The sequence below is a fragment of the Oreochromis niloticus genome, linkage group LG7, assembly GCF_001858045.2.
Source record: "Oreochromis niloticus isolate F11D_XX linkage group LG7, O_niloticus_UMD_NMBU, whole genome shotgun sequence".
In the NCBI taxonomy this organism is placed as follows: domain Eukaryota; kingdom Metazoa; phylum Chordata; class Actinopteri; order Cichliformes; family Cichlidae; genus Oreochromis; species Oreochromis niloticus.
This window is the reverse complement of record NC_031972.2, coordinates 14,409,347-14,480,402: the sequence shown is the minus strand read 5'-3', so window position 1 is coordinate 14,480,402 and position 71,056 is coordinate 14,409,347. Positions and strand designations below refer to the sequence as shown.

Here is a 71,056-nt window from a genome sequence, read left to right as displayed (position 1 = left end):
CTCTCATCCTCTCTGACACAAGATGGCCAAGAGCTGCAGCATCTTCAAACAGGATAGTCTCGCTGAATGCAGCGCGCGGGCACCAGCGCCAATGACAGCTGCTCCTGCGCGCGCACAGGCGAGAAGAAAAAAAAACGCCTGGTGGGGGGTGTCACTGCGGGGTTGTCCAAAAAAGCCTTCACCGATATCTCTGCTCGCTCACTCTCTTCGCTGTGTCATTGCACTGCTGAAAAGCCCGTTTAGAAATGCTATATGAACGCAGGGGGGTGGTGTGAAAAGGGTCGCCACCCTTGGCAGATGTTGCATTGAATAGTCCCAGAGGGTTTCGGAGTAACTTCTGGCCAACAAACCCTACTTTCTCTCTCGTCTTTTGTCATGGTTCCCCCCACCCCTTGTCTGATGAGCCATGGCGATCACGCATGACGCCGACAACGCCTTTAATGTAACATGTACCTCACAAGATCCACAATGTTTCATATTTATAGGTTATTTATAGGTTTGTATCTACTTAAAACTTTGCGTACCGACACGTGGCCGTTGTTTGCGTCATCTAGCGCAATTATACATAAAACTACTTAGGGTAGCTAAACTAGTTTAGTTCTCAAATAAAAAGCATCTTATGGTTGCTCCTTCTTGTTCAAATGATATTTTTATTTTCCCTATATTATACGCTAATTAAGTATAAATATAACTATATGTTACAAATAGGGAATTATGTTCATATTCAACATATCATCCAGGCGTAAACATTGATCTAATCAGACACCTGTAATGGCCATCACATTTATTGTGATGATTTATATCGATCGTTTTTATTAGAAAACTTTTCAGTCCTATTCACTCACTATGCTTTCCTCCGTTACTATAGCAACACCGCCATCTGTTGGCAGAAAACAGAGACACACCAGTCCAGCCACCGTGCGTATAAACACAGATAAAAGAAAACAGAAAAGCACTACAAAAAGAGAACAGGGTTTGTGATGCCTGGATTAAAATACTCATAAGGATCAAATGATTTTGAAATAGTTTTTGGGGACTTTGGATGAAACAAGCCGTGCCTGATTTTTTACCTTTGCGCTTGTTAAATTGGAAATGTTACCTCATGTCAAGCTCCATATTTATATTCTTGGACTATATCACTGTACATCAACATATAATAAACGTTCTCCAGAGCACAACACAAAATAATTTCAATCAAAACATTTTATTATTTTAGATCAGGGGTCACCAACATAGTGCCCACGGCTACAAGGACCAAGAGTCACCAGCGGCCTGTTCTAAAAATAGCTCACCATAGCGCCACTTAGCAGTGAGCTGCATCTAATATTTTTGTTGCTATTCTTTTTTTTAAAATCACACTTGCATTGGTGTAAATTTGAAAATGATTTTTTTTTTTTAAACAACAACAACAACAAGTGTTTCATTTTAGATCAGGGCTTCACGGCAACGGTTGCCGTAGAGACCAGCTAGCTGTCAGTAAAGAGAACGAGATGATGAAAACATCGTGCAATCCAAAGGCGAAGACACCTCGCTGCTGGAGGACACTGAGTCGACACTTGACCTTGCATTTTTAACGGACATTACTGGAAAACTGGACCATTTGAACTGTGAGCTGCAAGGCAAAGGTAAGATTGTTGCTGACATGATACAAGTCCAGATGAACATTTTCTCTGTGCATTTATAGAGAAAAAAGGTACTGCACTTTGAACAGCACGCAATGCCAGGGTCCCCACTAACATACAAAGAAAGCAATATCAGATGTTCTCAGTGGCAACATGGCAGTGTCATGTTAAAGCTGGCTTTAATTATTGAAAAACAGATGTGTTCGTTAAATTTACTATATGATTTTTTTTTTTTTTTTTTTTAAATGCTGCAGATTTGGTGACAAGTTCAGTAAAATCAGAAACTTGATTTTTCTTTGTTACATAATTGATAATCTGTGCAAACATGGTGCAACGTAGTGCAGGATTTGGTAAAAAATTGTTAGTGGCAAGTGACAATGTTGTAAATGTGATCATTTGAAAATGTAAGTACTTGCAGAGAATTATAGAACTATAAAGTGTTGCATGTTTTTATTTATCTGTTTCCTACCTTGTTAAAACATATGGTGAGAAATCATTAACATAATCAGTGTCTTTACATAGATCATATCATTAATTATTAATGATAACATAGAGTTAAATATAATTGAGCAAATTTGTTATTTCAGAAGTGTGTATCAAACTAATAACCCTTCAAATTAATCAGTACCCAAGAAGTAGCTCTCAGTTTCAAAAGGGTTGGTGACCCCTATTTTGGATCATCCAAATTAAAATAATTGGGAATTAATTTTTGTGACATTGATAGTAGTGTCTTACAATTTGACATACATTATTATGAGGTCAGACTCAATCAGTGCTTCTGGCACCAGTCTGACTGTACTGTAAACTAATGAAAAATGTCTAAACTAATAAACTCCATCTGTAGTTCTGTTTGAACATTTTGTACAGACTCCTGACATTGTTTCAATGGTTCTAAAGTTTAGATGGACACTGTTACAACTGCCCCCTAAATAAGTAAGGCTTATATATAAAAAAAAACCCAGCACGCCCCTGCGGGCGGTTTATCCTTCAAGCTCGGGTCCTCTACCAGAGGCCTGGGAGCTTGAGGGTCCTGCGCAGTATCTTAGCTGTTCCCAGGACTGCGCTCTTCTGGACAGAGATCTCCGATGTTGTTCCCGGGATCTGCTGGAGCCACTCGCCTAGCTTGGGAGTCACCGCACCTAGTGCTCCGATTACCACGGGGACCACCGTTACCTTCACCCTCCACATCCTCTCGAGCTCTTCTCTGAGCCCTTGGTATTTCTCCAGCTTCTCGTGTTCCTTCTTCCTGATATTGCTGTCATTCGGAACCGCTACATCGATCACTACAGCCGTCTTCTTCTGTTTGTCTACCACCACTATGTCCGGTTGGTTAGCCATCACCATTTTGTCCGTCTGCATCTGGAAGTCCCACAGGACTTCCAGATATATATATATATATATATATATATATATATATATATATATATATATATATATAAAATCTCTGCTTTTCATCAGTCTTAATAATGCATATTATGCATGTGTTTCTCTTGTATTAAACATCTGCTGAAATTCTGGCCGGTTACATAAGGGAAACAACTCTGTGTTACTTGTCTATTCCTTTCTTTATTGAGTGAAACAAACCACGAGATCATGACAGATACTGGTAATAATGTAAAACATAAATGTGCTGCCCCATTACACATGCAGTGATCACCCGTTTGTTGCTTTTATTCTAAAGATGAATTATTCTTGAATGAAGACATTGATTTGAGACAAGAAAAAATATGGTTGATTGTGTTTATTGTTAGTTAAGAAAAGTTAAGTGAGGGTGAAAAAAGAAAAGAAAAAGGATGAAGAAGGCAGGGGAGAAAGAAAAAATGGAGAGTGATGGAGAGTTGGTAGGAGAGAAAGGGAGAAGAGATGAAAATAAAGGGATAGAAAGGAGGAAAGAGACAGAGGAGAGAAAACCCCAACAATCCCCTCTGAGCAAGCACTAGGCGACTGTGGTTAGGAAAAACTCCCTATAAGGAAGAAACCTATTGCAGAACCAGGCTCAGTGAGGATCATCTGCCTTGACTAGTTGGGGGGTAAGGGGGAAAAAAGAAAGAAAAAGGATGAAGAGGAGAGGGGAGAAAGAAAAAATGGGGAGTGATGGAGAGTTGGTAGGGGAGAAAGGGAGAAGAGATGAAAATAAAGGGATAGAAAGGAGGAAAGAGACAGAGGAGAGAAAACCCCAACAATCCCGTCTGAGCAAGCACTAGGCGACTGTGGTTAGGAAAAACTCCCTTTTAAAAGGAAGAAACCTATTGCAGAACCAGGCTCAGTGAGGGTCATCTGCCTTGACTAGTTGGGGGGTAAGGGGGAAAAAAGAAAAGAAAAAGGATGAAGAGGAGAGGGGAGAAAGAAAAAACGGGGAGTGATGGAGAGTTGGTAGGGGAGAAAGGGAGAGAAGGGAGGTAGAAGGGTGAGGAGATAGAAAAGAGGTGGATGAAGAGGAGGCTATCTCCATTTCATTGTCTTTGCACGTGAAGTTGTTATTAAGTTCTGTTTTTCCTGAGCATTTCATTTTTTTTGCATTTTAAGTTGTTATTAAGTCTCTCGAGCTCTGCGTTTTTCCTGAGCATTTCCTTGTTTCTGCATTTTAAGTTCTTATTAACTTTCTCGAGCTCTGTGTTTTTCCTCAGCATTTCATTGTTTTGGTATTTTAAGTTCTTAAGAAGTTTCTCGAGCTCCGTGTTCTTTCTCAGCATTTCCTTGTTTCTGCATTTTAAGTTGTAATTAAGTTTCTCGAGCTCTGTGTTTTTCCTGGGCGTTTCATTGGTTTTGTATTTTAGGTTCTGATTAAGTTTCTTGAGCTCAGTGTTTTCCCTAAGCATTTTGTTGTTTTTGCACTTTAAATTCTTATTAATTTCCTTGAGTTCTGTGTTTTCCTTGAGCATATCATAGTTTTTGCACTTTAGGTTCTTATTCGTTTCCTCGAGTTCTATGTTTTCCTTGAGCATTTTAGTGTTTTTGTATTTTAAGTTGTTATTAAGTTCCTTGAGCACTGTGTTCTTTCTCAGGATTTCATCGTTTTTGTATTTTAAGTTCTTATTAATTTCCTCAAGCTCTGTGTTTTCCCTGAGCATTTTCTTGTTTTTGTACTTTAAGTTCTTATTAAGTTCCTCGAGTTCTGTGTTTTCCCTGAGCATTTTCTTGTTTTTGTACTTTAAGTTCTTATTAAGTTCCTCGAGTTCTGTGTTTTCCCTGAGCATTTTCTTGCTTTTGTATTTTACGTTGTTATTAAGTTCCTCGAGTTCTGTGTTCTTTTTTAGGATTTCACTGTATTTGTATTTTAAGTTGTTATTATGTTCCTTGAGCACTGTGTTCTTTCTCAGGATTTCATCGTTTTTGTATTTTAATCTGTTATTAAGTTCCTCAAGCTCTGTGTTCTTTCTTAGCATTTCAATCAAAGTAGACTGCATGCCTGAGCATTGTTTTTTCAGTTTTTCCCTTTCTCCTTCTAGTTCCATGATTTTCTCCTTCATTTCATTAGAACATCCGTGTAGTTGTAGATTTTTCCTTTCTAAGTCTTGGAGAATAAGTTGTGTCTTTTTGTGCATTTTTTCCTGTTGCTGTTTCTCCTGAAGAAACTCTTTGTTTTTCTCCAGGGCTTCATCAAGTTTTACTTGAAGCTGCAGATTCTTGTTCTCAGTGTCTTGGAGATTCTCATAGAGCTCCTGATTAATAGCTTCTGTTTGTTGAAGCTGGTGGGACATTTTTCTTAACTGGTCGCAGTTCTGCTTGTTTGTTGTCATCAGGCTTACAATATGCTGCGGATCTTCAATAAAGATTATTTCCCAGCCCTTATTTTCAATATCTACGTTGGGCTGGTTTTGTGTCTTTTTATTTTCTTCGTCTTGTTGGTTCATGAGACTTTCATCGTGAACCATTTCTGCATTTCTGTGCAGTGCTTCGTTAAGCTTTACTTGCAAGACTTTATTTTGTTTCTTCATGTTCTGAAGTTTACATTCCATTTTTTTCTCCTTTCTTTCCTTTTGTTTTTTCTCTTGAAGCAACTCTTTGTTTTTTTCCTGGGCTTCATCAAGTTGTACTCCCATCTCCTGGTTCTTTCTCTTAGTGTCTTGGAGATTCTCATAGAGCTCCTCATTAATATCTTCTGATTCTTCAAGCTGGTGGGACATTTTTCTTAATTCAGCACAGTTGTGCTTGTTTCTTGTCGCCAGGTTAAGAATCTTCTCCTTTGCTTGCTTAAACATTATTTCCCAGCCCTTATTTATATTATCCACATTGGGCTGCCTTCGCTTTTCATTTTCTTCTTCTCGTTGGTTCTTGACAAATTCATTATGCCTTTCTTCCAACTGTTTATTTAGGGCCTCCATGTGTCTGCACTTCCTTACAAGCTGAATTTTCTCTGCTTTGATTTGTTTAATCATGTTGTCTAGAGTTTGGTTTTCCTGCCTACTTTCAGCTAATGCCTTTTTGATAGATAAAACATCATCTGGGGCATTTTTCTGGGCACCCTCGAGCAGAGGGCCAACGTAAGTTTCTTGGTTTTTGCTGTGTTTTCTCTGAGACATGTTGTAATCTTAACAAAATGTTTCTCAGGCGTATGTTTGAATGCTACTATCACGACTGCTGCGAATAACCTGACTAAAGTTTGTAGTTCTCACCCTTATTTATGCCTTTCGGATCAAAGGCATATATGTGCCTTTGATCTGAATGGATCAGATGCCTTTGATCTTAGATTACGTCAGAGATTCCCAAACTGTGGGGCCCGCCCCCTAGGGGGGCGCAGAGCCATTGCAGGGGGCGGGGGCGCGGTATGAAAAGAAAAAAGAAAAAAAGAGCGCTTGGACACTGTGGACAGGTTTTTGCAACACGTTCTCACTCCCAACTCGTCAAATGTGTGACGCATGGTCAGGCTCCCTCTGCTTCACTTATCGACGCGCAGGGTACCCCCCTCGCGTCGAGAATTGACGTGCAGGGTCCTCCTATTCAATACTATAGCGCTCCCTAAACGTTGTTTATTGACGACAAGAGATTGCCGCGGAAGAGCCTGTTGTCCGTATATTTATATATTTCCGAAATCACATTGTAGTGACATGTACTGAACACAATATATTATATAATGTAAACAACTACCTGAGAAACATCAGATACAGCAGATAAATTAATTATAGGCCATTACTTTTGTATCGTTTATTGCATTTATGGAGGGAGAGGTGTATGCTGGGTAATGGCACAGCTAGCGACCGGGTGACCCGCTTCGGATGTTCAGTCCATCAGGCGTTATTAGCATAAATCAGTCCCATAGATATGGGCCATCTCCACCTGCTAGATTGTTCAGAAGGTTGTTATCATCCATCCAGATGGAGGATCACTAACTGGAGCGTGGGAAGACTCCAGAATCCACTCTGGCTGGAATCCGGTGGATACAGCAGTGTTACAGGTAAGGCCATTTAAACGGACGGCATTTATAAAATGACTATTAAAAGTCAGCGAGTGTCAATAATGTTAATGTGGTTATGTTAGTAATACAGTGAGTGCTAATATAACAGCTTTAAGATGCATTTGTAGATATTATTACGTGTTTTACCGTCTTTATGGTGCTAGCTTAAAGTTACGGTGTAAACGTTAGCTTATATTGTAGTAAAGCTGTTACTGTTTAAACGATGTTGGGACAGAAATATTAGCTTCTGTCATGACTGATGAAGTTACTAGTTAATAAAGTTTCCAGTAAAGTGATTAATCGCAGCCACAGATTGACAGTAAATATCTCGATTAGCTTCAATGCATCTGTTATAAATATGTGCAAGTTTCAGTGCTTCGTTTAAACTGTATGATACTTATACTGACCCAGGGTCAGTGTAAAATACAATCCTAGCTGTGTGAACAAAGCCTGGCTCCTTTAATCCTGCATGACAAACCTCAGGATGCAGGTTATTATTACTCTTTCCTGCTGGCACACCTGTCACACCTGAGAGTCAGCTAGAAACTTACAGTGACGTGGACATCATGCAAAGACTGCCAGACTCTGTAATACTGTAAATGATCAGTGACTCAGGTTAACACTAAACTTTAAACAGTCCCTCTGTGTCTCTGTGTGCTGAACATTTAGGATTAAGTCAGGCTGCATCAGCTGAATGTGTTATATGTAATTATCAGTATTTTTTAATTCAGGTGTGGGGAAAGATTACAGTGAAGAGATGTACCAGATTAATCCCTGGCCAAAGGTATCGTACTTAAATCAGACTACTGATCCAGCCACATCAGCCTTTTGTGAGGTCTGTTTAAAGTAGACTTAAAATGAACTGCAGGTTCCTGAGAGGTGGACTGTGAGCACAGAAACACATGTTCATACATACAGCTGCAGCAAGCTTACATTAATTTTAAATCGATTTGTTACTCTGATGTCTGTCTCTCTGTTAGTCCTCTGACAGACTGGTACCTGTCCAGGTGTGCTCTACCTATGACTACTGGGACAGGCTCTAATAGAAAGTTTCTATTATTGTCATTTAAGGTATTTAAGTGCTTATGCATATGCTTAGTTGTGACACTGTTATACTGTTCAGTGAAAGTTTCTAAAACTAGATGAACTTACTTCAGCATCAGCAGTTTGAGAAAACAACTCCCTTTACAGGTGCTGATAAGGCCAAGGGCACAAAACAGCTTAACCATTGATCTGTTAGGTTTCATAGCGAGACATGTGAAGTGTGGTATGATCAGTTTGTAACTTCCTCCCTCTTTCTTGGAATGCAAAGAGGAGTGTGAGCACCACTTCTGTGGCAGAGCTGACATGACTGTGAACTTAGATGTTTGATGTGTGTTGGCTCTCCTGCACGCAGTAATAAATAGCTTGATCACAGCAGATTTTATTTACAAAATTCCACAACACCCCCCCACCCTCCAACTGTGAACCTGAATTGAATATTCAGAAGAAAATGAATGGATAGACTGACATTTGTTTAAATACTTCTAGAAATCTGAGCTGTTGGTGTGGTAATAATATTAGAGCTAGCAATCTTTCCTACTGAATCTCTACTATGAGTCATGTTACCTGAGATTAATTCTATGTTTACCTGACAGCCTGGAGAAATGTGCTGTGTGAAGGATGTAAATGAAATCAGATCTTAACTGCTTACATTTAAGGAGCCTGGTCATATTTAATTGTAATATGAACCAATGATTTTCTGATTGCTGATTCCAAGAGAGTCTTTGTGGAAATCCTGTTTGGCTTTTTGTCATTTTAATTCTCTTTTCCGTTTGCCAGAACAGTTCTCCACAGTCACTGTCCACATGGGTCAGTGGGACCAAGAAGCACTCTGCTAATGTGTGGACTCTGACCAGCAACATCCAGCAAGACCCAGGCAGCGTTTTCTATCTCCCAGCTGGAGTTTTTTGTTTGTGACGGGAGAGTCAGATTTTTGTTGAGGCTGGAGGAACAGCCTCACACTTGCAGAGGTAAGTCAATTTGTAGAGATCCCTCCCACCCTGGCTTTTATGTGGCAGATTTCATATCTGAAACAGTAATATTTCAGTGACTGCTGCTTATATCACAGGTTAATACATGCTACTGATCCCTGATGGGAGAATCTTCACCTCTGCCAACAAAGAAGCCTGGTGGATATTTGTTTACAGACTGATGATGGGACATCATGCTGTGCATCTTCAATGTTTGTCTCTTGCTTATTATTGATACACAGTAATGTGAAGTATGCTTATATCTAGTATAACTGGACCAACCTGGTGCTCTTCATTTATGGAGGCTGTTGAGTCTGAAAGTTGGATGTTGTGTATCTCGTGTTCTCTGGGCTTTGTTGTCCTCAGTCTTTTTGCAGGATCAGAAAACAAAACCAGGAGGCGCGTAAATGTTTCTTCTCCAATTGGATGATGATAAGACTGTGACACGGGATGCCACCTTTAGTCTTGTGATGAAGCAAAGCTCAGGAAGAAGTGTGATTAAATGGTACCCACATGTGTGCTGCTGAGAAGGATGTACAGGGGCACCTGCAGCCAAATCCAAGCCGCCTCAGGTTAGTTGTAGTTGCAGAATGCTTTAGGACTGAGACAGCTGAGGCATCAAATGTTTGATTAAACGGATGAAAAAGAGAAGTTTCTTCCCTGTAATTATCATTTTTTAAAATCTGTAGCAACTTCAGGTCTGTCAGCGTGCTGAGGTCAGAGAAACAAGAAAAGCAGCTTGACACTTTAGAGTGTTGTTTACAGTTTTCTGTCATCATGATCTCCCCTGAAGTTTATCAAGCATTAAGTCCACAATACTGTAATGATGATTCTGACTTTGGTCATGGTTGCATAATATTTTAATAATATACAATTATTTTTTGTAATTCATATTTTTTATGTTAATCAAAAATTTACTTTGTGAAATTTGTATTTGAGAATGAAGAATGTGACAATATATTTTGGTTCAATATTTAATTCATTCAGATGCAATTGTTAAATGAAAGAAAAAGAAAAATATATTCTAATTTAGCAAACTAATTTATCAAATATATATATATTACTTTTAATACATTAATTTCACACCTGTATTGACAATACTATATTGTATTCATACAGAATCAGTATGGTATCATTGTCTGTCTGTTCACTGATTGCTGAAACTAAGAGCTACTTTGATCTATTTAGATCTAATGTATCCAAAGTTGAGCTCTAATGTTTCTTCACCCTTGTGTGTGTGATATCTGATTTCCTACATGCTGGCAGAGCAGAGCGGCCGTTTGTGCTCACAGATGGTGACGTTGTGGAGACGGTGGTGTTTCCTCAGAAGAACTAGCAGAGTCACAAAGGGCACGAGTCCTTCTCACCACCTTGACTTGCTGACTGATGCTCGTCTGCACTGCACAGAGGAAATCAACTAACAGAGGTTTGTCCAGTGCAGTGTTATGAAATGTATATTTGTTTTATGCTTACAGATATGTTTTTCTTGACAGAGGGGCTCTGCAGAGGTTAGACAAAGCAGAGAAAATATGTGCTTTACATTTTACTGTGATTTACTGGGATATTTGTTGCCTGATGTTTAGCAGGAATGGAGAAATGGAATCAAAGGGAGATGTTTTTGATGTTTTTGTAATGATGTAAGTAAACCTTCAATATTATTTATTTGCTTGGTTATATTAGGAGTGTTTCTGAGTGAGGGAGAGAGGAGTCATCATCCAGGTAAAGTGACGTGGATCAGTGGATACACTTGTCTCCCCTTTAAAGAAGATACTCTTAGAGAGAGACGATCCGAGTCATCCTTAAATGTTAGTGCTTTCAAATACACAAACATTTTTAAAGGACAAAAATGAACATCCAACTTTGACTGTAACACAAAATAAATCTTTGCATGTGTGTTTTCAAACTCTCAGATGGGAAGGATATCAATCTTGGACTGTCTAACCTGCAGGAGCAGCACTGAATAACCACCACACATGAGCATGTTCCTGCAACTTTGCAGCTTTGCTTTTGGTAAGTAGAGCTATCTAACTACAGTAACTCTAAACACATGCCATCCATTTCTAACGGCCTGGTTACTTCCTGTTAGAGATGGCACGATACCACTTTTTTATGTCCGATACCGATATCATAAATTTGGATATCTGCCGATACCGATATGAATCCGATATAGTGTGTTTTTTAATCAATAAAATTTTTTAATATCTTGCTGCATTTTGTATAAGTTCATACTCAAGTTTAAATAAACAACAACACTAAAGCTATTCTGTTATGCCTGCATGTAAAAAATACACTGCACCCAAAATATTTCATAGTTCAGCAAAACTGATCAATCTAATAAACTTGAACCTACTCCATCCTCCCTATTCTGGTATTTTAAAGACTACTTAGCAGAAATATTAAGCAACCTAACTAATAGGGTTGCAAACTCCCAGCAAAAAAAAAATGGGGAACCACCCCCCACCCTCCACCTCATGATGCTTAATCGATGTAATCAACTTCAATTTGATGCAGGGTGAAAAAAAATGCACAGAAACAAATTATTTTTCAAGAATAATTAAATAGATTCAACATCTTTCTTCAACAGAATTGCAGACTGCACAGATGGTATCTTCCCAAAGGAAAAAGTACTATAGCTTACTAGGGTATATTAGACTTAACAGTTACTATATACAGTAATGGACTTCTATACATTTTACATCAGATTAAAACTTTGGGTGTAAGATTCAGATAATTATTTATTAAAAGCGAGACATTTTAAATGAGAATAAGAAAGAAAAGTATGTCTTTGTGCCCCCTTTTCCCTGTTCATGCCCTATCGGCCCCCCTGGCTAAACTTTGCTAGATCCGCCCCTGCACAGTTACCAGCCGTCAGCTACGTAGAAAAGGATCCTGGTCTAGAAAGTAATATTAAATAAATTCTAACAACAGCTTATCAAGGTGAAAGGTGCTGCTGTTGTTCCGCCGCTGGTTTCCTCTTTCTGGTGCAAAGTGGACCAAAAACAAAGAAGAGAGACGGTCTCGCCACAGTAAAGCCGATCAGCTGATCATTGATCAGTTTCACGATTGAAGTAGCCGCAGGAAGGTGAGGGAGAGAGAGGCAGTCGCTCCATATATCGGTTGTTAAGCTTAACGTGGGAATGCTTTACAAACATTCAGAGATGAACTTACACACTTGCTTTACTTCTCTCTGGGATAACTTCCTCGGAGATGAAATGCTGGATTGCTAGCGAGGCTACAAATACACACAGCCGCTCTATCACATGACGCACACTGCTCCGACATGCTACGGTTATGAGGCGAGTTACGCCGTGTGGCAAGTTTTGTGAGGTGTTGTTTTTATATTTACTGGATCGGATTACATTTTTTTATTTCTCGCCAATATCCGATCCAGTAATTTAGGTCAGTATCGGACCGATACCGATACGTAATATCGGATCGGTCCATCTCTACTTCCTGTCAGTTATTTTAGAAACCATGTGGTCACCTGACCTAACACTGTTTCTTCTTCTTCCCCTAATGTTGAAGTGTCAAATGTCAACCAGCTGGAGAGGAAACTACACCAGTGTACTGGGATGTTTCAGCAACACGTGCCAGATGCTGTTCCTTCATGGTGACATCACCAGAGACAGCCCTGCCCACCTCAGGACCTCGCCATTGATCATGATGATTATAATGATGACAGTGAGCGGAACTAAGACTGTAAAAATCCATGACCAGAATGTTTAGATGCTTTCTAATTATTAATGAATACTAAGAGGCTCTTTCTGTGTTTTGTCTGTTTTGGTTTTTTTACCTCATTTGTTACTAACAAAGTTCAACAAACTCACACAGTTTACATTCTGTATGCTTCCATCTTTACCAGCCACACTCTTAACTGCAATTAGGAAAACAAACCGTAGAAATCGTTGCTTTTCTCTCTTGTAATTGATGATAATTCAGTGAATATACTGCGCTGCTTCCTTTTGTTTCGTCTCACATTGCTTTAAGTTTTTCAGTGTTCAGTTATTTTTTACTGTTGTTTGAATTCTCTGTATGTTTGACCCTGTAGACTGTTTAATGGACTGCTTGTCTTCCTGTTTGTAACCGACGCCTGTTTTTGACTAAAGATTTGGATTTCTGACTTTAACACAGCCTCTGTGTGTCCTCCCTTTGTGTCCTCTTCCTCTGTGAATGTGTTGCATGTGTCACAGATTCATTTATTAACAGCTTTCCCACAGTCAGTTGCATCAGCATTCATTCACAGCACATTGCAGAAGGATTCAGATCAATACAGTGATCTTATAGTCAGAATTATCCTGACAGACTGCCACTGTAAATTATCTTTCATCAGGTCAATTTTAAAGTTCAGTATTTCAAAGCAGGCGTTATGAAGAATCATACTGGCATTAGGACTGTACCAATATGTACTTACAAAGTCAAAGTTTTTTTAATTATGCTAGAATATTGGAAGACAATCAACTTTTAGTGTTTTCTGCATATTAATTATACTGAAATAGAGATGGTGACCATAACTGTACAGAAGCACTAAACAACTGACAATCTAACAGACATTATTGGCCTGAGCCGTCATGCACGGTGAGTCTGATCCTGTGCTGTGAGAGTCTGACAAGCATGTTTCTGGTCAGTTTGGAAGAAATAATATCACAGTGTTGATCTTTTTTTAATATTCCTTCTCTTTTACAACATAAACTGTGATCAAAGCTACTTATGTTCACAGCATGTAATAATAGTGACAGTCCAGGGCATTGTGGTCTGTTGAGCTAGGGTTAGGGTTAGGAATTCAGACATATGTAATCAATATTACTCTTGCTGGAACAAACGCCTAGTAATTTGTATTATAATTCATGAAATATTCAAATTCAGTATCAGTCATTTTATATTATAACCATGTATCCACCCAGGCTCATGGTGAGGCAGGGCTCTGTCCTGGGATGCTTGAGTGAAAGGTAATGTACACCCTGACCAGGTATCCAGTCTGTCACAGTTGTTTTCAATATTTGGTTCTAAAATATGAGTGAAAACAAAAATCCAACTAGGATTCTTGGGTATGATGGATGAAGTCTTAAATTAAAGAACAAAACGGGGTTTGAGTTCGAGTTACGGCAGACTGGCGCTACTTCTAAATGGAACGCAGCCTTCCTACGGCGGACAGCTAATAACAGGAATCGGACGCGCGGTCCACCCTAGTCCACAGCAACCACCATAGCAACCGCCTAGCATGTCTTTAAAAACATATTCTGTCTTCATAACTATCAAAAACGTGAAATGATTTGCAAAGCGTGAAAGTGTTGCAGAGAGCTATGGCGGTATCTTTGGAAGCTGTTTACATAGCTAATAATATACGATGTAACCATGGAGACAGTCAGTCACGTGAGCTAGCGGTGCATGTTTACTACAGTGAATGAGGTGATTGCGTGCACAGCGTCCACACGCTGCAGAGGGTAAAGACATTACTTCAATATTGTTTTATATTTATATATATTTGCCTTCTGTTGACCATCACCTCAGGTTCACCATTACAGTTTCAGCATACAAATGCACACTGTCTAAATGTGAACACGTTCAAAAAAATCATGTCTCAGAAATAAGCACAGCTGTTCATGTTTGTCATTATAGTTTTATTTGTAAGAAAATTGTGAACTTCATATTGTGTATCAAGTCAAAGAACATTTGACAAGTCTGAGTCATTCCTTTGCCCTATGAGAGCTGGAATAAATATATATCCTGACAGTTACAGTTGAAACAGTAGAGACAGGTAGAAATGGGATCAGATTAATCTTTGCTTAGTCAGATACATCCTGTGTTCAGTCCATCATATTAAAAAACAAACAATAGCACGATCCATGTGATTTTGCATCCATTTCCAAATCGTAGTCAAGCAGCCCAGTCTCATACATAGGTAACAGAAATGTCTCTAATGTAGACGTGTACAGTGTAGTGTAAGCATTAAAAGATCATAAAGGAAACACTAACATTTATGTGAAACTAATTGTAATAAAAAATGAACAGGTGCTTTATAGATTTAAAAAGAAAGAATCTGAAAACAACACTTTTTTGGTCTAAGTGGTCAAAGTAGAAAACAGAACTGATGTTCAAGAACAAACCGTAGCTGCACTAATATTACACATCTCCATTGTTGTGGTGAACAATGTTGCTTTTAAAACCACATGCAGTGTGTGACCATGACTGTCCACCGAGACCATGAACGCCACTTCGCTGAAGCATTCTTCTCCTTCTTCTTCTTCTTGCCATCAGAATGGAAGCAGACAGAGCACGAGCTGCTTTGATCTACTGAAAGGAAAAAGCAGAACATCTGAGCTGAAACCATTAAGATAGAAACAATCGTTCAATGCAGTGTCTCACGTAGCTTAGCCTGTTACAACTGTTGATACAAGCTAAATATAGTTAAAACACAGTGTCAGGGAACTCCAGTGTGGGAACTAGTGGCTTTAGGTTTGTAGTCATTTAACTTTCATCCATCCATCCATTTAATTCAGGAGGAAGAAATGTCAGGTTGGTGCAGGCTGGCATTTGCTCCCATGCTGTCTTTAACTAAATGACTTGGTTCACTTTATGGCTGGGCTGTATGTGGGGTTATATCATGTCATTTGGGCAGGAGTACCTGTCCCCTGTTAGGCTTAGAAAGTTTCTCCAAGGGTTTCTCCATAAGCAGAGCTTCTAACTCTTATAGCTTTTAGCACATCTGTAGCTGTGCAGGCTGACAGGTTTTTGGTGGCTCTTTTTACCCCACACTGGTTGTGAGTGTGTAAATAGCCCCACTAGTTCTTTTGGGTTGCAGTTTACTTGGGAGGAAGGGGTGGGTCTGCCAGGACTAGATGAATAACAATTATCTGGGATACATAAATTTCATAATGCATGCAGACATCTCTATCAATTAAACCTGGTCTGAGTGCTGCCATTTTTTACATTCAGTTATTTCTCTTAGAAATGTTGGATCTAAATAATGAATGTGTTACAGTTAAACTGAACTGGTCAGTGTAAATGGCTCATTGGGACAAAGAAACCTTTAAATTAAATACCATCACCTGACATCAAGTGTCAAACAATATCAAAGCTGTAAAAGCTGTTTACAGTCAGAATTTATAAAAACTATGATTGTAAATCAATTCAAACTAGTGAGCTTTTCTCTTTGTGCTGAATATCAACACTGTGACTTCTTAGGCTGTAAGCTTTACTTCAGCACAGTTGTAGAAGCCGTCACTCCAAATGTCTTTTGATAACAAGAAAAAAATACCTTTTCAGTACACGGCCTGAAGTTCTTCTCCAAACATCTTCTGCCATCGGCTTTGTCTGCTGGTTTGAAGACAATAAACCACAAAAAGATGATTTAGTCACTTTGTCTGCATCATGCAGCTCGAATGTGTCGTGTAACGATGTTGAATAGCCGCTGTTATCCCTCTGCTGTGTCTGTAGGATTGTACTGTACAGCATCTCATTCATATGTGAGGAATGCTCACATATCAAGCGCTTTGGGTGCCTTGAACAGCCCTATATAAATCCAATCCATTAATGCTAATGTAACACGATAACAGACGTCCGGTCTTACATCATTAAAATATAAAGGGCAGGAGATATTTAGATATTTATATTATATTTTATAGCTGACAGATATTACTAAATAGATAGAATTTACTAAATAGCTGGATGAACATGAAAAATATGTCCATAATCACAAATGACCATGAGAGCCAGTAGAATTAATTCAACTGGACACTCAAAAGATGTCCTTAAATGCTCTTTAAGTGGCAGAACAAACAAACAAACAAACAGTTAATCGCTTACTTGAGGTGAAATCTGCTCAGCTACTTTGAAAACAGCTTCTAACTGGTTCCTCCTTTAACAGGATGACTTCTCAGGGGTAAGGCCACGATGCAGTCCAGCGACCTTTATGGTTCTGCTTTGATTCACCAGGAACTATTAGGGAAACCTTTCAGCGCCTCCTGTGAAAGACACAGGCATAAACACAAACATTTATTAACATGTTCCACAGTGTTCCAGTTTGATTTTCTCATCCTGTGGACAACAACGTACAGAGATGCAGGTATATTGTTAACTTTTGTAAGGTTTCTTTACTGAACACATTCAGCTGCAGCTCCACTGTGATCCTGAACTGGATAAGCACTTAAGAAAATGTGTCAATAAATGGACAAACATCAACTTACTATATTTATCCAAACAGACTGGACCAATAATGCTTCACTGAGTTAGAGACTTTAACAGTCTCTTCTATGTAAGAATGTTTCGTGATAGACCTGCAAACTTGACAACAAAGGTTTTTCAGACTACATGTAGCTGTCCTCTATGTCAGCTCACACATTTACATTCATGTCACACTTATTTCTGCTTTCCCATTTTTATCATTATTACTTACATTTTGATTAGATACCTTGAGTTTGTAAATGATCAGATTACATAATTGGAATACAATTCAATACAATTCATGTATCCAATTCAAGGTCGTGGGAGGATGAAGCCTATCCCAGCTGATACAGGACAAAGACAGGCTGCCAGTTATCGCAGGGCTAAGACAATACGTGTAACAGAAAATCCACTTAAATGTTTGATATTTCTAATAGTAATCATAATTATGACTATTAATTAAAATATTATTTAAAGGTTTCTTTATAAATACATTTAGATTTTTTTTTATAACCCCTAGAATATAAACCTGAGCTGTTTCAGATTCTGACCTCTGACCTCAGTGACCAGGCTGTGTCCTCACTGCAGCTCCCTCTTCACACTGACAAATGAAACTTCTGTGGAAGAAAAATCTGGAATTTTTTTATTTCCAATCCACTTAAACTATTAAGGATTAAGCAAGAGTGCTCATCTTTGCTCTTCTGAAATCTGTGTTAAACAACAACAAACATAAATTAGTAACAAAAATACAGCTGAGTAGAAGCTTTACACACCACCAGCAGCCATAATGCTAAATTTTAATCTTCAAATGTTTCTGAGCGGTCTTCAACTTGCTTTTAACACAGAAAAGTACCACAGTCAATGCAGCCTGACTTAATCCTAAATGTTCAGCACACAGAGACACAGAGGGACTGTTTAAAGTTTAGTGTTAACCTGAGTCACTGATCATTTACGGTATTACAGAGTCTGGCAGTCTTTGCATGATTTTCCACGTCACTGTAAGTTTCTAGCTGACTCTCAGGTGTGACAGGTGTGCCAGCAGGAAAGAGTAATAATAACCTGCATCCTGAGGTTTGTCATGCAGGATTAAAGGAGCCAGGCTTTGTTCACACAGCTAGGATTGTATTTTACACTGACCCTGGGTCAGTATAAGTATCATACAGTTTAAACGAAGCACTGAAACTTGCACATATTTATAACAGATGCATTGAAGCTAATCGAGATATTTACTGTCAATCTGTGGCTGCGATTAATCACTTTACTGGAAACTTTATTAACTAGTAACTTCATCAGTCATGACAGAAGCTAATATTTCTGTCCCAACATCGTTTAAACAGTAACAGCTTTACTACAATATAAGCTAACGTTTACACCGTAACTTTAAGCTAGCACCATAAAGACGGTAAAACACGTAATAATATCTACAAATGCATCTTAAAGCTGTTATATTAGCACTCACTGTATTACTAACATAACCACATTAACATTATTGACACTCGCTGACTTTTAATAGTCATTTTATAAATGCCGTCCGTTTAAATGGCCTTACCTGTAACACTGCTGTATCCACCGGATTCCAGCCAGAGTGGATTCTGGAGTCTTCCCACGCTCCAGTTAGTGATCCTCCATCTGGATGGATGATAACAACCTTCTGAACAATCTAGCAGGTGGAGATGGCCCATATCTATGGGACTGATTTATGCTAATAACGCCTGATGGACTGAACATCCGAAGCGGGTCACCCGGTCGCTAGCTGTGCCATTACCCAGCATACACCTCTCCCTCCATAAATGCAATAAACGATACAAAAGTAATGGCCTATAATTAATTTATCTGCTGTATCTGATGTTTCTCAGGTAGTTGTTTACATTATATAATATATTGTGTTCAGTACATGTCACTACAATGTGATTTCGGAAATATATAAATATACGGACAACAGGCTCTTCCGCGGCAATCTCTTGTCGTCAATAAACAACGTTTAGGGAGCGCTATAGTATTGAATAGGAGGACCCTGCACGTCAATTCTCGACGCGAGGGGGGTACCCTGCGCGTCGATAAGTGAAGCAGAGGGAGCCTGACCATGCGTCACACATTTGACGAGTTGGGAGTGAGAACGTGTTGCAAAAACCTGTCCACAGTGTCCAAGCGCTCTTTTTTTTTTTTTTTTATATATGCCTTTGATCCGAAATGCATAAATAGGGGTGAGAACTACAAACTTTAGTCAGTTTATTCGCAGCAGTCGTGATAGTAGCATTCAAACATACGCCTGAGAAACATTTTGTTAAGATTACAACATGTCTCAGAGAAAACACAGCAAAAAACAAGAAACTTATGTTGGCCTTCTGCTCGAGGGTGCCCAGAAAAATGCCCCAGATGATGTTTTATCCATCAAAAAGGCATTAGCTGAAAGTAGGCAGGAAAACCAAACTCTGGACAACATGATTAAACAAATCAAAGCAGAGAAAATTCAGCTTGTAAGGAAGTGCAGACACATGGAGGCCCTAAATAAACAGTTGGAAGAAAGGCATAATGAATTTGTCAAGAACCAACGAGAACAAGAAAATGAAAAGCGAAGGCAGCCCAATGTGGATAATATAAATAAGGGCTGGGAAATAATGTTTAAGCAAGCAAAGGAGAAGATTTTTAACCTGGTGACAAGAAACAAGCACAACTGTGCTGAATTAAGAAAAATGTCCCACCAGCTTGAAGAATCAGAAGATATTAATGAGGAGCTCTATGAGAATCTCCAAGACACTAAGAAAAAGAACCAGGAGATGGGAGTACAACTTGATGAAGCCCAGGAAAAAAACAAAGAGTTTCTTCAGGAGAAACAGCAACAGGAAAAAATGCACAAAAAGACACAACTTATTCTCCAAGACTTAGAAAGGAAAAATCTACAACTAAATGGATGTTATAATGAAATGAAGGAGAAAATCATGAAACTAGAAGGAGAAAGGGAAAAACTGAAAAAACAATGCTCAGGCATGCAGTCTACTTTGATTGAAATGCTAAGAAAGAACTCAGAGCTTGAGGAAGATAATAACAACTTAAAATGCAAATGCAGTGAAATGCTAAGCAAGAACTCAGAGCTTGAGGAACTTAATAACAGATTAAAATACAAAAACGATGAAATCCTGAGAAAGAACACAGTGCTCGAGGAACATAATAAGAACTTAAAATACAAATACAGTGAAATCCTAAAAAAGAACACAGAACTCGAGGAACTTAATAACAACTTAAAATACAAAAACAAGAAAATGCTCAGGGAAAACACAGAGCTTGAGGAAATTAATAAGAACTTAAAATACAAAAACAACGAAATGCTGAGAAAGAACACAGTGCTCCAGGACCTTAATAACAACTTAAAATACAAAAACACTAAAATGCTCAGGGAAAACAGAGAACTCGAGGAAACGAATAAGAACCTAAAGTGCAAAAAGTATGATATGCTCAGGGAAAACAGAGAACTCGAGGAACTTAATAAGAACTTAAGCTACAAAAACAACAAAATGCTTAGGGAAAACACTGAGCTCAAGAAACTTAATCAGAACCTAAAATACAAAACCAATGAAACGCCCAGGAAAAACACAGAGCTCGAGAAACTTAATTACAACTTAAAATGCAAAAAAAATGAAATGCTCAGGAAAAACAGAACTTAATAACAACTTCACGTGCAAAGACAATGAAATGGAAATAGCCTCCTCTTCATCCACCTCTTTTCTTTTTTCCCCCTTACCCCCCAACTAGTCAAGGCGGATGACCCTCACTGAGCCTGGTTCTGCAATAGGTTTCTTCCTTTTAAAAGGGAGTTTTTCCTAACCACAGTCGCCTAGTGCTTGCTCAGAGGGGATTGTTGGGGTTTTCTCTCCTCTGTCTCTTTCCTCCTTTCTATCCCTTTATTTTCATCTCTTCTCCCTTTCTCTCCTACCACCTCTCCATCACTCTCCATTTTTTCTTTCTCCCCTGCCTTCTTCATCTTTTTTCTTTTCTTTTTTCACCCTCACTTAACTTTTCTTAACTAACAATAAACACAATCAACCATATTTTTTCTTGTCTCAAATCAATGTCTTCATTCAAGAATAATTCATCTTTAGAATAAAAGCAACAAACGGGTGATAACTGCATGTGTAGTGGGGCAGCACATTTATGTTTTACATTATTACCAGTATCTGTCATGATCTCGTGGTTTGTTTCACTCAATAAAGAAAGGAATAGACAAGTAACACAGAGTTGTTTCCCTTATGTAACCGGCCAGAATTTCAGCAGATGTTTAATACAAGAGAAACACATGCATAATATGCATTATTAAGACTGATGAAAAGCAGAGATTTTATAAATATATATATATATATATATATATATATATATTTAAGCCTTACTTATTTAGGGGGCAGTTGTAACAGTGTCCATCTAAACTTTAGAACCATTGAAACAATGTCAGGAGTCTGTACAAAATGTTCAAACAGAACTACAGATGGAGTTTATTAGTTTAGACATTTTTCATTAGTTTACAGTACAGTCAGACTGGTGCCAGAAGCACTGATTGAGTCTGACCTCATAATAACGTATGTCAAATTGTAAGACACTACTATCAATGTCACAAAAATTAATTCCCAATTATTTTAATTTGAATGATCCAAAATAGGGGTCACCAACCCTTTTGAAACTGAGAGCTACTTCTTGGGTACTGATTAATTTGAAGGGTTATTAGTTTGATACACACTTCTGAAATAACAAATTTGCTCAATTATATTTAACTCTATGTTATCATTAATAATTAATGATATGATCTATGTAAAGACACTGATTATGTTAATGATTTCTCACCATATGAACAATGTTTTAACAAGGTAGGAAACAGATAAATAAAAACATGCAACACTTTATAGTTCTATAATTCTCTGCAAGTACTTACATTTTCAAATGATCACATTTACAACATTGTCACTTGCCACTAACAATTTTTTACCAAATCCTGCACTACATTGCACCATGTTTGCACAGATTATCAATTATGTAACAAAGAAAAATCAAGTTTCTGATTTTACTGAACTTGTCACCAAATCTGCAGCATTTTTAAAAAAAAAAATCATATAGTAAATTTAACGAACACATCTGTTTTTCAATAATTAAAGCCAGCTTTAACATGACACTGCCATGTTGCCACTGAGAACATCTGATATTGCTTTCTTTGTATGTTAGTGGGGACCCTGGCATTCGGGGCTCCCACACAAACGCAAAGCAGGAGATGAAGCATCGCCAAATATGTTTCCAAACCAACTTCCTTCCAAGCCAAAGACTAGAAAATATGGTGAAACATATCTTCCCTTTGGCTTCACCTGCACAAGTGCCAAGGTAGGTCTCTCCTGCAAAATTAGTTTTCCCTGTGTCGGGAGCACGAGCTGGGCTCTCCAAATCACGGACAAACAGTATCCCACATTCTTGATTTTTAGTTCACAAACACTTCTTGTAATAACTAACTACTCCTGACATTTTGGACATGTTAGCTCTTTATACAGTAAAGTTACAGTGGGATACAAATAATATCAGGCTGATCCTGCCGTAATTTGTTCCCCCTGTTCAAATCACGGACAAACAGTATCTCACAGCTGTTTATGTGTTTAAACCCATTTTGCACAGAGAGACATTTTTTGAAAAATGTATTGATAGCAATGTTGAATATTATTACACAGGAAAAAAAACAACTACACGTAAAATAATCACACCGTTAGGCCTCTGCCTTTCTAAATGGAGGGACAGTAACTGCGTGTGTATGTAAGCGTGTAAAACCTGCAGATAGTCCGATTAACAGTATTTCGTCTCTATCTGCCATTCTGCAATTCATCTCATGTAAACAATAACGTGGCGCACAGCGTGACGTGAAAAGAGGCACATACCTTTGACGTTGCGTGACGAACTCTGTAATCCTCGTCCACACGTAAACGCAAAAAAGGAGTTTTAAATAATCTCCGTTTTTGGTGAATCGCAACGCCGTTTACGTGTTGACGAAAAGCCCAAATGCATAGAAACAGCTGAGTTTTCAAAAATACCCGTGTAGGTGTGGACGTAGCATAAAAGAGTTAGTAGTATATTTTATTACCACCTGTAATTTATTGCCGTTTACTTGTATTTGCTTAATTGTTTACTAAATGTTTGAGGTGTGAAATAAACCGCAATGGAGTTTGTAAACAAAATATGTGTGTGTGTGTTTGGAGGATGTGTTTGTGGGGGAGGGGGGCGCGAACATTTTTCTTGTAAAAAAGGGGGGCCTGGCAAAAAAAGTTTATGATGTCATAGGAATTAGGTTGTCACATGACATATATGAATGGGGATTTTTTTTCTTTAACCTTTTATTTAAAAAAATAGTCATTGGAAAAACATACATGAAACAAATATATATATGTAAAGTGCTGTCAAAATTAACGCGTTAACGCAAATTAATCCGCCATCACAGTCAACGCGATTAAAAAATTTTAACGCAAGTAACGCATCTGGAGTGGAGAATGACTCAAAATTTCTGAAATGTTTCTGTCAACGCATTTCGGGCAGGTAGAGTTACCTTCGCACATGCGCAAATGGGCAGCTGAACCAGTCAACTCAATATGGAAGATGATAAATGCACTCTTGATGAGTTTTTTTTTAAAAAAAAATAACAAGACGAAACAGTTGACTGACATAAAGTATTATGCACATTGTGCAAGAAGGAATTTTCTTTTCACTGAAGCACCTCCAGCTTAAAATATCACATTGATGCGAATACGTTAGCTGGGGATGCAGCTAGCACTTTTTCTAACGCGTCACCCAGCTTGCGACAAACCAGTCACGGAGCATCGGGGACTCAGTAAGTCTACCTCGGACATATTGACTGACACTCTTTACATAGCTTTGGTTCCTCATTTTATGGACTTGAAGTGCCTCCCCAAAGAGTGACAGAGAGAGTGGATAAATGTTTACAGAGTGTTTTGTTAATATGAATGTTCAAGATGTTCAATAAACATATTAAGTGTATATTTTTTCCCTTTTTTCTCGATTCTGTTTGCTCATGCAAAATGAAATGTGATTAATATAAAATAAAAATGAATATCTAATCGTGATTAATCAAAATTAATCCACAGTAACCCTGTGATGAATCTGATTAAAATTTTTAATTGTTTGACAGCACTAATATATATATATATAATATATTAGTATATACTTACCTGTTAGTATATAGGTTTTTTAAACAGTTGTATTTCACAGGAGAGAACCAATGCTAAAAGACTGAAGAAAACTATTCAAATTCTCTTTGAAATTAAGCACACATTCTTTGTGTTTATTCTGCATTTACTTCATTATATTGCATAAATTCCAGTTACAAGCTTAAATATAAATTGAAAAAATGTAATTGCAACCGGCCTACTGAACAAGTAATTGTGATTAATCGCGATTAATTACAGAAAATTGTGTAATTAATTAGTTAATTTTTTTAATCTATTGACGGTCACTCTGGCACAGCTGGCTGCGGGCGGAGCTCATGGGCACGTCACTGCAACCCCCCCTGGCTTCTGCTCCGCGGCTGCTGAGTGACCCCTCATCTGGGGCTCTCCTCAGCTCTTTCCGGGATAGTGGCACGGTTGCCCCTCCGTTGGTCTTCCTTGGTCTCTTGTGCTCTGAGGGCCTCTGGATGTCTGGAGCCTGGATCTCCTCCATACCTGCTTCATGCCCTGGAAGACGGGGCTATGGCTCCCCACATCCTCTAGCAGATCATTACATGAAGGAACCTGTTAAATACAAGCGCGCTCATGCTCACAGGTACACACGGGTGCTCACACACACAAACTACACCCTTTTTGGCTCCTACCTCAAAGCACACTGTGCGCTGTCGATCTTACGTGCTGCACAATAATATTCAATATTTAGTATTTACTGTTATATTCACATAGATCATCGCAATGATGTTGTTTATTATATTGCTCTTTTTTTTTGCTTGTTTTCTCTTTTTTCTTTCTCAACAGGTGATCCAGGTGATTGATATATGTATTTTTTGTCTGTTTGTTTTTTGCCCTTTATCAGCGTTCCTCTTCCCTGCTGTTTTTCTTTCCCTCTTTCTTTCTCCCTTTTCTTTTCCCCAGTCAAGTCTGTCCCGTATTTAGCAAGTGAAAATAAAATAAAATAAACAATAAAAGCAAAGGTGAATCAAATAGACCAATACGGCAAGGCCGGGATGGTCCATTTGGTAAAGTAAATCCGTTGGGCATCTTTCTTTGCCTTTAGACAATAATTCTGATGGCAAAAGAACCAAATGGGACAGGCGAAAATAAAAATAAAAAATCTATTGACAGCACTAATATGCATTTGTTTTTTATATACTGTTTAATAGGATATTGTAACCCAGGATAATATGGTTTGGTGTGAATTGTATTTTATACATTTGGGAATTGTATTCACATGAGTGTGAGTAGTTGTAATTTCATTGCTGTGGTTCTTTTGTTCCATTGTCAGATTTGCTCATGGCAGCCAAATAATTTAATGTGGGCATCTAATCGTCACTGTTGTCACTAGTCACCCCAGAAAGCAAACAATAATTTAATATACGTTAAATCAGAGTTATACTGTTATGGAGGTATGTAAGGATGACACGAAAACTCACATTTTACTCCAACTTTAATCTCAGCTTCACTCAACTGGTTTCACAACGTGCCAAAACATCTCCTAGAACCCAGAAACATTACTCATCCCACTTTTCTTCTTGCTGGGTGTGAGTGGAAACCCTGATGGTCCGCCACGCTGCCAACTTAATTTTCATTGAATTCTGACCACTTTTGCACCCTCAGTTAATATTAAAACAATGTGAAAGTAACTACTAAAGACCAAGAGGACATAAGTGGAAATTCAACTGATGTTAAACAAAACAAATTACCTAAAATACTTCAGATTAATATATTTTACTTATCTAATATTGTGATAAATGATGTAATGGTGTTGATTAAAACATTTTAACAGTTCTATTAAAGACTAGTCTCTAACATATAAGCAGCAAAAGACAACTTTACATCAGGCTAATTAATTTATGAAATCAAGATTAGTTTACAATAATTTTGGTGAATTCACTCCTGCACTGAATGATGTCCTTCTCTAGTCTGGATCCTAACTGGGAGCTACCTATAGTTAAAGGAGAACTCACAGACTGTCACTGCTTCAATTTGCCGAGTCGCTTCATCTACAAAAGAAAGCAAAACCAAAAAGTGAATGAAGGACATGAAAAAGTTAAGGAAAGGGCATACTTTGGTCAGATTTGAAATTTTCCACCTAAGACATCTCTCTCTGTTTCACTAACTCATCCTAGCTAATATAATCCGCCTTTAGTATCAGTTACGTTAGCAATCTAACTTCAGTTAATGACATTTTTGATGTGTCTAATAATGACCATGGTGACAGTCATACATCTACAATATGTGTCAATGTATTGCATGTTCAGCAATATATGTACAGATGGGGTGTACCACTGTGAGAGGGGTGCGATGGAACAGTCCAACTGATAACAACTTTCCAACTATAAATCACACAGTCATACACATACACTGTCAGATTTCATCAGTATTTTAACATTGATCCAACATTTATATAGCACTGAGATTTCAATCTTGACTATAATGATAATGTGGATGAAAACTCTACATCAGTTTAATGTCATCTTACTATCTGGGGCATTTTATCTACCTCACATCTATACCAATTTAGAATCACCAGATCTCCCCTGTGCTTTGAACCTCAGTGTGTATTTAGTGCAACAGAGAGCTTGGATAACCTCCAGCTCTACTGGAAATTGCAAAATCATGCCACCTTTCCTAAGCAGTGGTTCCACTGCACATTCAGACTGCCAGTTTCCACCGTGTTCACCTTGCTTTACTCGTCCAAATGGATGGACTCATAACCACTGCTACATTATCAAGTGGAGTTATTCTTGTATTTAGTACATTTAGTACGGTACACCAGATATCACTAAAAGACCTTTAATCTCTTCGCTGTTTACCCCTCAAGATCTTTCTCTAACTTGGAAAGTCATATATTGTATTTCTGATAATAAATTGTACTGTTAAAAAATGCAACTGTGAACGTGGGAGCCATTATATAGATATAAGTGTGCAGATGTCTGTACATGCATCTTTTACAGTGAAAGAGTGAGCCTGTTTGAATATTTCACCCATGACCAGTGTGTTTGCTTAAACTCCAGTTTAAACACCATCACACCCTACCAGTGAAAAAGCAAACATTACCAACTTGTAAATACAGTTAAGTCATTTAATTTGTGGGTAATATGAAGTCCACAAAAAAAAACTATTAAAAAAAAAACAGAAAAAAAGCTGATCAAAAATATTCCATTAATGTTTTTAATCACAGTTTTGTTTTCATATGCCTACACATTACATTTTATTCACCGCTTACACATAGTGCAAATTAGACAGCCTTGTTACTGCCTCTAGTGCCAAGTTTAAAGTCCTTGATTAGGATATTAAATTAGGATTAATGACCGATTGATCCTAATCTTCCAAATCATGTCAAGCAGAGCTCTTGGACGTCGCTGAAACTTCATGATCATGGCTACGGACAGTGTCAGATTATAGTTGAGGACTGGATTATCACTGCTAATCCAATTACACATGGTGTGCTGTAATCGGCTGTGAAACTACTGTAAGTAAGGATGACCATTTGGAGGCTGAATTAAAAATTTTGAACACGCAGTCGTACCAAATAAATAAATAGGGGAGCTGTGGCTGTATCTAGAAATTATTTCCAAGTTTAAACAACTACTGCCATAATAATTGATGTGTGGTTTGTAACACCAAAATCTCTGTCGATACCTGACCATCTCTGGTGACATCGGACCATTTAGTGGCCAAGCAACCGGAAATAGAAAGAACTCACAACCGATGACGATTTGACTCCACCTCACGATACCATTTAGCAACAGATGAGCAGCGCTTCATGTTCATTTTGTCGGGCCAGAGTGAAGCACAGCCGCCGCCGTGGTTTCCTGAAGGAATACTTCACTGTGTAAATGTTTGTCGGGGTCGCGGTCCGTCCCTCCGTCCCTTGCACCGTAGCTGGCTGAAACCGTTAGCGGCTTCCTCATCCAGAAACACCCCGCGTGAGTCAGTGCTGCTGCTAGTTTCTGCGGCTGTTTCGCTATGGATGTGCTGTGGATGATACCGCTGCTGCTGCTCATGATTATTCCGCTCCTGATGTGCACCAGCAGCACGTTTGTTTTTTATTTCAAAAAGTTCTTTTACGTGGCCTGGATGATGGTCTTGGCCCTCATCGCTATACCTCTGTGCATACTAAAGAGCGGAGGCAGAGACATTGAAAACATGAGGTGAGTTTTGCAGAAATGTCGCTCGCGGCGCCGTCTGACAGCTAGCCCGCGCTAGCTCGTTAGCTGGCTAGCAACAGTGGTTGTTTATATTGAAGCATTCGGGTTTTTAATCTCAGCAGAAACAATAATGGCCTCATTGTTGCGAGGAGTTAAGTTACCGTTACAGCAATGTGGCGGAAGAGGTGTTTCCTGCCAAACTGTGTGAAATTTGAAAGACAAAAAATAAGCAGAAAGTAAAGAAATTCCCAATGCATTTTTCTCTATCATTCATATGCTACTATTAGCTCGCTTGACACATTGGCAGTAACGGCGAGTGGACATTAGCTAAAAATCAGGGTGCTAATGTGACGTTGTGTTCATGCTGGGTTAATGTTTGGCAAATCTTAGTGTTTAATATATTTATTATTTTCCACAATGAAATACAAAAATACAAAGCATCAAATAAAAGTAAAAGAGGGGAGAAAAAAAATAAATAAATAAAAATAAAAACCCACCCTAACAAACAACACCCCTGTTCGCCGTCAAGTAATCAAAAGTTTAAAAGAAAAAACTTACGGTCAGTGCAAAATAACACCAGCCAAGGTATACAGAACAAGAAGGAAGGAAAAATAAGCAAACAAATATAATTAAAAATAAATAAATAAATGTCATTCCTGAACCTGCGTAGATGGTTGGTCAAAAAATATCAAAAAGGGTTTCCAGACTTTATTAAATTTATTTACAGAGCCTCTCAAAACGAACCTAATTTTCTCTAATTTAAGATGAAATAGTACATCCTTAACCCAATGCGAAACTGTGGACGGGGCTGCGTCCTTCCACTTCAAAAGTATCAGACGTCTTGCCAGTAGTGTAGAGAAGGCAATAAGTCTTTGACCACCTGCTGGTAGTGCCAGACCATCGGAATTGACCCCAAATGAAAATAGAAGTGGATTAAGCGGCACTCTTATCCCAAATATGCATGACAAAGCCCCACAGACATCCACCCAGAACTTTTGTATTTTGGGACAGGACCAAAACATATGGATCAAGGTCGCCTCTGCCAATTTACATCTTTCGCACGTTGGGTCAATCTGGGGATACATCTTTGCCAATTTTGATTTGCTAAGATGAACCCTGTGCACTATTTTAAAATGTTTGGCAAATCTTAACGCAAGAAAAGCAATAATATCTTTAGATAGCGGATATTTTCAGTGTATTTCCTGCAGGCACTTTCTTAGAATCCCAACCCATACAAGTGTCCACCGATTTGTGCCCTCTGAATGTGTAATCTAGCACTGTATCCGCTCAATTAGTCCTGTCTTTTTAAATCTGTGTGTGTGTGTGTGTGTGTGTGTATAAAGGAGTGACTCATTTCTTGAAGCAATAGTTACTAGTAGTGCTGATTTAACTTCATATTTCTGTCTTATCTGCCTCAGTTTATATCTGTGTCAGGGGGCAAAATGTTAAACATTTTACAAAGACGTTATTTTACACCTGACACAAAAAGCAGTCAACTGATCCTTACTGTAGGAATGTAACACATCTTCAGTGTTGGTGTTCACGTTGTAGGGGGTGTTGTTGTGTGGTTGGTTAAATCTAGTCAGTGGTGATGGCTTGCTGCACACAAATGATTGCATTTCAGTAATTACCCTGAAGAGACAGATGCCAGATGGCACGTTTCCCCTGATTGGAGCTGGGTTACTGAATAGTTATCAGACCCATCCTCAATGCAACCTCACTTGGCCCTGAACTGCTGACAGCAGCAATGTCTGTTACAACAGCAGACCTTACTGCCTCAGTGCTCCAGGAATAACAGTGTCACAGTCATGTTAGCTGTGCCCGTGGTGTCATGTTGCACCAGTGTACCGTTCTGTCAGTGCAGAGGTTATCTGGACCGGTTGTCTGTGACAAAGTGAGCGAACTGAGGTCAGACCTGAGATAGGGAATGAATTGACTTTTTGGATGGATATTTTACATGGCAGACAGGACTGGAAGAGAGAGCACTGTAATTCAGAGGGTTCTGTCACCTAAATTTACTGTCACACCAAAGCCTGAAGACTTGTGGGTTTCCAGTCACTTTACCTCTGAATTAAACCTGTAGGCCACAGCAGGTGTCCATGAGTTCGCTCAGTCAATAACATCTGTAAAGCATCAAGTTACAGCTTGTGTTGTGCTTTCATTTCTTGAAACACATCCATTAGTTTACATTTAATTGAAACTCTGTTTTATCCATCACTTATGTGAATGGCTACTTCTGGGTATGAGTCCAGCATTAGTTATTAGGTAGGATCTCATGACAACAGATAAAGGACAGGGGTTTAGTTTTCTCACTCACAATTGCATGAGCTCATGTTCCATGCTGTGTAATGGTGTCGAACATCAGTGGGAGATCAGTGGCCCTGTCTTTTTGGTAAAGGAGTAATATTGCCACTCAACATGCTGTATTGAAAACAACCAGTTTTCTTGCCATAGTATTTCTGATCAAAGTAATTGTTAGCTCTGTCACCCTGAGACTGTCATTAGATTCTTGCCCTTTGGACAACCTACTGACCTTAAACTTATAAGTAAATTCAATAAGATTGGCAGTTTTACATTTTGGCAAAACAGGTCAGGCTGACCTTTGGAGTGGCCAGATTGCATGTGATTTATCCTCTTGTTCAAATTTGATTGCACTCTCTGGGTTGCTGATAATGAAGTGAACCAAAGTGAATGCTTAGTGGATTGATCATAAAATATCATTCAACAGAGGTCACTTATTACCCTTGAACATACTTAGAGTTGCTGCAACACTATATCGTTGCATAACCTGTGGCTTTTACTTCAGACCGAATGTGTTATCACTGCACTGCTATGTTGTAAGATAACCAAAAGACTACTCTAGTTTAAAGGTTAACAAGATTTTTCCTGTAGATTACCAGTCAAGCGTATATATGCAAGTTGAACCAAAGTCTACTACAGTCATCAGAAGATGGTTCTGAGAAATCGCGTACCACCACTTCTTTATATTTTGTTTCCAAGGAGCCAGACTGTGTTGTATTTTTATTTTGAAGTGGTTGAGTAATGGTTCTGCCTGAAGGCCACTTAAAACATAAAAAGGGCACCTATTATGTTATACATTATAACTTCTCAAAGAACCAATTTTAAATTGTTCAAATGGTAAAGAAAGATTGTCTAAGAGAGTTCAGGCTGTGTTGAAGAATAAAGCTGGTTATACCAAATATTAACTTCCAGCTTGTTAGAATTGCACAAACTCAGTTTATTTGCTCTTTATGTTGTAGTCGCATGTATGCTTGCACATTTCAGTAAATACAGTACTTATGTCCTATATTTCCTACAAAATATAAAGACATGAAGGGTGGTTAAAGACCTTTTTTGCTGTATTTTAGTAAGAAACTATGTCCAATGTATATTCTTATAAGAATAGTCTGGTAGTTCCCATTAAAAAATTTTTTATTTAATTTTTAAAATGTTTTGCTTGTCTGTTAGGTAATACTTGTAGTAGAGTAGAATCACTATAAAATTCTTAAAAGACTCTGCATGTGAGGCCTTTGTCAGCAGAAAAGGGTGTAAAATTTATTTTAAAAAATACAGTAAAGTCCAAAATATATTGCCCTTCATATTTTCCAAAGCCATCTAGCGAACCAAGTTGGAGTCTTTGCCGGGCCAATTCTGGGCCCCGAGCCTTATGTTTGATACTCCTGCTTTTGAGTTAGCAGTATTGAGTTTCGATGTGCCTAAATGCTTAAAGCTGCTCCTTCATGGCACATTATTAGCATTAGTGGTACAGTTTTCAGTGAGTATGTGTGACATTGGATATACGTTATAGCTGAAACTTGCTCAAAGATGGTTTTAAGTAGTTGGGTAGATGTTTTAGTCAATGGACACATTTTGTGTGCAGTCATGAAACTGAGCTTAAATGAAAGCACAGTTTGAAGATGAGTGCGGTTCCTGTAATAGCTGGTTTAGCAAGAAAACTACCACACGTTACAAGGAGGATAGTTTGTTTTTGTGACAACAAACAGAGGAAGGTGTTCCAGAGAGAATACGATTCAGGGATGAGCGAGGTCTCTTCTTTAAGTATTATGTATAGAAGAGAGATTTCTCTTCCTGAGGCCAGATTGGTAGTGGCTCTGCTCTTTTTCTGAGAAATTTCATTCAGATTATTGACAGAAGCCAGTTTTTAGTGGTACACTTTAGCATGGAGAATGTTATGGGAGTATGATTGTTTAGCTGAAAATGTAAAGTAGTGTTTTCATGATGTGTGAACTCTGCCTGAGCTCATCATGGTTGTTAAAAATCACACTGAAAGTTTTCCAAGCCAAGCCAGCGGGCACCTTGGATTTGTCTTAACAGAGGTCAGAGTTGTTATCATGTTTGTGTCTACAAAGGTTAAGTTTCACAAGTCCCAATAGATCTCATCTGGTGAATCAGACAGTTTCAGGCTTTTAATAGTTGCAAGGGGGAAAGAAAAGCTTAAAAAAAACTGACTTTGTTAGATCATCAAATCACAGTTATAAACAAGCACATGCTGACTAACAAACATTTACAGTAATCACGTCATCATTGAACTTGAGTAATCATGCACAGCGGAGCCCAAAAAACCCTTGTTTCTGTTGAATTTTTTTTCTTCTTCTTTTTCTCTTTTTTCCTTGTCCATTGCATCAGCAAACTGTCAGGTCATAAATGCCCTGACAGTTTCTAGTAAAATTTCCTTGTAACATTTTTTTTTTCTTTTAACCCTAACTACAAACAGATTTTTGTGATACTTGGAGAGAGCTCCCATGGAAGCCTATAGTTTTGTAAGTTATTGTAAGGTCAAAAGACGGCTGTTTTTGTTGTTGTCAGCAGACTAGCTCTGATAAATGGACTGTTCACTACCTGCCTATCAGAGTAAGACAGATAGTGACTATCTTGCAACAAGATAAAAAAATTAAATGTTCCGATAAATACAAATGTGCATTTACTTTGACTAATCAAAGCCTGTGTGTTCTTGTATGTAATGTTTGTCATCAGGAAGGTGTATGAACATTTCTTTCTCGATGGTTACTGGAGCGTTATACTTGGCGCAAGTAATTATTTACCCAACCAGGAAAAAACCAAAGCTTAAAAGGGGTGTTGAACATGATTCATTTAGCCTATGTGTTTAAAAATGGTTGTGATTATATTACCTGACACATTCCGCTTTTGCCTTCTACGTTTCACAGGGCTTTAATATGCGATACACTGACATCATAAGTAACCAATACATACTCACTTTACTGAACCTTTCCCTCTCTTAGGATCATCCGTTTCATGGTTCGACACGTCAAATATTTGCTGGGTCTTCGATTTGAAGTGAGCGGTTGGGAGCATCTGCAGACCGAGGGTCCCTACGTTGTCATCTCGAACCACCAGAGCTCCCTGGATGTTTTGGGTGAGTCTTTTAGTGCTTCTCTGAAGACAGACATTTGGCATTTTAGCAAGAAATATAATTGGTGAAGCAGACAGAAAGGACATGTGGGTAAAGAGAAGGGTGTGCAGTAAAGGTCCAGCTGGCTGGGAATTGCTAGGATCCTGCTTAGGGCATTTGTACCCATGCAGGATGTGTCCTTACTGCTCTGTCATCAGGTAGGCCTGTAATGCATTCAACCCTCTACTTATAAATGGTCATAAATATCAGATTGAAACATGTGTTGAGAGTTTAGCAGTGACAGCCTGTCTCATCTGTTTCTCACTATACACCGACTTTTAATCTGAGAGGAGGAATAAAGCAAGACAGTCATGCGGATGGTAGATTTGTCTCAGCTGTAGTTTTTGTGTTTTTAAGCCCTACAGACTCAAGAAAACAAACCAAGAGTAGGAAAAAGAGAGAATCCTCACCAGGGAAGAGTTGTTTTACAGTGAGTCCAGTTCATCCTGAGCAACTTGATACCAGATATGATGCATGCAGTCCTGAACATTTTAGTTGGAGGAGCAGCATTCCTCTGCAGTAGATGCATGAGTCCCAGATGGAAGAATTGTATCGTTAAGCTCCAACCATGGAAATTTTTGAATCTGCACCTTAATATACATGTGGCAATTGTCTACCTCATGACCTAAAGTAGGAAAGGAAAAGCTGATAGCCATCAGCCGATGAGGCTCGATAATTTAATGTCTGCACCAATCACATTGGCGGAGAGACCAATCAGGGGCCCAATAGTGCTAAAAATGTATTTAGGAGGGCGGTTTTGTGTCTTGGTGAAAATCTTGGTGAAATTGAACACAGAGGTATAGGATTACTGTGATTGCGCTGGTCACTAGCGGATTACTCTCATCACCTGTACATTTTGTAAGATGGAAGATGCCAACTTGTCTGCAAACAGTTGCCAACTAATCACCAAGCAGTTACGAAAATCTGAAATGTGAAACACAAACTGGAAATGGGAAAATGTTGTGCTTTTTTTGGAAATGTGTTCAGTGGCACAACTTTTACTTTGGAGGCATTTTGCAGCTCCAGTTTATCGCTCTTCTTCAAGTTTCACTACCTGTCTGTGGTTAGTTCCCCGGTATCTACAGACAAGTTGGCATCTTCATTCAAACCGCTGGCAAAACCACAAAATATGCATTTTAACTAATACAAGAACAAATCTTGAATATCAGAAGAGTTCATGTCACCTGTCTATTCTAGTCAGCATGTAGTGATGGCTAAACTCAAGCCTGTGTGAAAGCGCAAAAGCAACCAGCTAACTGGTACGGATGTTTGCAGTTGGCTCAGTTCCAGCAGATGTAGTACCAGATGCAACTTGTTTTTGTGTCAAACTTTATCCTTGGTCTCTCCTTTTGAGAGTCATTATACTACTATTACTATCATTATTCTATGTCACGATGGTTATACATAACAATTCTTTTTTTCTGGATCTCAGTAGCTACTATTTTTGAGCCGTGCTCCACTTTAACACTCGTTCCTTTGTGTGCAAACAGGAACTGGGGAATATGTAAATAATAAAGGGCTACATTGTAGGTTATGCCATGTGAAAACACTTTGTGATCAGACTGCAGGATTGTCTGTGGCAGCCGTGATGGAGCCAGACTGTGATCTGGTCTCATCCTGTTACAGTTTAGTTTAGATCAGCCAGCAAACAGTGGAGCAAGACTAGCTGCTCCACTGTTACAGCTTTATTGCTTTGGTCATTAAGGGAAAGTCTGCACAGGCTACTCACAACTTACTGGAACCAAATGTTAAGGCCTTCCAGGTGTATACACTCCCACCTACTTTAGCAACGGGCACCTTTTCTGGTTTGTCAGACAGGCAGTAGGCATGTTAAAACTAGGCCAATTGTTAGATTACTGCATTCCAGCTTTGTGTTGGTACACAGTGCTTGTCAGAACAGAACAGTTTTCACAACCTCTGCTGATAGGGGATCACATGCTGTTTGCTTCTCAGCAAGCTGAATAATACAAAACTTGGTAAAGAAGCAAAGCACGGGCACAGAAAGAACCTGTTACATTGGTATGGGTTTTTAATGTGGCTTCAGAAAACATTCTTTACGTACTGATCACTTACTGTATCAATAAAATGTAGGCCTCACAGAACCCTATCTGAGCTACACACTGGTCGGAAACAAAAGCATGTTGTAGAAAGGCTTCGATTCTTCTTTTATTTATTTTCTTCAGCTTGTATTGTTGATAGTTGAAATATCTTTTAACAGTATCTCATTCTTCCCTGTTCTAAATCTGAGTGTTGAGGGATGATTTCTCTCCATCAGTGTGTGGGGGAAGAGGGTTTTTCAGCACCCATGAGTGATTAGGGCAGGCTCAAGGCCAGGGTAGTGATAGCAGAGGAAGAGCTAGGCGTCTAATTAGCACTGACAAAACTCAGCATGTGGTTTGTTTAGCGTCCAAGTTGCCATGCCAACTGCTACACCCCAGCCATTAGAAGATGCTGATGCTAGAGCGGATGTTATATTAGTGTCTTCACCGTTCTGAGCTGCTTTTTCAGCTTGGTTTAAACGCATCTGCTCACCTGCTGTTTTCAGAGTAACATCTTATAAAGAGATGAGACAAAGAGTCCAAAGCATGGATGTTTCATCTGGTCACTGATCCTTCTCTGAATGAGTTACAATCAAAAGGCAGAAACATGTGATTTCAGTTTGGGTGCTATCCCCTTCCAAGATAGCACCACTTCAGACATGTGGCGGTGCTACAGATATCCCATTCTGATCGCTTATCAGAGTTCATATCCAGCTCTTCGTCCTCATGTGCAAATACGTGCCACAGGTGGACTCTCTCTCAGCTTTGAGAGGGCGTATTTTTAAAGTCTCTATGGTATAAGTGCATTGCATTTGGGGTATTATTTAATGACTGAAAGGAAGACAATTTATTATAGCACAAGTTCTTATTGACTCTCTGTAACTTGTCATATTAGAAGACTTTGAAGCTACAGAGCAGTTACATACTGCTAGTAGAAAGCTGTGTGCTTAACTGCAATGTCTTTAACTTTTATTTTAATTTATTATTTTTATATTTTAGTTTTAGAAGTAGTTTTTGTAAAAAACTGAGTAAAAACTGTCACCACAAGGTGTCACCGTTTCACTAGGTTGTTGTATAGCATTACATTTTTATTATTATTATTATTTTTTTTATGGATGTTTGAAATATGTTTAATTTTGAAAAACTGCAGTCTCTGTGCTCTTCTAGCTGCCAAAATAAGTCAGGTGAGTGTGATAGAATCATGAACTCTTTACAAGTATTGAGCTAACATCTGGGATATCTCATTTTGGGCACAGCAGATTGGACTTACTGCACCATCTTGTGGTTCAAAGTGGTATTACATGGGAGTACAGCCAAGCCCTGTTTGTCCTAGAGTTGTCTATCATACATGGCACAAAGACATCTTGGAAATGATGTTGGAAATGGAAATGATGAGCTGTTGTTTCCTTGCCAAAACCAAAACAAACCACTATGTACATACAGTAGCTGTGATGGTTCTAAAAGTTTCATGATCCTGAAGGTTAAGTCTCTTGCTTTGTCTGTCAGGCTTGATGGAGATCCTACCAGACCGCTGCACCACAATTGCTAAGAAGGAGCTGGTCTACGCCGGTACAGTGGGCCTCATTTGCTGGCTGGGCGGGATCGTCTTCATCAACCGCAAGAAGACGAGCGATGCCAAAAGCGTGATGGCTGACGCCGCCAAAACCATGTTGGACGACCAGGTAACCTGCCTCCAGTTAACACAAGAAACATCTTCATCTCTAGGTTCTGTTGTAGTCTTTGTTGGAGAATGTGAGATGATTAAATCACCCTTGTCTTATGACTTTCACAGATTCGTCTGTGGGTATTTCCAGAGGGAACTCGTAACCAAAATGGCGACCTGCTGCCCTTCAAAAAGGGTGCTTTCCACCTGGCAGTGCAGGCACAAGTAGGTTTATTTATTTGTTTACTTTAAAGATCTTAAATTTTACCTTGTATGTAGAGGGAGGGAGTGTTAGAGCTCTTCTAGCATTTTGCTTCATCCATACATGTAAACATCCCATTTATTCTCTTAACCCTGACAGGCTGTGATGATTCTGTTGGTATTTCAGGAAACTTCTGCCAGCTTAGGGTTCCCAATAGTGAGGGGGCTGATTCCAGACACGTGGGGGAGCTAGCAGACTTATGTGGGGCAAGACTAAATTATGAAATCATAATTTAGTAGAGAGCACAGCTTTCAGCCGGGCTGCAGCCAGGTCATTTTCATTTTCTGTGATATTTTTTCTGCATTGTGTTTGATACATTGCCAGTGCGCTCTCACAAAATGATTGGTGGGACAGCAGCAGACATGACCTCCAGTTCAAAATGGCTGCAGCTCAGCTGTGCAAATTTATGAGCTTTATCTCTGCGTGCATGCAGGTGGGAGGTCTCTGTTCTCCAGTTAATGTTTCATAGCAACACTCGGGGTCAGACAGGTGGGATAAATTACACATACGCAAAAAGAAAAACACTCTCGAATGAGACCTAGCCATGAAGCTACAACGGTGTGTGCATGTGTGAACCCAGATTTTGTAACTTGCAGCTGAAGATCGATATCAGTCGGGTTCAGATGTGCACCAGAGTCTGCAAAAATAAAGCCCTGCTGCTTCTCATTAGAAAACACATTAACGTTTTAGTAAGAGGTTCTTACACTTCAGAGCGCTTGCTAACACGTTCTCCAAACGGTGTTTAGTGGATGTTAACAAAAGCACTTTGTTTGCATTTGAAGTGCTGGAGTAACTCCATTTGAAATGTGGTGAATGCAGTCTGTTTCACCTTTCCCTGATGGCTTTTTTTCTTCTTCTTTTTTACACACTTGAGACTGTTTCTCTTTCTGCATTTGCTTCTGCTGAGTTAGTCCAGCCTTTTCATTCGTACCCGACCAGCCAGATTGAGTGGAAACAGGACAGCGCCCAGGGGGAGCCGCGTTTGGCTCATTCAGCCCTGCTGAAGGGCCACTCGGGGCCTTGAGAGAGAGCAACTCGGCCTCTATTAGCAGGAGTGGAGGAGATGGAGAATGCTTGTGTCATGCTGAGTTTGTGTGTGTTTGAAGAAATGTGCTGCTGGTTTAATCAGGAATTTCGGCCTTTTTTTGATTGGTTTAGAAAACATTTCCTTTTGGGGCTTCTTTCCTGTCTGTTTTCTTATTTTTGCCTTTGTTTTTGTTTTTTTCCAGGTACCCATCATACCTGTCGTTTTCTCCTCCTACAGCAACTTCTATCTACGGAAAGAAAAGCAGTTCAAATCAGGTAACGGTCCTCAACTTTTTAATTTGTGTAGGGTCAAATGACAATAACATGAAAACAACAGCTTGATGTTCCCCGAGACTCCTGACTCTAAAGTTTTTTGGGTTTTTTTGCCCCTGCAGGAGTCATCAGATTGAAGATCCTTCCAAAGATTGAGACAAAGGGGATGACTTCAGACGACGTGTCATCCCTGTCTGACAAATCCTTTGACCTGATGCGTGCTGCTTTCCTGGACATCTCTGACTCCATAACCCGGAGCAATGGGCCCGTAAGGCACTGAACATTGATCTTCCACCCGCCTCCTGGTTTTTTTTTTTTTTTTTTTTTTTTTTCCAGCCCCATGTCTGAGACCCACCCCTCCCCAAGACCTCCCCACTCTCCGCCCCAGGTTGTCCCACCGCCTGGCCAGGAAACAACGTGACACAAGTCTTTTTGTGATGAAAGCTCTTCATGTCTAGTTGACGCCTGGTCCGGTCCACCTCTTGCCTGAGCACACAGCACAGTCAGTCCTGACCCTCACTGTCCCAGCAGCAGTAGCTGCTCTGCACTTTGTGAGCGGAATGACGGACGGCGAGCCGAACAGTCTGGGTGTGTGTTGTTCATGCATGCCTTTCGGATGGCTCTGTCCACCTTTCATCCTTGCTTTGGAAAGCTCAGCTTTCTTATTGTCTTACTTTATCGCTGTTTTCTACTTTTCTTTGGCCTTTTATCTTCACCTGCTTTTGTCTGTTTTGCCTTCTGTTTAGCAGATAAATTTTGCGGGGGTTTTTCTGATCATAAATGTCAGTGGATATTTATGTTTTCCTCTCATGCTGCCTTGGTTTTAGTTCTCTTCGGATGCTTAAACAGACATACACAAAATCAAAGTACCCCATCTCCTTACTTCCTTTGCTTTTACTTTTTTTCTGTTTCTCCCCTTTGTGCATTCCAGTCTTTTGCCCAAAGACAAAAATGAGTGCGGGTCTCCACAAAGTGTGGAGCGTGTGGAAGGAAAGGACACCCACGACTTTCTCTAGCTCTGTCGCTCTGGATTGAACTCTATATCCACATTGGCTCATCAACCCAATGACCAATAGCTCCATGACACGCTTCATGATGTCAGAAGGCAAGGAATGCAAGATACCGTGTATAACAACAGCACCCATCTGTACTGGATTTATGGACTCAAGCGAACTGATCACTTCTCAGTGTGTTGTATGTTGGTGTATCACTGTACATTCTTCCAGTTTGTCTCTCTCTCCAAAAATGAATTGAAGCAACCGGTCTGCAGCATTGAGCAGCAAGTGTCCTCCAGCAGTGCTCTAAACTCAAACTCTAATTTCACACTCTTGCTTTGTTGTTGTTTTGTTTTTTGTTTTTTTTTGTTTTTTTTTCAGGATCACCTTTTTGCTCCTACTCATATACAAAGTGTCAAAAGAAGTGAATTCTTTAAGTGCAATGTCCAATTGTTTCAGCGTTACTACTGTTCCAAAGTGCGAGCTTCCTGCTGTGCCATGACAAAGATGTTTTGGGAGGTTTCCAATGTGCGTGGGGTTTTTGTTTTTTTTTATTTAATATTACTATCTCATTACGGTCTGCTTAACTGCCGGCCCAATGAAATGATTTAAGGCAGTTCTTGCCATAAACAAGAGGAGGAAACCTATGAGATGATTTAGATCTCTAGTATTTGTTCATTTATTAGGATTAAATCAAGGAATCCCAAAGTACTAACAAACTCGAGGATCTAATGACTGAAAATGTGTTATATTGATTGGGTATGATGGGAAGCCCTTTTTGTTTTGTTTTTTTAAATCCTATGAAAATAAGTTATTATATTTAGTTGTGATGTTCTGATTATTTAACCTCACTGGAGACTATTAGATTATTTAAACAGAAAAAGTGCAAAAATTTGGCCCAAATTTTGATTGTTGGCATCGTTGGGTGAGTTTTGCTCGAAATGGATTTGTTTTATGATTTGTACTGAAAATGTCTTTGGACCACTGACTGAACCGCTTTCATTTACACCCAGGTCTTAGTTTCACTTCGCTCAGAGTACAGCCACAAAAATCATTAATTCTTCCCATCAAACATACTCTGAGAATGTACCACAGCATTCAGGACATTTGTTTGTTACTAATTGCAGCTTTTTTTTTTTTTTTAAATGACTTTTGCTTCCTTTATTAGAAGTGTGACGTTGCCTTGCATGTACTTGGCATCAAATGTAGGTGATTTATTGGGCTGGGCACAAGGCATTAGGCTTAGTCTAACCTTGTTGTGCTCACTGACCTCCTGAGAGCTCATGTGACTGGATTTATGGGTACGTTGGTAGTACGCCCTGCTACGTGCGTTGCTGTTCGTAGTTGAGTGCACTTACTTTTAGTGAGCCCTGCTTTGGTGACATGTTAATCGGATTTCAGGCAAGTTCCAAAGCCAGTTTGGATCATAAGCCCTTACTATTAATCACTACTAATAACTCACCAACCTGTTCTTTATTATTATTATTATTATTATTATAATTATATTTTTCTTTTAGTTTTTCTTTCTTTCTTTTTTTTTAATTCCTTTTGTTTTGTTTTTTTTTGGGGGGGGGACTGTCTAAGACCAGTCTTCACCATTGCAGCAGGTGTTTCGAATGTTCAAAAAGCACTCTACCAAATCGGTTTCTTTCCAAAAACTATCTATACCATATACATTTATTTAATGGAGTGTGCTATCCATTTATTCCCTGTTCATTGTGTGTGTTGGGGGTGTTTTGTACAAGAGAGTGTGTGATTTGTTAGCTTTGGCTAACAGGCTCTGCAACAGTCCTGCCTGTTTAATTTCTTCCCTTTGTGTTTTTTTTTTTTTTTTTTTTTTTTTTTTTTTTTTTTTAAATCTTTTGTCTTTTTTTCCCCCGTAGGGCCGTTGTTTACAAACTGAATATTTTCCAATATCTTACATATTAAAGTATTCGTAAAGCACTTTTCATGCCGAGTTCTGGTGGGCGAAAATAAAAAAAGATGTTTGTTTTCACCAAAGCTATTAAAGTGTAATTTAGATGGATATGAGAAACAGAGCTGACATCCTGCAGAGCCGTGTGTGTGTGGCCCTTTATTGTATGTGTGTGTATATATGCACACATGGTATAGATGCCTATTATAAATATCCGGTTAATATTTAATGTGTTCTTGATTTCACATATTCTGGGTAAATGTGAATGCCTTGCATAACATTAAGTAAATAAATTTTTTTTTTTTTTTTTTTTTTTCCTTTTCTTAATTGGTCATGTACTGAAATGCCTGTCTTGCCCTCCTCTGGGACTCGCTTTAAAATCAGCAGTGGAAAAGGTACTTACTGTATGAGACTCCGCAGTAATGGCTTTAATCTGGGGCTCGACAGAACTTAGTTTGTTCCAGCTGTTTCTAGAAGTTCTCAAAGTTCACCGCACACCATCAGACCAGATCCATACATAAGCAGCAAACTACGCTCTGACTTAAAGTTGGGGCATAAAGACCTGGAGGTACTTTGTTTCTATTTTCCCTTTCTGCTACTTCATATTAATATTCCACATCAACTCTGCGACATTTGAATGCGTGTTTGCAGACATGTTGCACTGTGAAGCACAAAAAGCGTTCTGAGACCTAAAACATTCTAATTTCATGGAGCAAAAAGGGGGAAAAGACATTGCATTGATGTACTTTTAGGAATTATGAATTTTCTAGAATGATTTTCTGATTCTAAAGCAATGATCCCATTTATCTACAGAAAACAATCATTGTACAAAACTGTATCTATGTAAAGCATCATTTCTCATAATGTGGACTGTAGATATATTTTTTTCAAAATCCCATTTTTCATGGTGTGCTTTGACTGGAAGTATCTGAATACTTTTACCACTGATTGCAGTATTTTCTGTACACACATGAGGTCAGCAGGTTTGTAATTGGACTCTTCCATCAGCATTGTAGACGAGCTCACATATCTGCACACATTAATCAGTAAGTCGTGTTTTTGATTAGGAAGTTTTATTACAAAATGTTACAAAACTAGTTACAAATGTCTATTGGAGCACTGAGACAGACCTACAAGTAATCATAATTTAAATACATAAATACAGATGCCCCAGGTCACTTTGGGACAAAGCTGCACTGGTGAAAAACAAACTAAGTGGCAAGTTTGACCTCTGACCCTAACAGGGGAGTTTAATTTAGATGTTCCTGGGGTGATGTAATAGTGAAACTGCCCCCCACCACAGGTACTGTTAGAAAATCAACAACGTGACAGTGATTCAATGAGAAAAGTAAATGAACCTGTCAGGAATAGTAAAAATCTCAAATGATTTCCGAGGCGATTACATCACGGCATAACGAGGACCGAGGCGCTTTCTGATGTCTGCCATCTCTTTGCTGCAAATGCCAGCAGTCTTGGCACGTCCAGTCTGGCAGGTTTGCGTAGACGGTAACTTTACTGGAACAATGGTGGCCGTGTTCAGAGGCTAATTCTCCTGACATGAACCTGCAGGGAAGAAGATGAAAAGACTTACCACAGGTATGTTTATAACTGTGGATTTTGAAATATGATTGAAAACACTGGGCGCTATCCATCACGATTTCCATTAAAAGAACAATACTTTTTTTTTTTTTTTAACCGTATTACTGGGTAGGGAGACCTTTTCATAGAATAGAAAAGAGGCTGGTTTCAAATGCTCTTATTTAAGTGTTTGGATTCCCAAAGTAGCTATTTTTAAAATGCAATCAATCTAAATTTGATCAGGTTTGTTATATGATTAAACATTTACACCAATGTTGATGAATGTATTCTGGCTAAAAACCAAGTTAAACTTGATAGAAAACTTGATTGTCTTCATCTTGTATGCTATTTATTCTTCATCTACTTTAAAATACCAGCGTGACGGCGCAGGTTGTTAAGCCGAATGGGATGTCGGCTCGTGTGGCTGCACAGTGGCAAGAAAGTGTTTTTTAGTGAGCACAGCAGAGACTGAAGTGTTTAAATAAAAAGCGGCATGTCTGCTGCACGGCTAACGCTGTTTCAGCAGCTCTTCAACTGAACACCATTCTCCAAAAATTCCTTATTGTCTTTTATCTCCCGTCTCCCTCCTAACAGCCCAAACCAGTTGTGGCAGACAGCTGCTCCTTGCTGCTCCTGGTTCTGTTGGAGGTTTCTTCCTGTTAAAAGTGAGGTTTTCCTTCCCACTTTTTCCAAGTGCTTGCTCATAGGAGGTTTTCTCTGTATCATTGTTACGTTTTTACCTTTTGGTGATTGTTGTTGTGATTTGGTCATATATACTAAAACTGAATTTATCACCAGAGGATAAATCCCCTGAATACTCCTTTAGAGCCACTGTTTGTATTCTTTTTATGATAGTTTGATAGACTGCAGTTCTGTATATGTGATTAATTATAGCAACATTCCTGCAACGTAGTTTGTCTAACATGGCTATCCATGAGCTTCAGCTGTGCCTAATTAGGTTAAACTTTAAGAGCAAATGTGTCATTTTTAGCTTGTACAGTTTACTGTATTACATCATAATCAAAGGTTATTACATTAGAGGCACAAGATTGTATTATATTGATGGATTGGATTGTGAATTTTATTACATTTGAGATTTTGTGTGGCCTCTTGCCTTTAATTTGACTTTTTTTGTTACAGATCCTACTTTCCCAGGAAACCAAGTTCCCATGGAGTTCAACAAAATACTGGATTTTAACTTATGAACAATAAAAAGGGTCAGTCTGTGGTCACTCACATGTCCCAAGGCGCTCCTCCAGAAAGCCGATCTGCTCGCTGAGGGAGTCGATGCGATCTAGCTGCTGGAAAGAGTGGGATAGCAAGGTGGTTTTCTCCGACAGGCCCTCATCCAACGACAGAGGGAAGAAGCTGCTGAAGGGCGTCAGCACCAGCTGCAGCTTCTTAACAGAGAGATGAAAGGAAGTTAGGGAAAAGAGAAAAATGCTCCACAAGAGGACCATTACACATCGTTATTTTATATGCATCTATTTGCTCTTTATAATTGTTTAACATGAGAAGGATTTTACAGGGAGTGCAGAATTATTAGGCAAATGAGTATTTTGTCCACATCATCCTCTTCATGCATGTTGTCTTACTCCAAGCTGTATAGGCTCGAAAGCCTACTACCAATTAAGCATATTAGGTGATGTGCATCTCTGTAATGAGAAGGGGTGTGGTCTAATGACATCAACACCCTATATCAGGTGTGCATAATTATTAGGCAACTTCCTTTCCTTTGGCAAAATGGGTCAAAAGAAGGACTTGACAGGCTCAGAAAAGTCAAAAGTAGTGAGATATCTTGCAGAGGGATGCAGCAGTCTTAAAATTGCAAAGCTTCTGAAGCGTGATCATCGAACAATCAAGCGTTTCATTCAAAATAGTCAACAGGGTCGCAAGAAGCGTGTGGAAAAACCAAGGTGCAAAATAACTGCCCATGAACTGAGAAAAGTCAAGCGTGCAGCTGCCAAGATGCCACTTGCCACCAGTTTGGCCATATTTCAGAGCTGCAACATCACTGGAGTGCCCAAAAGCACAAGGTGTGCAATACTCAGAGACATGGCCAAGGTAAGAAAGGCTGAAAGACGACCACCACTGAACAAGACACACAAGCTGAAACGTCAAGACTGGGCCAAGAAATATCTCAAGACTGATTTTTCTAAGGTTTTATGGACTGATGAAATGAGAGTGAGTCTTGATGGGCCAGATGGATGGGCCCGTGGCTGGATTGGTAAAGGGCAGAGAGCTCCAGTCCGACTCAGACGCCAGCAAGGTGGAGGTGGAGTACTGGTTTGGGCTGGTATCATCAAAGATGAGCTTGTGGGGCCTTTTCGGGTTGAGGATGGAGTCAAGCTCAACTCCCAGTCCTACTGCCAGTTTCTGGAAGACACCTTCTTCAAGCAGTGGTATAGGAAGAAGTCTGCATCCTTCAAGAAAAACATGATTTTCATGCAGGACAATGCTCCATCACACGCGTCCAAGTACTCCACAGCGTGGCTGGCAAGAAAGGGTATAAAAGAAGAAAAACTAATGACATGGCCTCCTTGTTCACCTGATCTGAACCCCATTGAGAACCTGTGGTCCATCATCAAATGTGAGATTTACAAGGAGGGAAAACAGTACACCTCTCTGAACAGTGTCTGGGAGGCTGTGGTTGCTGCTGCACGCAATGTTGATGGTGAACAGATCAAAACACTGACAGAATCCATGGATGGCAGGCTTTTGAGTGTCCTTGCAAAGAAAGGTGGCTATATTGGTCGCCGATTTGTTTTTGTTTTGTTTTTCAATGTCAGAAATGTATATTTGTGAATGTGGAGATGTTATATTGGTTTCACTGGTAAAAATAAATAATTGAAATGGGTATATATTTGTTTTTTGTTAAGTTGCCTAATAATTATGCACAGTAATAGTCACCTGCACACACAGATATCCCCCTAAAATAGCTAAAACTAAAAACAAACTAAAAACTACTTCCAAAAACATTCAGCTTTGATATTAATGAGTTTTTTGGGTTCATTGAGAACATGGTTGTTGTTCAATAATAAAATTATTCCTCAAAAATACAACTTGCCTAATAATTCTGCACTCCCTGTAGTAAACTTGTGAAAGTTTTAAAAAGCCAGTGTGCAGGTCTGGCATATCTAAAAATCTTTGGTTGGGGGATTAAAGAGCAGCTAAGACGTTAGATCACACACAAGGCTCAGAGGTTTTCCTGGTGAGCCAGACTGGGAGGTATCAGAGTAGGTGGCTTTTATATGTTTGAACATGTGTTCTTGAGTTTTCCTATGTACCTTTTCCAGGAGCTCAACTCGGTTCCTCAGGCTCTGTACCTCCTCTGTCACATTCTCCACCAAGCCAAACTTTGCATCTATAGAAAACCACACAAATGCAGACATACACATCAGAGCGTGGTGACTTCAGTCTGAATCTGTGGAAACAAACTGATGAGGAGCAGAACAGAGAGAGGGGTAAGGGCATGGATGTGATGATGCGTGAGAATGATGCAGACTATATATTGCATTGGATTCCTTGGAGCATCTAGGAAGCCCCCTTCAGTCCCTCCTCGAATGATTCATGACCACTGCAATGTCTCTAAAGTATAAACCAGGAAGAAGACGGCAGGGCTGCTGAGAGAGAGGGGGAATGCAGGGCACAGAGGGGGGAATGGCCCAAAAAGCCAGTAGATAAGCTCAAAGACAGATTATGAGAAACATACAGCCAAACATTCATTCCTCCTGTGATTTGACTGTGAGGAAAAGCCTGGCTGTCTCCATTCGAAGGGGAATGTGTCTGCTGCAGGCAGGACCGTGATCGGGACGCACAGTTAGAAACACCCCCCGCCTCCGACTCGATGGTTGCTCTTCCGCAGACAGACTGAGAGAGTGCTTCAATCTCTGCCAGATGTGGTCCATTACTGAGACAAGAATAAGTTGAGAAACAGGGTGAGGAAGAGGTGGAGGTTCAGGAGAAGAAAGGGGAGGGGGAGCTGGCGATGACCCCCAGCAGACGGGGTTGATGGAGCTGGAATGAGAACACAAGTGTTGGCCAAGGACAGGGTGAAAAGAATGCAGGCGAGAGGGGGGTAAAGACTGCAGTACAGAAATGTAGTCCAACACCCCTGGCATAATATCACTCTGACATGTGCATATGAACACAAATAACAGAAAACTGTCTCAGGCAAGACATCTTACAAAAACATTGCAATAATTTTTTTTTTTTGCCTCTGACACAGAACACATTGCTTTCCTAAAGAAAAATACAAAAATCTGTCATATTGGCTTTTTATTTCCCTTTCCTCTGAGTGTTTTTCTGTCCTTTTCGCAGACTCAGCAATGCTTCCACTGATCTATCACGCCGAGTCACGGAGACGAGCACTTTCCTTTGAACAGAGAAAACTCGCTCTGTGTGAAACTCGATAAACAGAAGGGAATCTGGAGCCGAGCCTGAGAAATTTGGCAATCTCGCACACTTTACAGAGAAATATTTCTTTTTCTGCAAGTACAGGAGACGCTCTCTCCTTTTGGATTTTAACAATGTGGTGACTCACAAAAAAATCCCCCAAGTTTGGAAGATCAGGATGAGGTACGTCTTCTTTAAACTTTCATGTTACATAAATTTCTGAGAGCAGATAATGTTGACACAGAATTGGAGTTAAAAGGAACATCCTCGGGTCAACGACCACATTTCTAGACATCGAGAGGGAGGGGGGGGTTGTATTTTTCTGTTGTTGCTAAGATACAGAAAGCACACACGGGAAAAAATTGACTTTTTCTTGGTAGGAGATAACATTTAAACTTTTTTTAAGAGAGCTAATGGAGTGTGTGGGATAAAAATATGTCTGTATTAGCACGGGAGCTCTATTAGAGGCAGATGTTTGCTTTGCTCACAGGACTCATAGGAGTCATTATCAAAGCCCAATCGGTCCCAGTCTCGCCGCACTGGGCCAGACCGCAAGACATCTGTCTGGAGTCGGCACCAGTCGCAGTGCATTATTACTCACGGTACGAGTTGAGAGTGGCATAGCGCGTACCAAAAGTAATAATGGACCGCGAAGCTGGCCATGTTCCTCTCTTCTGTCCAGACACTTTGCTGCTGCGTAACACAAAATTAGACGCACTCCTATTCTGTTCATTTACCTGCATCAGTGTGATGACCCACACCCACTGTTGCCTGGCTGCTCTGTGATGAGGAGGTAGGAGTGGCAGGAGGAGGAGATGGAGGAGGAAGGCTTTGACAGGAACGGCCGTCTCCAGCAAGGGCGAAGCCCTCTCTGCATGTACATCGATAGCTGCCAGCTGTGTTCACGCACTGCTGGGCGCACCGCTGCTGCTCACTGCACTCATCCACATCTGACAGGCAAGAAAGACACGAAAACCACTGTGAATATACACGCAGACACCTGAGAGTGGCTTTGCAGGTAAATGGTAGGAGCACATATACCTCTTTGGCACTGGTGTCCCGTCCAGCCTAACGGACAAGCACACTGGTTGGGTCTTAAACAGGTACCGCCATTCAAACAGGGTTGTCCGCACACAGCTGTGAAAGACATTTATGAAGCGATCATTTGGTTAAGAGATCATTCTTGTATATGGATGTATAGTATCGCAGTTAGCAAGGGTTGGTTTATGCTAGCCTGGCTTTCTCACATTTTAATTGTTGTCACATTTAATGTAGTTTGTTTTAATCTGTACAAGTGACCTGTCACTAGGAAATATGCAGTTTCACTTTCCCACTGAGATGAAACAGATGTTCTTGCTGAGACACAGACAAGAAGATCGACACCAAAATAATAAATCAAAATAAATTAATACAAAAAATAAAAAATTACACCACCTCAGAACTTCATAATAAACACATTTACATTTACATATTGTACAAAAAAATGTAGCTGCATTCCATCTGCAGAGAGCTTGCTAGCAAGCTATCTGCTCGACTCTATATTTGTGTTGGTAACTGCAACTTTTAACATACAGAATGTATTCCCATATTATTTGCTATTATTTAAATCCAATAAAATGCTCTAAAAGGCACAAACAGCATAAACACAGAGCTGTCCAGTTAAAGAGCATAAATGCAGAGATGAAGCCTAGCAGGCAGCCATGACAGTTGTCACTAAAAGGTGCCACACCCCAAATAATGCAATCTTTAAGCCTTACCAACCTTACAATTCTAATAGAGTAAGAAATCAGTTATAAATAGTGTAGTGGGATGTAAATACGCTTATTTCTGCTCTAAATGTGAACATTTAAATTCAGGTAGCTATGTGGAGTTTTAAAAGCAAGCCTAAAGTAGACATTTGATGAACTGCAGTTTTGTCATTTGTATTGTTTACATTAACTGCCTCCAAGACTTGAGTTTGGACAGGGCCTTTGACTTCCTGGAATTTCTGCTGATCCAGTTTTTTTTAATAGAACATGTTTGAACCCTAAAACTGGGCTAATATAGCTCTTTCCATATGATTCTAATTATAATGCACATCCCACTGAAATACCTTGGTTGCAGTTGTGAGAGTAAAATCTCCTCCAGCCTGGGCAGCAATCTGGGTAGAAATGCAAAGGAGAAGCTGCTCTGTTCACCTGTCGGTATGCCACCAAGTACGTAGTCCTGTGGAGACAAAGTACAGACGCCCACAGTGTTTAGGCATTTCTAATTATTCATGCTGTCATCACTCTCATCTGTAAGTGTGTGTGTGTGTGCGTGTGGTGTTCAGCCTGTGAGGCCTTTTCCATGATCTGTCACACAGCAGGAATGCTGATGAGAGGATGGTAATTTGGTGGAATACTGAACCACGGACCACTGACTTCCAAGAGTGTGTCAGAGATGAGAGAGGGGTGGAGGGGCTGGAGATCGTATCGAAAATCAGAGCTTTTGCTGCAGCCTGCTGAGAGCTTGGTATGTTTAGCTTGCAGGGGGTGATGAACCAAAAGCTAAAGGAACCAGTTTGAGATGTGCTTTCTTAAAACAAAACAAGGAATTATTTTCTAGGGCTGTTATCGAAAACATAATGAGCACACAAATTACAAATACTTTAAAGTGAAGCTGCATTTTGGTGGCGAGAGGAGTTAAAGAGAAAAAATGGGGAGAATGTGGGGGTGGGTTGGGGGGTCAGAGCTAGAAAAAGGGAGAGAGAGAAGTATGGAGGGAGACAGAGTCCAAAATAAACATGACCAGTCTCTGTGGGCAGTAGTTCATTTCCCGTAGTTACACAAAGTATTCGATATTTAGATTCTACCCAAATACGTGCCACCATGACCCAGTTCTGTGAAAAATGCACATGTATGTGTATATGTGTGTGTTTGTGTGAAGTCAAGATCTATTTATGACTGTACTCCTAACCCTTTCCCTTCCTAAACATGTCAAGCACTGTTTACTCCTTAATAAACTAAACATCTTCAGATAAAGGCTGACTCTCAATGTAAACTGACCGTGCAGTTCGGCTGGTTTTTTCCCCCCAAAAAGCTGTAAATGTCTGATTTAGTTGTTGTGTCTTTGTGCTGATTCAGTGTATGGAAGGCTGAGAAAGTTTGTCTCACTTGTATGTGCTGCAGAGGCGATGCCCCTGACACAGGGTGAGGTAGGGCTTGTGCACTGGCTGGACGAACGACTCTGTCGTAGTGACAACACTGTGACGGAGGTCTCTGCCGCACACCCTTCTCCTGCGAAAGGCAGACGTGAGATTTGATGTTAAAAACTGACCTGAAGTGCACATTTGTAGGCGCTCCAGCTGCACCGGAAGCTGAGCTGATTTTTAAATGGAGACATTTTTACAGCTTTTAAGTCATTCCAGACCCAAGTTCAAACAGTTTGAGATATTTAAGCCCTAAGTGGTCCACAATTCACATGAAAAACTCCAGATTGGAGTCTAATTGCTCCTGAATGACCTATGTAATCACTCCTGAATGTGTCCGTGTTAAGAGCTGATCTTCGACCTCCAAGTCGCCACTTGACCTTTCATTCACCTTTAAGTTAATTTTTGCCTGTGTACAAACTGAAAATGACAAGATTAGCCTGCCCATACTGGTGTCCATCTAAGAGTTGGAACAGAGACTGAGGTCATTTGACCAATCTGTATACATTCGCTTTGGCTGAGAATGTCACAGTATGAATGACAGCTAAAGTGGAGATCTGCAGCTGAAATCAGGACAGAGCTACTGACTAAATGACAGGCCATTACAAACACAGGAAGAGTATTAAGTGAGCTATTACCCGTGGTGAGCGAAGAACTGGGGAGTGGCCATCACATGAAGGATGAAGAGGGAGGAGGAAAGGAGCAGTATTTGGTACATCGTCTTCCTCTTTCCCACGTTCCCTCGCTGGGTCTCTTGGACTCTTCTCCGTGCCAGTCAGAGGGAAGAGGAGAGGAGGATGAAGAAGGGGTGACGGGGGGAAGGGCGTGGATTGAATCCAAAGTCTCCTCACACTGAATATCTATGTTTCCTTCAAGGAGGACCACTCCAGCTACCTATAAGGAGAGGGCATGGGGAGAGGATGTGTTAAAGCAAAAAAACTGAACAAAAAATTATGCGAACAAGGCGATAAATAAAGGAACTTAAATGGAATACAGTTCATTCTTTTGCAGCCACAGAGCAAATCCTACTTCCTTTGAAGCCATGGAGCACTAGAGGGAAGGACTCTGGTGTCAGTGTCAGCTGTGTCATGTCTGCATTAGCAGATTTCTACAGGCGACCACACCAGAGCCTCTGCACTCCTTTTCAAAAAAGGATTAGCACCCATTAAATCTGTGTAGAAAATGTTAATGGGTCTGGAGAAGCTCTGTCACTTATGATTAGTGGGGTTGCTGAGGACAGGTAAAGGGGAAGTCTGAGAAACAGCAGATTACTGAACCCGGAAGTCATTAAGTAGCAAATGAAAAACTAGCTGAAACTGGAAAGCGGTCACATTTGTACGGCAGAAAGCAGCTTGAGCTGAGCAGTATGGGTCTGGGCAACAGAGAGACACGATTGTGTCAAATAAAAATGAGAGACTTTACATCTGGAAACATCTCAATTACAAATGGATCGTTTTTAGCTCTTTTCAGTTTTTACTTTCAACTTTTAACATCCCTGATTTGTATTTTATATCACAAATAAAGTTATTGTTGTTTGGGTTTTTTCTCAGTGAATGTTTCTAAAAGTCATTAAACAGGATGCAGTGAGAAAACAGTAATAAAGACCTAACATGCATCTAAAGAGTTCATTTGCTCCCACTGTACATTTGGATTTCTGTGCTACCCCTAAATGTCCAGTTGACATTCCCAAAGACACAGAAAAGCCTTCTGGAAAGATATTGGAGAACTCGCTGCTAGGCAGATGTTTGGATGCATCCAAGAACACAGAGAGGCATCGGTGACCTGCACCTGCCCTGCCTCTGAGGTCACAGGGTAAAAGACAAAAAAGCCAGAGCACTCTCATTTCACAGATATGTTCATCCACCCTCACACCATATTAGATTATAACATACTGTAGAGGATTAAAAGAAAGACTGAGCCACCCATTCCCAAGTAGGACTGTCAGAGTGCATGACAGTCAGCTTGGACCCGCTCCTGCTCCAATGTAAGCCTACAGGCATGTTTTAACACAGCTGATACTAAACCCCTGGGAAATCTCTCATAGCACATTAAATCCATCCGGGCGGTATCATCAGTTTTCGGGACCGTAGCCTGCTGGAGAGTCCTCGGTTATCCTGGAGGTGACACTAAGCCACGGATGACAGCTTGCATGTCTCTCTGATCTCTGGCTGGCTTTGTGCCTGAAGACGTGACATGCACTTCTAAAGCCCTGCATTCATTCACAAATCACTTCTGAGAACAGGACACTCTGTGCAGCAGGTAGCCACTTTCAAAATGATATGTGTTAACGATTGAGCATCATTACACTGGCAGGGGAAGATCGCCACAGGGGGAAACACAAAAAAGTTATTGTCGGTTAGGACATGGGAGTTTTATCAGCTTTATTTTAAAGTATTTTGGGTGTCAGGAAGTACATCAGGAACACCAGAGACTTAATCCTTGTTTGTATATGCACATGCAAGTGTTTCAAAGCTTAATCAAGCCTGGCCTACTGATACATTAAAAAGCAATCGGACCATTTTTAGATTCGCCGTAAGAGGGCGCTGTTTTACAGGCACTGCACATAAAGTCTAAGAGACCTTCCCTCCTCCGCGCTATTCTCACGCACACGGAGTCACGTTAAACGCATGATTTCACGAGAGAATCGGAAATAAATACAAAGAAAAACCAAAGCGTCCTACATCAAAGAACAAGCGGGCATGCCGGACACGCCATTAAACACGAGCCAAACTCCGGGGCGCCCGCATGGATACATAAGAATAATGACAAACCGTGCAATAAACAATCAGCTCCTCTAAGACGACTCCCGCAAAAAAATGAAAAAATTTAAAAAGCGCACACACACTCGTACACTGCTGGTAGTAGAGAAACAGCCGGAGGTCTGATAAAAGTTAGTTCCCTTATATTCCGCCAAGTGAGGGGAGAGTCCAGTGATAAAACTCCGCCACTACTCAGGTTTGTCCTAGAGCTCGGACTGTCAGAGAGCATGGGGGGTGATGGTAGGACCTCCTCCCACTCCTCCAGCTGGGTGTCCCGCAGCTCACTCTTGCCTTCACTGGGGGTAGGTGGAGGGGGGGTTCAACGTGTGTGACGTCAGCAGGTAGACTACTCAGCTTTTTCATTCATAAACTATCGACTGCCGACTGGTTTAGTAAAGAGACCCGAGAGAGGCATGCTGCCCCTCCCTTCAAGCAATTTACTCATCACAAGGAGGCAGATTTTGGGTGCTGCGATCACTCCTCCTGCTCTGTCTCACACACACATACGTCCACTGCTTTTGTGAAACGATACATTTGTTGGAATGAATATTTTTTCTTTGTTTTTGAACAAAGCAAGAATCACGCTGTTTCCCATTCCTCAAGTGCAAATGGCTGTTATGTTAGGCATTGTAGACAAAATAATTAGAACAGCAAACAGCTCATTGCAGGGACAAAATAATCCAATCCTTTAATTAACTGCTACAGCTGAAAAAATAAAATAGTCCAAGGAAATCTATATCAACAATACTTATAAATCATGTAACCTATTATTGAGACTTTAAACATTACAACCCTGTTATTCGAAAACAAATAGCTACCCCCCCCAACAAGTCACCACACTGAAAACAGCTCATTTTTTCATCCGGGTCTCTCTTGGAAATGAGATTTTTATATTCTCAACGAGATTTTTACCTGGATAAATAAAGGACTAATAATAAAAAAAAGAAAATTATCAGAAAATGTTTGGCCTGTATTGAAGTCTGTCTACAAGATTGGTCTCAATTCTCTTAATGTATAAAGTTGTACAGGCCTGTGATTCGGTATTTGCATGTACTCTGGTGATTTTTGCATGTACTTCAAACACCAATTTGAAGTTTTACTGTATACAATAGTTAAGCACACACGGTGCAATAACACATATATAATTATGTGATCCCACAGGTCCGCAAAACGAGTTCTGTGTTATCAATACACTATTCTCGTGTGATTTGCGGCACTTTCAACCCTGTATAGATAGCTGTTTATCACCAACATGGATGGTTTTGCTAAGCATCTCTTCTCAGTACAGCTAGCCTATGCTGAATTTGAATTAGGTTGTTTTATCTAGCTAGCCTTACGAATTTCCCTTCTTTGAAGTGCTCCTGTGAGTGAGCTGAAAATTAACGAGCCCACTGTTTGTAGTATGTGAAAACTATCATTAACTTTGAAACACGGGTTAGTGCATTGTCCTACCTGTCGGAATGTGACCTTTGAAATAGGCAGAAATCTTACCCTTGCAGTATTAGGTCGTCAGGTGCGTGCGCGCGCGCAGGCTGAGCGGCGGCCATGAGCACGCGCCGCTGGACCGGCGGGTAAGGGGACATTTCCATGGTGCCAGTTTCTTTTAAGAGCTTCTAGCGTTGGTGCTTTCGAATTAAAAAACCCTCGCGCTTGATTCGAGGTGCTCCCTCTGAGTCGACTGGCGGCAAATGAAATGTCTTTGGGCGTATTTCACTTGCTTTTTATGCAAAGCTTCCTGTGGAACGCAGGAATTGGATGGACAATCCCAAACCGGAATTCCTGTGAGTGTTTGCCGCTGATAAAACCCCCTCTCCTGCACAAACACTCTCCATCCTGCTCAAACCGCTTGGCGAATCTGATTTTGAAACATTTTTTTCTCCCCCACCACCACGTCCATTGTGACATTTTTTTTTTTTTTTTGGAGGCAAGTGTCTCCAGTCTTCTCACCTCACGGCCTCCTGCTGCCTATGCAAGTATAGAGACAAGTGAAGCTCGCACTAGGCCCAGTGCAACAGCACTTACTACTATTCCATTAGAGGGTAGAGTCAAGTTTACAACTGTTTAAGGTCACTGCCAGATCAAATCTGTGAAATTGCAGCTCGTTACATGATAAGGAAGTAGATTCTTTTCCCTGCTTGCATGCATCTATTGTAGATCAGTGCAGCGCAGCGGGACAAATGGTAGCCTGTAACTCACTGTCAGACCACTATTATTATATTTAAAAAAAAGACTTTCCTGATCACCTCCCATATACATATGTCTCACTCCCACCTCTACAGTAATGACCAACAGTTTGATAAACTGCAAACCCCAAACTTCTCCTGACATTTTCCAGATGCATGAATTCACTTTAGAATTCCCATCTTTAGAATTCCTTCCTCGTGATTCACTTTTTGAATCCTTGTTTGTTTGCCTGATGTGTGAGAACTCATTCGTTTGTTGGGTTAAATCGCCGCGCTCAGTCTTGTAAGGCTCCTGGAGCGTGTTGGATGTGTTCCTGCCTGTGTTCATAGGAATCTGATTTGAACCAAAGTGGATTTCGGTGGCTGCAGCTGACATTGTATCAGCAACAGACTCCTCAACCTTCTCATTTAAACTGAGTTTAACTTTGACAAATCTGAGGAGAAGGATTTATTGTGCAGAACTGCTCTGCTGGAAATGCGTTGATGTGTGCGTGCACACTCAGACAACTTCAGTGTGTGCATTTAGGGTGAGCTTCAAGTGGCATAAACCGGAACTTTCCTTCTGCACTAATGATAAATGCCTTGATTTTTAAAAAATATGTATTTATGTTCTGGTTTGTTTCTCTTTGTTATGCAATGATGCCGCTGTGGGGGATGTTTGGCCCTTTTTTTAAGTGTTTGTTCAAGAGCTTATATTGACTAAGTCAGACCCTCCCTGCATACAAAGAACTATTTTCTCCGATAACAAAGAGCCTACGTGCTGAGGCACCATGGGAACCTTTGACTTTGGGGTCGCAGGTGAGCATGCACCTTCAGCGCTGATTGCTCAGAGGGGGCGCATTAGAATAAGATGCAAAAATCAGCGTGGGCTTGTTTGTCAGGGCATTAGCCTGTGTGTGTTTGTATATTAGGGCTTGTATAACAAAGTGGGAGGGTGCCTCTTTTTTCCTTTCTTTTTTTTTAAGGAACTTTCATTCTTTGAAATCAAGACTTGGCTGACAAAAGCAAAATCTTGTAGCTACTGTTCCAGATTTGTCCCAGAGAAGATGTAGGGGCGTGTGGGGTGGGGGGGTGGGGGTATGAAAAAAAAGAAGCAAAGCAGCACTTCCTCTTCAAAGGGAAACAGGAAAAGGCTGGGGGAGTGAGATTCTGGAGCCTGCTCCCTTGGAACAATAAAAATCTCACTTTGACAGGAAACGGATCTGCGTCAAAGAAGGCCTGACAGATTTTACTAAAGGGCAGTAGCAGTGACCCTGGATGGGGCATGAACAAGAGGGCAGCTGTGCCCCAACAATAACTCATTTAATTCAATAACTTATTACTTGCATTTTGAAAACAAAGATTCCAAATCAATGCTGAGGAGAAAGTTGCATCAGTAGCATCAGAGAATGGGGAGTAATGGGCAAACTTTTACAAGAATACAGGGCGAATACGTGCACATCAGATACTTCTTAAAAAGGGAGTCAAGGAAAATCTATATTTTTAAAAGAGCTGCGAGTTGTTGCTCCCAGCAAGCCTGATAGTCTGTTAGGCCATTCGCAAAAGCATGCAGACCTTTTAGAGAAACATATATGTGGAGACGATTCTTTTTCCTACCACAAAAGTGTCAAATTCAACTTTTTTTAAAAAGTTTGCGTCATCCTTAATCAGTGTTGTGTGCCAGTGGAGCAACATAATCAACATAAAAGCCACTTTTAGGGTGAGATAAGATTCTAATATTTTAGAAAAGTGACGCCAAAGTAGTGACTGATTGTGTTTTAGGTTTTACTGTTAAATAGTCAGTATGACAGTATGTAGATGCAGTAGTTTCAAATAGTTTCTCTATTTCCAATCTCTGTATTAATATAACCTTAGGATTTACAGAGGAGTTGTGAAGTATTTGATTTTGCCAAAGCCCTGCTGATTCATTCTGCTGAACAAGACTAGAGGTGCAGCCAGTGTCTCTGCTCTGATTTCCATGCTCAGCAGCCAAGCAGGACATCCTGTTGTCCAAGTCCTGCCACTAGTACCATCACTCCCCTGTCACCCTCAAAGCCAAAGCATGCAATCCTCCAAAACCATCGTGCTAATGACTTCATGTTGGTGGTCTCAGTGCTTCCTCTGTTCCACGACCGGAGCCAGACTATATCATACTATAGTCTGAGACTGATTGTGAACTCTTAAAGACTCAACAAAACTAGAATAAATCTTGGGAAAATTTTGTCTTATTTAGTTCTAACAAATTTCAGGAAAATATTGATTAAGTGTTAGTCCTTCTTATTAACTCTATTTACTCTGTGAGATCTCCCAAAACAATTAATGAAAAATTTGCAAACTTCCATTTGGTTCCTCAAAATCACTTCCTAAAATGTGGCATATCTGGTATGTGTCCACTGAAAAACACATTTGGTACACCATTCTACTGAAATAAGTTAATTAGGTTGTCACTTAAAAAAAAAGAAAAAAGTTTCACTGTCACGCTTTAGAAATGAGATCTGGGAACTGCTTTAATATCTGAAACAGGGCATAGGCCTGTGGAGTATTGTCTACTTTTGTTTATTTATTTTATTCATTTGTTTATCCTCTGATCTCTTCTTTTTCCATCACCCCCCAACTTGTTATTGCAGTTACTTGCCTCTTCCTGTTAAAAGAGAGTTTTTCATTGCCACTGTTGCTAAGTGCTTGCTCACAGGGGGGTTATCTAATTGTTGGGAGTTTTCTCTCTATTATTATACGGTCTTGACATTACAATGTATGGCAATTGTTGTTGTGATGCGGTGCTATATAAATAAAGCTAAACTGGATTGAATTGGTGTGTTTTCAACAAGAAGACCAGTATTTGTTAGATCAGCCAAAAAAACCCAAACCTTCATATCAAGTCAAAAAGTTAAGAAAAGGAAGACTGAGAAGAGAAGGTGCAAAAGACAGACCTAGCACGACTATTAGCAGATTGGACTGCAGCAGAAACGACTGCTTCAGAGATCACAAAATTCAACTCACATGTTAAGGAAAATAACGAAAACAGGACTACACTAAGGCTAAAGTAAAATGTGGACGGTGGGAACATTGTTCTTGTGGTAGATCTGGAAGAGAGAACTTTGAATTTATGGGAAAAGATTTGGATGCAAACCTAAAGCAAACTACAAAAAAATTCTCAAGTGGATTTTGCATCAGGATCCAAAGATATTTAGAATCTCTGAAAGACCACTTCTCCAGATAAAAATCAAAGTTTTAGTGATACACTGGTAGCCTCACAGCAACAAGTATCTTTGTTAGCCCTGTGTCCACCTCTTTATCTGTTCATCTTGCCCTGTTTTGCAGAAAAGGTGTCAAATAATACTGTTATTCTGTAAGGCTTGCTTTCATTTTTCTGTCCTGATTGATATGCCCCCTTTTATGGCCTCTTTTTCATAGAGTAATTCTTTGCTCCTCCTGCCAGCTCTCTGTGTCAGTCTGTCAACAGTGTGGACTTTAAGCACATTCCCCAGAAACACATGTGAGTCTGATTGGTTTATTTACCGTAGTAATCACATTCTCCCGTTCTGAGGATATTCTGAACAGTGGCCATGTTGGTTGTGGCTTAAACTCGAGCCAACATTTGTTCTTGTTGTGTGTTAAGTGTGGGTGCTGTCATTGCTTAGCCGCACCAATCCTAAAATATTTTCTCCATTCATCCAGCATGATTTAATGTTAGTTCACACACAGATATTTATTGCCTAGGTGAGGTGTCACAGCGAGGAGTGATGTTACATGAAGAGAAATGCTAATATGTCCTGGATATGAGATTCACGATAGCATTGCCAGCTCTAATGATGGCTGCCAGCAGCAGTATTTGGTGTTTTACTGATGTTTTTTTTTGTTGCTATTCTTAGATTTACCTTCTTTTTTTTTTTTCAAACTTTTGCAGAAATAGGAGCATTAGGAGCACTATTCATTTTCTCTTTGGCTGAGTAGGCATGGTCTTTACAGAATATTACATTAAAATAGTCATTTTTTCCCTCAAGTACTGCTCATAAAGATTTCTAAAGAGTACAGTTTGCTGGCTAGAGGACAAGATGAGATTGCTTAAGTCTTTAGGATTCCTCTACATGATTTTAAAGCCTTGAATGGCATTCTCCCTAATTCATGCTGCTTGTGTACAAATATTTTACTGGGAAAAGAGCAAACTTGGCTGTTTAAGACATTATGTGAGTCTATTGAATATGTGTTGGAGATATTTTGGCAGGATTTTGACGTGCTTATAGTTTCATCATCACATAATGCTTACTATCTTAGCTATCTTTGTCTTCTTGTTAGGACAAACAGAAATTACCAAATGTTGAAATTGAGAAGTTTTAGGCCAGCACCAAAAAGGGAGAGAGGCAACAAGACTAGAAAAGGTGTGTAAAGATATAAAGCAACTAATAGGCCTAAAAAGAGATGTGTGGAGACATGGTTCAACAGTAAATAGCATTTTTCAACATTATCAATGGTCCAATAAATTCAAAGTGTCAGAAAAGACTCTCAAATCAAGGCATAAGGCTGAAACCCAATAATTAATGGCTCCAAAGTGCATTAGAACAGGCACTAAAGGAGTACAGGAACATGTCTGAAAACTTCTGTCAGTGAACACGGTTTGTTGCTACATCCATAAATCCAAGTTAAATCCTTACCATGCAAAGAAAAACTTTAGATAAACAACATCCCGGAATCCCTTTTCTCTCTCTCGCTCTCTCTGAGCCCAGGCTTATTTGATATGGACTGAAGCTAAGTGTGAAACTGGCCTGTGCTGTGACCAATCAAAATTAGGAATTCTTTTTAGAAATCGTGGCCACAGTGTCCTCTGTGCTAAGGAGCAGAGACTCTATCCAGGTTATTTTTATCAACCCATAGTTCAAAGGTCACCATTTGTGATTAATGCTGGGCCATGTATTCAGGCTGTGGCCATTCAGATGCCTTTTTTTTAAGAATGACCATGCTGTTTAAGTAAAACTCTACACCACATTATTTTAAATTCTCCAAAGACTTACAGAGTGTTGTTAAAAAAAGAAGTACAGAACACAGTGGAAACAATTTAGATCCACATCTAAATGTTTTTGAAATAAGTGTTGGTGTTATATACAAATTTATACAAATTAGCTTTTTTGAGTTTGGATATTTGATATATTACAAGTTTACAGTTTTCACTATTATAGACTTAAAACTGTCTTCATAATAATTTTATTCAGTTTTTAAATTTTACACTAACATGGTCAGGGTTGTAGCTTAGAGCAAGTGCTCAGTGCCTTGTTTATTTTCCTATAGTCAGTTGATGCACTAAATAAAAGAGTATGAAAGCTCCACTTGAGTCAAGAACAATATGCTACTTGGCTACCTGTTTATTGTTCCGCTGTAAAAATTGGGGCAAAATTGAATTGAACTTTTTGCCATCAACAGTGAGCTCTACATAAACCACCATATAAAAGTTCTGAAAGTCTGCTCTGAAAGTTAGAGGCTCAACATAATCGATTCCCTTCTTGCAGTAACCAAAGAAGACCAGTCAGTCAATTTTATAGATTTTGATGCATGCCAGTCTGGAGCCGCTTTGATGACAGCCACAAGGATTTTGTCTGCACTGCTGAATGGAGGGATATTGCACCAAAAACGCTGAGTGACATCAGGGTGGAGCAGAGGGGGGGATTCTGTCCAGCCAGGCAGCCATCTGTTCCTGCACTGAGACAAAGTCCACGGTTCATTAAAGCCAAGACCACCAACATGTTGGCAGTTTCTTCCCAAGATGTGCTACACAATCTCTTGCTTACTTTCAACAAGTTAGCAACATGCTAATGTCATGTATATAATAATATGTCATGCATATTTGAATTAAGGTTAAGTAAACCGATGATTCTGTCAATAACATTCCCATCAGCGCTTCCCAGTGTTTACTACAGATTAGCAAAATCTCAGTGGTAAATGTTTTACTAACTACACTTCTTTTGTAATTTTTGCAAACAAAAGTCCAAAATCAAAAAATCATGGTGCACTTAAAAGAAAGCAATGAACTCATTTTTGGCACTTTCCTTTTAGTAGGCCACAGACGGGTTGTTTTTTTTTTTGTGTGTGTGTGTGTGTGTGTGTGTGTGTGTGTGTGTGGTGGGGGGTTGCTTTCTTTCAGCTGGTGCAGAAAAAACAGAATATCAGTGTGAGTTAAAACTCAACTGTTGTCAGTGAAGCAGCATGACTTCTTGCACTGATGAGAGTTTTATGAGAATCCACCTCGGAGACCCCCGCCGTGCTCTTTCTGTCAGGTTACAACTTGATTCTGATTGATGTGAACTGAGCATTAAAGTGGACCACCACAGCTTATGAGGGAGAGTGCAGTCTTGCAGCGCAGTTCTTTAATGACATACAGTGCTGTCTGAAATATTGTATTTACAGAGCCATCAGCAAACCACAGAGGGAATACCAGCTGAATGCTGTTGCTTTCTCCTAAAGTCTTAATGATAGGTTCATTAAAAAGGTATCTTGCTCTCTAACTAAGCACAGATGGCTGACAAGCAGTTATGGCATATCAAACGGGAGATTTATGTCAAACCGCAGCTGAACCTCGGAAACTCTGCACAACAGTCTCAACATTACATCTATTTGAGCTCTTGTCTGCCTGTGTTTTTACACGAGATCCAAAGCTGCACTGTCCCTGACATTCATTTAGTATAAATGTGACCATTCACAGCATCTATGGAGGGCAAACCAAGGCAAATTTAAACTGACAGTTTGTTCAACGTATCTGTTTAAATTATATCGCCACCAACTGGAAACATAGTCTTTGGTTTCCCTCTAACAGTGCCAATCAAAAGACACTGAAAAAGAAAGATTATGAAATAGAGTGACCTCTCCAAATGAGACCAATTATCCTCTTTCTGATGGGGCTTACAGCTACTGTACACAGGCTCTATGAGACAAAGTACTCTCATAACTTTGTCAAAGACATTAGCAGCGGAGCCCAAATGTGCCCACAAAATTGTGTGTGGCATTGCACTGTCCCAAAAAATGTCTCAAATGCAATAGTACTGATGGCACCAAGGAGCTGATGATGGCATTAGGAAATAAATGGAGGCAAGGAAGGGTAGTAAAAGAAGGGAAAGTGTGTGTGTGTGTGTCTGCCACGAAAAGATTTTAGCACAAACCCTTAATCCATTTGCCAAAAGCAGTGTGGTGCACAACACACCCGTGTTTATTCTTCACAGTGTCACAATAGCTGAAATTGTTTGACATTTTGGGAAATGCTCATTACATATGCACTCACTATGAAGCGAGAACTAGCTGCCGGTTAGCTTATGTTAATATAACTATGTCTGGAGGTAAAAAACTGGCCAATATAGAATGTCTAAACACACTAATTAACACAGATTATGCTGTATGTTTAATGAAAACTAAGCTCACCAGCTTTGAGCTAAAGCTTCATGTTTCACCTGACTCTTGGCAGGAGAGTGAATGTGCAAAATGTCAAACTATTCCAGTGTTAGAGCCCAACTCTATATATGGGATGAAATAAGTTAGTCTGCTTAACAATGTTTCTTTATTTTTCACATTTGCGTCTGTGCAGTTCAGAAGATCGTAGATTGTTTTCACATCAAGCTTTTAGATGTTGAACTATACCACAGTCACTAAATTACAAAAGCCTGTGACGGTTGCCAAAGGCCCAAAAGGGTGAGAATTCAGGCTCACATCTGTGAAGGCCCGTCAGACTGGCTGTGGCAAAGGTTTGCTGTGTTTCAGCCCAAATCCCTCTGCTGCTGACTGCAGTTTCCTAGAGAGTCATTAGTGGGACTGAAGTCTTTTCTCGAGAAAAATGGTGGATTTCCGCATGTCTGTGAGCAGAGGATGGGGCATAACTTGAGATGTCCCAGGAGAGATATACCCACTTACAAATAAAAGCCTGTAGACACGCTGTTGGTGAGCACAGCATGACTTACATCCTGTCTTTACCAACACAATGGAAGTGCCAGGTGTTTGAAGCTGTGGAAACCCACTGAGCCAGTCATCTTATTTGGGAATGTTAACAAGTATTTGAGTCGCACATTTTGAGCATCAAGTTGCGAACAGTGTGTTGCACTGCAACAGATGAGCACAGATGCACACACACACACAAATACACACAGACTTCCTTTTAGGGGTCAGTGTTTATGTCAGTGTGCTGGGACTGCAGGGCTTGGTATGTCTGGAAACAAGGACAGACCTGCTACAGGATGTGAAGCGGGTGTGGTGCTCAAGTTTTTCTCAGTCTCCCACAGACCTTGGGACACATACAGGACGCGTACAACACACACACAAAACCAGCTACGCATGATTGGCTTGATTCGCTCCGCCAAGAGAAAATAGACATAAAATGCATTCTTGTGGGAGCCTTTGACTAAAAACTCCTTCATTCACAAACACAACCCACAAATAGACCCCACAGTGCTTTCCCATCTTACTTATGCAGAGGTTAATGAACTTGTTTTGAATTCCTTCACCTACTTGACAGGAACTACATTCCAAGCCTTGAAAATAGCGGCTGAAACAAAGAGAGGAAGTGATGTGAGAGCACTTCCTATCGACTCCCTTCTGAATTTATCTCAGTCCTGCAGACTCGCCTCCCACTCGGCCCCACCCTAAAAAAGGTTAAGACAAAAAAAAGAAAAAGAAAAAGCAAGCACATATCTGAGCACCTCAGCACGGTTCACCCCGCCATTTGACATCCAGCAAAACAAAATCTTCCAATTGTTCCCTGTCTTTGATCCCCCTGGTCCCGAGCCTTCACTCATTCTTTCAGTCAAGGTCAGTCTGGTTGGGATTATCCACCCCGGCTGGCCCAGACCTAATGTTTTTTAGTCAATTCCCTTGACTTAAAATAAATGTAGATGTATTGGCGGCGAAATGAGCAGGATACATCTGTAACAAGCGTTAGGGCGTATTTTGCGCTTGATTCAATGTAAACCTGCTGTGAACTCTGACCTCTGATTCATGTGGCATTCTGCCTCGGGGTCTGTGGCAGAAAGAAAATATCCTTGAGTGCAGAAGGTGGGTGTCTCGTTCAGGTTCCCTGCTCAAAAAGTCTGCACTTTTTGCCTTGAATGTTTATTCTATCACGATTCATTTGGATGTGACAAATGGTCATCGTGTAATCCACTTCTTTTTTTTTTCCCATAAATATGCAAAAACCGATAATTGAAAATGCCTGGACTTTTTCCTGCAATGTACAGGTACATGTGACTGACTCGAGAGCATATTTGCCACGAGATAAATGTCTAAACGTGGCGTTCATAAGCACACAGCTAGAGTTCAAATTCATAAAAAATCATTAAGCAGGGCTATACGGTAGCATGAGGCTTTTAATGTTGATGTAATGGTTCTGTAGGCAACATTAGAGAAGGGAATTAGGGGTGAGAGACAGGAAGCGTCATTTAGTTACTGGCTCAATCTGCAGAAACAGATCTTCCGGTCAGCGGGTGCTTCCCTGTGTTAACACTACAATAATATATGAGTCACATTGCAGGCTGATAGATGAGGAGATGAACAGGAGGGAAGGGTGGACTGCGACGGAGATAAAAGCCTAACAAAACTGTGCAGTAGTAGCAGTAGAAATCTATTGTGTGCAAGACAGATAGACAAAGAGGGTGGTCGGTTTGGCGAGCAGCATTAAAATGGGTAAGCTGGCTGTTCAGCTAACAGTTAAAATGGTGTAAAATGAATACCGTCTGTTGTGATTTGTGCAAGAGGAAAGCTCTGTGCTTAGGGTTTTGCGTCAAGATGAGGTTTAGTGTGAAGGCCGCCAGAGAGTGAAAGATGAATTACATACACAGCACTCCGTCTTCAGTTCACCATGGATATGCCATGACCCTGTTACCGGTTGAGTTTTTTTCAAAGTAACTCAAGAAAAATAAATCCAGTCTCGCCTCGACTATACTTGGTCAGTATTAGGTTGCATTCAGGGACACAAAACAAGCCCGATCACTTGATTTCCTGCAACCTGCTGATGCTGATATTCTGTCTCTCAACCTCATCTCCACTCTCAGTCACTGGCACCATCTGCAGTATTTCCCAGCATGTAATATAGACATATTATTTAACAAAACACAAAACAAAAAAACCCCCACATGTAGTAATGAAAAATCTAATAAAGTGTTGAAATCCCACACGGGGAAAATCCCCTCGGTTCTGTCATGCTTGCGCACAGGCACACACGCTAATATGGGTTCATGTTTCTCTCTGTCTGTATGAATGCATGTTGGACTTTCTGAGTAGAAGTAAAATTTAAAGACTGCTAAATATAATGACGACCCACCCCCCTCCCCCAAATCCTGCTCCTGGCCAAAGGAAAATTCTGAGGTTCCCACCTTTAACAATCCTCTGCAGGCCCATCTGTCTTTCTTAAGAGCCTGTCAGTCAGTGCTGTGGGATTTATCAGGTTGATAAATGGACCAGCTCTCACATGAAAAGGCGCCATCCGAGGCTACCGGTCATAAAGTGGCTTAGCGTGATTTTGGATGTCACCATCAAAGAGCTGCTTCTCTCTAAATTTGTTCACACTACTGCCTTAAAAAATGGATATTTTTTTGGTTTTCAATCCAAACTGGTTTCAATTGACCAGACAAAGTTGTGCAGTCTGACAAATTCTATATTTGTACTACCAATAACAATAAAGAAGGAACTGCTGCCTTCCCTGACTTTTTTATTTTTTCTGGGGCAGTGAACACATCGTTTTTCTGCCACACATGGCCAACGAAGATCTGGGTTAAGGTTGTTGGATTTCCAAAATTCAGTCTGCTTTTGTTCACAGACCTTGCTTTTGTAAGGTTTAACAAAACCTGGATAAGACTGGGAAGAGGGGAAAAGGTCTGCACACTGCGTGGCTCCAGTTTATCTAAACATCCTTTAAAGGCAATGGGATCTTCTTCAGGCATGTCTGACGACTGCAATAAAGACAAATTGTGTGTAGACCTTTTCCCTGCTTTGTAACTGCTATTTTCGGTCTTAAACCTAAACCTTTTTACATGGATACACACAATATTTTGCTCTTTTCCAAAGGTTTGTGGTTCTGAAACTTGAAGTTGCTGTTTACTTCTTAAAGCAGAAGCTACAACCACAATTGCTTTGCTGCATATTTAAAACACATTATCAGTTAACATCTCACAGATGTGTTCACTCAAAATTTTGTGACTTGGCAGACATGTTTGGATAAGGTTGAGCCGTTGTCTCTATATGAAGTGAATCCTTTGCACAAAAACATTAATTTCTTATGTGTATGCAGAATTTTTGCTTTTCCATGGATGGGGTGTGGGTGGTAGCACATCACTGCAGTGACCAGGGGCAAACATCCACACAAACACACACTTGTACACATGGTATTTGGCTATTGATCATCAGCCTGACTACTAGCAGCTCTTATCTGCGTGTTGGCCTGGCTTGGTCGGCTGTCTGCACTGGCTCACTTTCTCAGTTCAATCAGCTCTCTGTGTTTATCAGTTTGTGTGTGCATACTCTCTGTGTGTGGGAGAGTAAAGGAGAAGTCGAAGAGCAAAGGGGGGAGAGTAAGTAAATGAGTAGCGAGGTATAAAGGTTGCAGATGGCTTCAGCAACCTTTCGCTCGCCGTCTTTGTCGGGACACTTGAAGCAATGAAGTGTTATCTCACAGCTGAGGTACTGCCTATTGAAGCTCCAAGTGTCCTTTCAAGGCTTTTAGCAGGAGAATAATGAACTATGTGTGTGTGTATGTGTGTGTGTGTGTGGGGGGGGGGGGGGGTGCATCTGTTTCCTCTCTAGTTTTCCTACTTCATTTAATGCTTTATTTAATTGTTCTTTGTTATACCGTTCTAATACATGGTACACATTACTTTTTTAAAAATCTACATATATATATGAATTTGTAATTAGAATTTAAATAGACAATATTCTAAAATATTTAATCAGTCACATAATGTTATAATTCATACATTGCCATTTTTTCATTTGCATTTTGCTATTTTATTTGTATTTTTTATTTTTGCTAGCTCAGCCAGAGTTAAGCTGAAGACATCTTGGTTGGTGGTGTAAGATGAGCACATCAGGCCTCAGACGGTTACAGATTAACTGACTAAGGCAGCACTGATATAGTATGCAAACACTTACCTTTTAGCCCTTCTGGTAAACAAAGAGCAATATTTGTTTGGGGTTTTGTTTCTGGATGATCCTTCATGCTTTTGTGGGGCTCCGCTATCTCTCATGGGATATAGCTTCTCTTTAGCAGCTAATTGCTCTTTTATGTTCGCCAGCTTCTCACTACATCTGTCTAGTGGTAGTGAGGCCAAAGAGCTACCTGCTAAATGTGAAAAGAGCATTGATACGAGCGGTGAAAGTGAACAAAAACAGGAAAGAAGCCAAGAGGAAATCACAGCCTGGTGATAACACTCCAAGGACACTTTTTACAGGTTTAGGTATAACAACACTTACTGTAAATGCTCTATATTTAGCATTTAAGTTAACGCCAACAAGCTAACAGGCTCTTCAGCTAACAGGCTAACAGACTGATATTTATGATCGCTATTTTAGTTGCTGAAAGATATAGCAGGCATTTAGCCTCATCACAGAAATAGCACAGTCGTAACATGTATTAGATAACTACTGATATGAAACTCAGCCATCCTTAAGGTTATTCATTACACCTGAGCCTGTACTGACGTGACAACTCAATACAACTGCATGAAGCCCAAGTGTTGCTGATAATAATAGGAATGTAAATTTAGGCATAAACCAAAGTCTGGAAGTTAATCTCTATCATTAAGGATAGAGTTTAAATTTTTAAAGGATCAGTAAATCCAGTATAGTCTGGATGTTAATGAAGCACAAGTGTTAGTGAAACAGACATCAAACTTTGTTAATTTGTTTTCATAGACAGGATTTGTGTTTTCTATTTTCAAGAAGACATAAAAAGGTTGCAGCACAGTTTTGTGTCCAGTAGATTTTTAATTTAAAGCAAGACTCTAAACCTACCAGTGGCACTAAAGGAAAAGTCAGATCAGTTTGATTCATGATCTGGGCAAAATCTCACGATATTCCACCCAGTAGCTGTATGTATATTTCAGCCTGCATCAAAGCTGTAGAATCACTGACTTGTCAGCATCACCAGAGACATGGCGTAGGCATTAGTAAAATCAAAATATTTCTGATGCTTCAAGTGAAGAACACAAATACGTTTCCCACTGATGATAAACTCGAACATGGAAAACGCTTCTTTGGTTAGGTGTACTCGCCAGTTGTCACACTCTGTTCCCTTCTGTCAGTAGCTGGTATAGAACAGCTGATGGAACAGGTGGGTGTAAAAACTAACCTCTTGCTTGTTTGTTTCTCACCACCACCCACCGTTGCTTCCTGAGTTCATTTATTTTCACTTTCCTCATTTCATCCCTCACCTGCTCCGTCTGTGACAAGTTGTTTGCAAGCTTGTTTTACAGCTGGGAGTCACACATGGCAGCGATAGGTTTCACTACTATTTCTGATCCGGTAGTACTTTGATGTTATTCAGTAGGACTGCGAGTTCTTACGTAAGCAAGTAGAGATGACACACTCTGTATTGTGAGGAGATCAGTAGAGTACAGATTCTGCTCCGGCCGTTGTTAGACACCTGTTTGAATGAATAGTCTGATCCAACAATTCAGTCTATGTTTATTTAGCTATTAGACCTGAAGGACGCTCACTCATTTACACACACCAAAGCAAGCATAACTGAATAGACCAGTTATTCTAAAGGTGAAAACAGCCTTTTTGTTCTCAGCTGTCCTCTTGAAGCTCTGAGTTGTTAAGTTTGTATATATGAGCCTAAAGCTCCCAGAAGACTAGATTCATTAAAAGTAATCAAATACATTTATCTGTTTTATCGTTCCTTGTCACATACTGTAGCGCTGAAACTTGCTATTGTTTATGTTTTATATGCTTCTAATGACGTTCCTTGTGTTTTTTTAAGATGGTTATAGCTAAATGATTTATTCGGGCATTTTAAAAATAACACAGCACCGTTCAGCTCCAGTGCTTCTGCAGATGTTAATGGAGGGAATTGATTGAACCCAGTTTTTGGAGCTGTGTACACCCTGGGATTCAAAGGGAGTCATTTTCTTCCTGTGTGTGATTTTTTTAAATGAAGGTATGCAATGTCCCTTAAATTGAGTTAGAACGTTACATTTATTTATTTCATTTTTAGTTTTGTCTCTCGTTGGTTTTCTCTTTGGTCGTTGCCATACACAGTTTACAGGTTTGTTTTAAAACGGTACTAAATTGATGCATGTAGCTCTCCATTCAAACAAGTATGTTTACATTTTTATCAGCTTATTAGTTCCTGGCAGGTTCTCTGGCTCGTTTTCTACATTTGGTCTGTTGTAATCAGCTCCACTGATTACATCTATCCACAGAGGACCTTTCAACATGACAACAAGTCCACTGTGGAAAACAACACGGGCACATGTTTTTCACTATAAACTACACTTTACAAAATAAGATAAACAAACAAACAAAAACAAATATGTGGGTCAATGTAGATAAGATATATCTTATTTACCCATATTTTGTCATTTAAAAAGAGCTTAGCAGAATACTATAGCTTAATATAACAGAAGACAGCATGATAGAAGGTAACAACTACTGTGAAATTGATATACATATATATGAATATAAATAAAAGAAATATAAAATTCTGGACCACATCCACATTACAAGGAGCTGCTCAGCCATGGAGACCGATGCCTTATAAAGCATAAAAAATGCGTTGTTTAAAATATTTTACCTTTAGAACGATCCATTTATTTAAATTGTTTATTTTCCTTCTGCAGAGTCAGTTGTAGCTCAGATTTTACACACATTTTTTTCATCGCTAAGTGA

At 39.8% G+C, this 71,056-nt stretch overlaps 3 protein-coding genes and 2 long non-coding RNA genes across 14 annotated transcripts; 3 read left to right on the top strand and 2 right to left on the bottom strand.

Moving 5' to 3' along the window:
• The first annotated feature begins 6,448 nt into the window (after positions 1–6,448).
• Positions 6,449–13,124, top strand: LOC109202787 (uncharacterized). Of its 5 annotated transcripts, XR_003221201.1 has the most exons (9): positions 6,995–7,017; positions 7,998–8,088; positions 8,839–9,029; positions 9,128–9,241; positions 9,396–9,601; positions 10,296–10,455; positions 10,710–10,834; positions 10,940–11,039; positions 12,555–13,124. It is a non-coding gene; the product is annotated as an uncharacterized LOC109202787 (long non-coding RNA). The 5 variants fall into 5 exon arrangements; XR_003221202.1 differs by lacking the exon at positions 7,998–8,088 and having other exon boundaries at positions 6,449–7,017; positions 8,844–9,029; XR_002062711.2 differs by lacking the exon at positions 7,998–8,088 and having other exon boundaries at positions 6,449–7,017; positions 10,301–10,455.
• Positions 13,125–14,626: 1,502 nt separating this feature from the next.
• On the bottom strand, positions 14,627–18,151 carry LOC109202798 (uncharacterized). 4 transcript variants are annotated; one of them, XR_002062733.2, is made up of 4 exons: positions 17,741–18,151; positions 16,833–16,990; positions 16,285–16,343; positions 14,627–15,320 (listed from the first exon to the last, which is right to left on the bottom strand). It is a non-coding gene; the product is annotated as an uncharacterized LOC109202798 (long non-coding RNA). The 4 variants fall into 4 exon arrangements; XR_002062734.2 differs by having other exon boundaries at positions 14,627–15,317; XR_003220741.1 differs by having other exon boundaries at positions 16,285–16,340.
• A 1,264-nt stretch (positions 18,152–19,415) lies between these two features.
• On the top strand, positions 19,416–21,081 carry LOC109203024 (uncharacterized protein PFB0145c-like). Its single transcript, XM_019362057.2, has 2 exons — positions 19,416–20,684; positions 20,748–21,081. Exons 1-2 carry the CDS (start codon positions 19,487–19,489, stop codon positions 20,849–20,851), a joined length of 1,302 nt encoding a protein of 433 aa, XP_019217602.1. The 5' UTR covers positions 19,416–19,486; the 3' UTR covers positions 20,852–21,081.
• A 6,510-nt stretch (positions 21,082–27,591) lies between these two features.
• Positions 27,592–42,455, top strand: agpat2 (1-acylglycerol-3-phosphate O-acyltransferase 2 (lysophosphatidic acid acyltransferase, beta)). Its single transcript, XM_005454514.4, has 6 exons — positions 27,592–28,545; positions 33,804–33,937; positions 37,519–37,694; positions 37,805–37,900; positions 39,167–39,239; positions 39,359–42,455. The coding sequence occupies exons 1-6, from the start codon at positions 28,361–28,363 to the stop codon at positions 39,514–39,516; spliced, it is 822 nt and encodes a 273-aa protein (XP_005454571.1). The 5' UTR covers positions 27,592–28,360; the 3' UTR covers positions 39,517–42,455.
• A 747-nt stretch (positions 42,456–43,202) lies between these two features.
• On the bottom strand, positions 43,203–55,758 carry egfl7 (EGF-like-domain, multiple 7). Of its 3 annotated transcripts, none has more exons than XM_003449664.4 (9): positions 55,539–55,757; positions 51,927–52,182; positions 51,254–51,376; positions 50,212–50,324; positions 49,161–49,256; positions 48,857–49,069; positions 47,012–47,088; positions 44,962–45,124; positions 43,203–43,709 (listed from the first exon to the last, which is right to left on the bottom strand). In XM_003449664.4, the coding sequence occupies exons 2-9, from the start codon at positions 52,004–52,006 to the stop codon at positions 43,690–43,692; spliced, it is 885 nt and encodes a 294-aa protein (XP_003449712.1). In that variant the 5' UTR covers positions 52,007–52,182; positions 55,539–55,757; the 3' UTR covers positions 43,203–43,689. The 3 variants fall into 3 exon arrangements, with proteins under 3 accessions (XP_003449712.1, XP_005454568.1, XP_005454570.1); XM_005454511.2 differs by lacking the exon at positions 55,539–55,757 and adding an exon at positions 54,060–54,277; XM_005454513.3 differs by lacking the exon at positions 51,254–51,376 and having other exon boundaries at positions 55,539–55,758.
• Positions 55,759–71,056: the final 15,298 nt, after the last annotated feature.

Excerpts from the sequence above, each read along its gene's own strand:
- LOC109203024 (XM_019362057.2), top strand. The coding sequence starts at position 19,487 with ATGTCTCAGAGAAAACACAGCAAAAAACAAGAAACTTATGTTGGCCTT. Across the intron at positions 20,685-20,747 it reads GGAACTTAATAAGAACTTAA|AATACAAAACCAATGAAACG; the intron begins GCTACAAAAACA and ends ATCAGAACCTAA.
- agpat2 (XM_005454514.4), top strand. The coding sequence starts at position 28,361 with ATGGATGTGCTGTGGATGATACCGCTGCTGCTGCTCATGATTATTCCG. Across the intron at positions 33,938-37,518 it reads GAGCTCCCTGGATGTTTTGG|GCTTGATGGAGATCCTACCA; the intron begins GTGAGTCTTTTA and ends TTTGTCTGTCAG. Across the intron at positions 37,901-39,166 it reads ACCTGGCAGTGCAGGCACAA|GTACCCATCATACCTGTCGT; the intron begins GTAGGTTTATTT and ends GTTTTTTTCCAG.
- egfl7 (XM_003449664.4), bottom strand. The coding sequence starts at position 52,006 with ATGTACCAAATACTGCTCCTTTCCTCCTCCCTCTTCATCCTTCATGTG. Across the intron at positions 49,070-49,160 it reads GGGACACCAGTGCCAAAGAG|ATGTGGATGAGTGCAGTGAG; the intron begins GTATATGTGCTC and ends CTTGCCTGTCAG. Across the intron at positions 47,089-48,856 it reads GGGTCATCACACTGATGCAG|ATGCAAAGTTTGGCTTGGTG; the intron begins GTAAATGAACAG and ends GGTTTTCTATAG.